Genomic DNA, 72,089 nt, shown 5'->3' with positions numbered 1-72,089 from the left:
TTTGACAAAAGACACACAGTTGATCTTGGTCTGGTCCAAAAATTTTTGTTTTTATTGGTAGATAATTGAAGATAATGCACCATAAAAGAAGCTAATAAGGAGGAGGATAAGAAAGTTGCCATAACCATTTAATGCAGGATTGAATAGAATTATTTAACTGAGGTAAAGTATCCTGAATTAAAATTTTATAGGCAACTAAGCTTGAAAATTTTAAAATGTTTAGTCCAAATCCAAGAAGTAGGAGTGTTATTTGGGAGAATAGGAATTTGAGAAGCTTGAGTTATATCAAAAAGAGAATTGATTAGCAAAGAGTTCCATTCTCCATTCTGGATGATGTCATTAAAAGACAAGTTAAGGATTTTAGTGTTTAAAGGATGCTGGATTATTGTGGGAAAAAAGGAACTGAAGCTTAAATGAATACATAGAGGTCTGCCTGTCCGGGGAGGTCAGGGTCACTCTAACGCTGGCCGAAGTGCTTGTGCTGCTCCCATCGAAGGTTAAGATCCACTCTTTGTTTTCTGCCAGGGCGACCATGGGTATGTCGTTGGGGACTTCCTCTGGTATAGGAAAGTCAGAAAATGATGGAAAGGTAGCCAGTAGGTCGGCAACCACCTAACACTTGACGGCTTTATGTTGTGTGTACTCTATCTCATATTCGTTGAGCTGCATCATCCATTTTATGAGTTTGCCAGAAAGGGGAGGTCTATCCATGATGAATTTGATTAGGTCGCTCTGTGTGATGAGTCGTACCTTTTGCCCTAGGATATAGTGTCTAAATTTCTATGTAGCAAAGACCAAGGCTAGACATTGTTGCTCCATGTGAGAATAATTCTTCTCTGCCACCGTGAGGGTTCTATTGGAGCCATCAAGCATGAACACAGGGGCTTTCTTACTCTCATCTTCTTGCGCCAACAGGCACCCTATGGCTTCCTTCCACGTTGCGATGTACATCCTAAATTCTCACACGTCTTTGGGTGGTGACATCGTAGGTGCCATGGCTAGTGGTTGCTTCAGCTACTCAAAGGTGTCATGATGCTCCTGGGTCCATTTGAACTCAATGGCTTTCTTAACTAATTTCATTAATGGCAAGGCTGCGTGTGCGAGGCCAGGAACAAATCTCCTCAAATAAGAAACCTTTTTGAGGAATGTCTTTAACTAGGACTGGTTTACTGGTTGTGGTAGATCTAAGATGTCTCTAGCCTTGCTTTCTTCTAATCTACTTTGTATCCTAAGAACTTGCCTGATTGTACTCCAAATGCACATTTTAGCGGATTCAACCTCAATTTGAATTCCCTACATCGGGTAAAAATCTTCCTTAAGACTTCGGAGTGCTCCTCTTTCTTCTTGGCTTTGATGACTATGTCATCCACGTAGAATTCTATTTCCTTGTGGATCATGTCATGAAAAATACTAGTCATGGCTCTCTGATACATGGCTCCAACATTCTTCAATCTGAAGGGCATCATTTTATAGTAGAAGTTCCCTATGGGCGTTCTGAAGGCCGTGTGGGGTTCGTCTATGGGGTCCATGAAGATTTGGTTATACCCACTATAAGTATCTGGGAAAGAGAAGAGTTCATGTTCCGTTGTCGAATTTATCAGCCCCTCCATATTAGGAAGAGGGAAGTCATCATTCGTACAGGCCTTGTTTAGGTCCCTAAAGTCAATGCAACATCTGCAATAAGGTGAGGTCAGCATTTAGGTATTGTATTATTGCAGTAAAGATGGGTGGGAAGTACTAACCTTAGCTGTCCATTCTTCTTCTTTATTGGGACCACATTGGCTAACCACTGGGAGTGTGCTATGGACTTGATGAAGCCTACTTTCAGAAGCCGCTCTACTTCCTCCTTAACTTTCAGTGTTATCTCAGGCTTAAAGATCCTCTGTGGCTGCTTGACCGGCTGGAATTTTGGATCTATACAAAGAGAATGGCAGACAAGTTCTAGATCGAGCCTTGGCATATGGTTATACAACTAGGCGAATACATCCTTAAACTTTACGGGGAGAACACGAGTTAGGTTGGCTCTGGGCTCTAAGATTTTGCAATAAGGTGCTCCTCTACCTTTTAGAAGTGCAATGAGCTTTTCCCTATCCTTGGTTGTTAACTTGACAGAAATGTACAAGGGTCTTTTGTCGGATCCGTTGGCTATTAAGTTGATTTCTTCTAAAGGTTCCTCAACTGTGTCGATGGAGTCCGTCATGCACTTTGGGGTTGTCCTAACTTCATCGCAATATTCTAGTACATCTTCTTTCGATTCTTGAAGTTGTTCAATTTGTTATTTGTCTTGAGTCTTAGGTAATTTATGTGTTCATAGGTATATGATCTAAATATTGTACCTCTATGCCTAATTCAACGGTTGAGCCATCGCTTGGTGGCATGATCGTAGCAATATCAATTTGCGATATGGTGAAATGATATTGGTTGAAACTTTACTTAGAGTCTTCAGTTAGAAAATGTAATGATTTCTTTAACAAATATATGTGTCCTTTGTTTTGGAAATGATAGAAACCGAAAAACCTTTTTGAAAAATAGATTTCACTCTCAAGACATACTGCGATCAAGTTACATTAAGCAATAAAAAAAAATCATACCTCGAGGATGGCCTTTTTAGTTGTGGGAGGTCCGTCGTTCTCATGATCCTCGATGATGGTATAATACTCTTTCCCGTCGTCTCCTGTCCATATGCATATGCTCCTCTTCCGTTGTTCGGCCATCCCTACAGGTTCGTTCTTAGGCGGTTGTGACAAATTTGTTCCCTCAACTTTAGCTATCCTTGTTTTAACATCCTCCGCCAACTCTATGAAGTAGATGGTGTCCTGGAGGTGTCTCTCGGACTTGTCAAATGGAGCTCTGGTTGCTGGGATCTTGATCGACCTCCCTCGGTGTTGGGCCTTGATGCATTGGTGGTAGGTTGAAGGGACAAGGACCAGGTCATGTATTAGTGGTCATCCCAAGAGTGCATGGTAGGAAGTCTTTCCCCTAATTACCTGGAATTCTTGCGTTATGCAAAACGGCCCTATCGCCACCTACAACTCTATGGACCCCTCGGTGACCGACGGGTTACCATTGAAGTCCGTCACTTCTAATGGCAACCCCTTGATGTCATCCTTTATGATATTCATCAACTCCAATGTGTGAACCGGGATAAGGTTTACAGAACTTACTAGGTCGACCATTAATCTGCGCATGTCATACCCCCTATCTTTGCCATGATGTACAAAGGTCTGTTATGTAGGAGATCTATGGCTAACATGTCATCCGCCATGAACTCTACGTTGCCATGACAACTGCAGTAAGGCTGCAAGGGGTATCGGAAGACCTCTGCCAACGCTCTGATGGTCAACTTCTAGGTTGTTGTGTTGGCTCCATGTTTGGTAAAAAATCGACATAGTTCCTTGCTCTGTTCTAGTTTCTCTATCAGAGCGTCAACTTGGTGCAGTCCGAGTGCCCCGACCATGTTGATGCTACCTCCTTGGATGTGGGTTGGGAGGGGGTTGGTTTCCACATGAGCTAGTTCCTTTGTTATGAACTGATCCAACTTCACTTTCTGTACAAATATCCTCCTGAGAGAGAAGCAATCCATCAACTCATGATGTGGTATCTGGTGATAGTTACACCACCTACCGCCATACTTGTCCTTCTCCAGGTCTACTCCCGGAGGTGGCAGTGGCAAATTAATGACTCTGTCTTCAACCAATTTGTTCATAATCTTAATTACCTCCTCCGTGGTGCAGGGGAAAGGGGGAGATGTTGGTGCTTCTCTTCTGCTTTGGGTGTTACCTCTTTGGTATGGTTCTTGTCTCATTCCTCCACTGTTCCTCGACCTTCTGTCAACCGCATAAGCCTCTTCCTTGTTGTATGGGGCCGCGCCTTTGACAATTCACGCCATCCTCTCCATGCATTTCCAGAGCTAGCTAAAGGTTTATGCTTTGACATTTTTGACGTCGATCCGTATGCAGGGCACATACCCTGAATGCACTGTTCAACAAAGCTCTTCTCAATAGCATGCTCGTTGAAGACGGAATGAGTGAGCTTCTGGAATATCATGACATAAGCAAGAAGGTCTTCTCCTGGCCCTTGTTCTACATTCCTTAGGTCAACCATCGTCAGCTTCCTTTCCAGAGTGAACCACTTCGATAGGAACTTCTTGGCCAATTCCCCCACGAGTCGATACTCCTAGAGGTGAGATTCCAAACCATGTGTATGCTGGGCCGGTCAATGACTTTGAGAATTCTCATACTTTAAGGTCCCCATTGAGAGCAAAAGGATCGAGGGAGTCTTCAAACTTGCTGATATGTTCCTATGGGATACCCTTTTGCCCATCATACTGTGGCCATTGTTGGGGAGGGGTGTGCCTGGTAAGATAGGGTTTGTGGAAGATATGGTCGGAATAAGGCTTTTGTAAGACTGCCGAATCATGGGCTCGACTGCGACTTTCGACCACCAGTCCTTGGACGTACTCCTTTAGTTCGTCTTTGCTAAGGGGAACTTCTGATACTAGGTTGGCGCCAGGGAAAGCGCGAAACTGGTGGGCGGGTACAGAGCCTACTTGAGATGGAGCCGGGTTGGCTTTGTGGTGCTGCTCCGGGATGTCAAGGAAGGTGGGTGTGGTACCAAAAGTATGGAAACTAGGATTGGGGTTGGTACCTGGGACACTAGGGATGGTGGCGACGGGTGTTTGCTCAGCCTAGGACGAATGGTTAAATAGGATTTGGAGGGCACTCCTTGTCTCCTCCATGCTCTGTTCGATTTTCTTGAACCACTCTTTGAAAAGTAGAAGGGAAGCCTCGAACTCGTAAACCTTGTTTGACAAGATCTCAATATCGGCCTGGAGGAGTGTTTCCATCTTAGGTTGATTCTCGACTCCTGGGTTGGTGTTTTCTTGAATGTTGCTCTGTTACTCAGGGATAGTAGTGATGTTGATTCTTCTTGAGGCCATCCTCTGTGATAAAAAACGGAATAAGAGATTCTACTGTAAGTCTGAGATGTAAGGCTCGGTTGAAGAATGGTCTCTTTGAAAGACGAAGGAGAGCCCCCAAGGGAGGTGAGTCCCTCTTAGTAAGAGGTTGGGAAAAATGAAAATGGTTATGGACACTTAACAGTATTGATAACAAAATGCTCAAAATTCCATGATGCCTAACATGAAGTGGACTCCCTATTTATGGAGAAGATCCCAAGATCTTAAAAGGTAGGAGATGAGGTTCTTCGCTCCATATCGAGAAAGGGAATATATTGTTTGCTGGTGGTCATTGGGTGCACTACTAGGGCATTGCCACGTATCTCATGAATATTTTCTCAAGGATCGACTTTCCTTATCCTTAAGACCCCTCATTACTCACGTGTGCTACTACCTTTTCACGCAACATGACTAATCCTACATGGTGAAGATGATGCCACTATTTGAAATCTGATATTTTGTTAGTTCCTTGTGGCGATTCACGAAGTGCTTTCTCTATCATGGGGCTTACGCGCGTTTGGGTATGCGCAGGCCTCGTTGTGGGCTCGGCCCACTACCCTCTCCGACCCATTATCTGGAGTGGGTTTGCAAGCTATGGGTTCATCGCACGTCGTGGTAGGTGTGACTTCATCGCACACTTAAGTGCGCTCGAGTCTTTTGGATGAGTCTTTTTCAGGCTTGTTCTAGTTCGGGTGCTTACTGGACTTTGTGATCCACAGGTTTATCATGGTTTTTCTTAATGCGTTGCGAGTTCATCGTGAAGATAGTGATAGACCGTAAGTTCATCGCAGTTGGGCTGCTCGTGAGTGCTTTTGTGGTATTACTCTTAGTGTCTGAGTATTCTTTGAGAGTCTGAATGAGCTATACATACCTACACAACTAAATCTGATTTCTCCTCTTACTCTTTCTGATCTTTTTGGATAATTGTTAAATCATGGAGCTTGGCTCTTGCAACGTAATTCTTTTCTTCTTGGTGACTCTTCTGCCAATATTGCAAGAAAACAATCTGCCTCTCAACCTCCATTTAGTTTCACTTCCCCCATAGATCCCAATCAACAACAACCCTCCTCTCAAAGTAATAGGGGCCATGGAAGGGGAAGATTCAGGAGGTTACCAGATTCAAATCTTTATTTGAATTTGGTCTCCAAGAATGGATAGGGTCAAGACCCCATCCTTTGGCTTGCCCTAATCTCAGATCCGCCCCTTTAAGTGGGTAATTAAATCGGCCAGTTCGAAATGGGCTTTTGGCCCAATATGTATTAAGTACTCAACAGGCTTCCAAACTGCTGCCCAGTTGGGCTTCTTTGTATGGTGTGGGACCCAAGCATTGATCTACACATCAGCCACATGGGTTTGGCCCAGCCTTTGTTACAAGGCCTAGCCGAATTCACTGGACAACCCAGTGAACCCCCTGAGCCCATCGCATGGACTTTATGGGCCCGACACTTGCACTAATTAGTCACTGGGTCAAGCCATCTTATAAAAACCTAGGGACTGTGGGAAGATGGCAGAATTGTTAGATGATGCCATGTAGAAAAGGAAGGATTTGAGATTTAAAACTACATGGTTCAAGGCTTCAAATCTTATCATCAGATTTACAGGTGGTAGAAAAAGGGAATTTATGAGAAAGAAAACCTCCTCAATCCTTTAATATTCCTGGCAAAGTCAAAGCCCTATGTATTGCTATTTACAAGAAAAGAGATAACAACACAAGCAATGGCATCTCCAACTCTAGAAATATGAGGTTGTTTTTGTTTAGCAAGAAGAGAATTTTCTTGATGATAATTTTGCCTTTACAAAGTGTTGTTTTTTAGAAACCTTGAAAAATTTAATACATCTTGACAACATCCTACTAGGGATTTTAGACAAGCGGAATGTTGCTACATTAAACTATTATCCTTTGTTATAAAATAACTCATGAATTTGGATAAAAGGTATGATGCGTATTTGCTACACTAGCAAGTGCACCAGCCCCACAAGTAATAGAGTGATGAATAGAGTATTGTTCCCACGAGGACTTATGTAGCAACTACTAGTAATATATCAGCCATCTATTATCTGATTAATCGAAATGCTAACCTAATCAAAAACTGAATTCCTATCTAACAATCTAGCTCTAACAAATTTGATCAAACACCTTTCATGCAATTGAGAAGATAAGCTCACTATGCATAGAATTGCTTCAGCAATTAGTTCTCTAGGTCATTCGATTAGATTAGGATTCAGCCTTGGTTTGGTAAAACCCCAAGGCAATGAGCAACCTCACTCAAGCGGATGTTCATTTTATGCATGAGTGATGATTCTTCTATCTCTAGCAAGAATCTAATCCCCATGCCTGCATTAATATTTAGAAATTCTAGGGCATCATTTCAGATTGAATGATCACCAACCAAATTGTGCAAGTTATCTCTAACTTTGTATTCAATTTGGTTCTTGATTAGCAGATCTGAAATTCTAGACTCTTTCTTGAGCAATCTAAAACTCCAAGAAAGAAGAACAGTTCAGCCAAACAAAATTAAGATTGCCTAAATTCTTTCTCAAGCAATTCAGACATTGCAATGATTAAGATCAATTCGGCTAGCAGTTCTAACAATTAAATTTCTAATCAAGAAACATTAAAATTGAATCTAATCCATTCGAATAACCCTAGAGAACTATTTACAGATCTGAAATTACATGAAACATCATTCAATTACAGCAAGAATGATGGAATTAATGGAGAAAATAAACATGAAAGCCTAGCTGAATTCGATTACCACTTGTGCTGAAATCAAGGAAGAAGACAACCTAGATTGATCTCCTCCAATGGCTTCTTCTCCAAATTCAAAATCAGCTTCTTCTTCTCTTGAATATTCTTGAATCTTCTCCTCTCTTGCTTCTATCTTTCTCTTCTCCCAAAAAGAATTCACCCAAAAGGTTTTTGACCCATTTTCCTCTCTTCTCTTCTCCTTTTATAGCTTTTTCTCCATCCCCTTTCTCTCATCTAGAAAGTTATCTCATCTAGAAAGTTTGGCTCCTTTAGCCTCCCTTGAACCTTCTAGAAGTTGCTGCCCCTATCTCCTCTTGAACTTTCTAGAAGTTGCCACCCCTAGCTTCTCTTGGGTTGCAATTTGGGTTGCTCTTGAGCTGCAAATGGGCATCCTCCTTGCTGGGCCGAATAGGCTCCCTTGGAAGGCTGTGGCTGGGCTCTCTCTTTGGGCTCTCCCAAAGAGTGCTGCACGGGCTTCAAGGGCCGAATAGCCCACCTTTGACCTCTCGGCTGGGCCTTGCTCACAGTTGGGCTGTATTACCTCCAATTTGGCCTCCTTTAGCATGGTTTTATGTTCTTTTACCCTAGACTTGTTCCCTTTGACAATTCCTGAAATCGAGTTCAATTGGGGTTGAATTCACACAAATCAGCATCAAACCTATGCATAAGCACCAGAATTTATATGTAAATTGTGCACACTTCAAGGTACAAGTAAATCATCAAGTTTATAAAGAAAGGGTAAATCATCATCACCTCATATTTGAAGATGACAACAAAATGTTAACCTCATATTTGTCATGGGTAATTGCAAGTAGGCTTGTCAATTATAGTAAAAAATCCATGACCCGATCTAGCATCCAATCCCATTATCTTGGATTCAGACAATGAGTTTACGAAATTGGATCGAATTCAAATTTTGTAATATGCATCCAATTAATAATAGTGTCAGATTCTGATTTCACTCCATCCGATCTCATTAAAATCTGAATCCAATTATATCATAACATTTAGGCTATGTTGTTTGTGATGTGAAACTCTATCGCTGTAAAAGTACATCGATGGAGTTCCTGAAAGGAGGGAGAGGTCCATCGTATGGATGCCAAGAATGCAACGGAACAGGGTGGGCGAATTTCAAAAAATTTCTCTCCTCCCTTCCAACTGGGAATCATATTCCCTGATTTTAGAATACAATATCAAGGATCTAATTGAACCAGAACCGAACCAGATCTGAACCAAAGAGAAAGGCAAGGGTTATACCAGATACGAAGAGTTAGTATCTCCCAACGTTGGTGTTCACGCCCAAAGAATACTCCCAAGATCTGCTCCCACTGAAGATGACGCAGTGATACTGGAACAGAACCAGCAGTGTTCGTCCTACGAACCAAATTCTTCACAAGAATTCGATGGAAGCGAAGAGCACCGTACACAACCAACCTTTCAGCAAATATTGATATCAAGAATACCTTCTTGATCTTTCCCTCTCAGAGAGATTGAACTAGGCAGTGAATGGCGGCGGCTGGAGAAGAACTCTAGAGATGAAGTTGGCGTATTTGCTTTTCTTCTCTCTTGGGTTTCTAAGATCATATCTCAAATTGTAGGAGGCTTTTTTCTGCTAAACCATTGGTTCGAATTGTTGTAATTCAAGATTAGGGTTTCTCCCTCCCAAGATCTGCTCCCACTGAAGATGACGCAGTGATACTGGAACAGAACCAGCAGTGTTCGTCCTACGAACCAAATTCTTCACAAGAATTCGATGGAAGCGAAGAGCACCATACACAACCAACCTTTCAGCAAATATTGATATCAAGAATACCTTCTTGATCTTTCCCTCTCAGAGAGATTGAACTAGGCAGTGAATGGCGGCGGCTGGAGAAGAACTCTAGAGATGAAGTTGGCGTATTTGCTTTTCTTCTCTCTTGGGTTTCTAAGATCATATCTCAAATTGTAGGAGGCTTTTTTCTGCTAAACCATTGGTTCGAATTGTTGTAATTCAAGATTAGGGTTTCTCCTCTTTCTTATTGATTAAGAAACCGCGTAATCCTATTTGGAGTTATTCCAATCCAAATCTATATTTGGATAGGGACTTATCTTAATCCTATCTGCAGATTAGGTCAGCCCACTCCAGATATTATCAGGAGGTTACCATATTCAAATCTTTATTTGAATTTGGTCTCCAAGAATGGATAGGGTCAAGACCCAATCCTTTGGCTTGCCCTAATCTCAGATCCGCCCCTTTAAGTGTGTAATTAAATCAGCCAGTTCAAAATGGGCTTTAGGCCCAATATGTATTAAGTGCTCAACAGGCTTCCAAACTGCTGCTCAGTTGGGCTTCTTTGTATAACATGGGACCCAAGCATTGATCTACACATCGGCCACATGGGTTTGGCCCAGCCTTTGTTAAAAGTCGTTGCCGAATTCACTGGACAACCCAGTGACCCCCCTGAGCCCATCACATAAACTTTATGGGCCCAACACTTGCACTAAGTAGTCCCTAGGTCAAGCCATCTTATAAAAACCTAGGGGCTGTGGGCAGATGGCAGAATTGTTAGATGATGCCATGTAGAAAAGGAAGGATTTGTGATTTAAAACTACTTGGTTCAGGGCTTCAAATCTTATCATCAGATTTAAAGGTTATAGAAAAAAGGAATTTATGAGAAAAAAAACCTCCTCAATCCATTAATATTCCTGGCAAAGTCAAAGCCCTGTGTATTGCCATTTAGAAGAAAAGAGATAACAACACAAGCAATGGCATCTCCAACTTTAGAAATATGAGGTTGTTTTGTTTAGCAAGAAGAGAACTTTCTTGATGATAATTTTTCCTTTACAAAGTGTTATTTTTCATAAACCTTGAAAAGTTTAATACACCTTGACAACATCCTACTAGGGATTTTAGACAAGGGGAATGTTGCTACATTAAACTATTATCCTTTGTTATAAAAGAACTCATGAATTTGGATAAAAGGTATGATGCGCATTTGCTACACTTGCAAGTGCACCAGCCGCACAAGTAATAGAGTGATGAATAGAGTATCGTTCCCACGAGGACTTATGTAACAACTACTAGTAATATATCAGCCATCTATTATCTGATTATTCAAAATGCTTACCTAATCAAAAACTGAATTCCTATCTAACAAACTATCTCTAACAAATTTGATCAAACACCTTTCATGCAATTGAGAAGATAAGCTCACTATGCATTGAATTGCTTCAGCAATTAGTTCTCTAGGTCATTCGATTAAATTAGGATTCAGCCTTGGTTTGGTGAAACCCCAAGGCAATGAACAAACTCTCTCAAGCGGATGTTCATTTTATGCATGAGTGATGATTCTTCTATCTCTAACAAGAATCTAATTCCCATGCATGCATTAAGATCTAGAAATTCTAGGGCATCATTTCAGATTGAATGATCACCAACCAAATTGTGCAAGTTATCTCTAACCTTGCACTCAATTTGGTTCTTGATTAGCAGATCTGAATTTCTAAACTCTTTGTCAAGCAATCTAAAACTCTAAGAAAGAAGAACAGTTCAGCCAAATAGAATTAAGATTGCCTAAATTCTTTCTCAAACAATTCAGACATTACAAAGATTAAGATCAATTCGGCTAACAGTTTTAACAATTAAATTTCTAATCAAGAAACATTAAAATTGAATCTAATCCATTCGAATAACCCTAGAGAACTAATTACAGATCTGAAATTACATGAAACATCATTCAATTACAGCAAGAATGATTGAATTAATGGAGAAAATAAACATGAAAGCCCTAACTGAATTCGATTACCACTTGTGAAGAAATCTAGGAAGAAGACAACCTAGATTGATCTCCTCCAATGGCTTCTTCTCCAAATTCAAAATCAGCTTCTTCTTCTGTTGAATATTGTTGAATCTTCTCCTCTTTTGCGCCTATCTTTATCTTCTCCCAAAAAGAATTCACCCAAAAGGTTTTTGACCCATTTTCCTCTCTTTCTCTTCTCCTTTTATAGCTTTCTCTTCATCCCCTTTCTCTCATCTAGAAAGTTCTCTCATCTAGAAAGTTTGGCGCCTTTAGCGACTTTTGAACCTTCTAGAAGTTGCTGCCCCTAGCTTCTCTTGAACTTTCTAGAAGTTGCCACCCCTATCTTCTCTTGGGGTGCAATTTGGAATGCTTTGAGCTGCAAATGGGCATCCTCCTTGCTGAGCTGAATAGACTCCCTTGGAAGGCTGTGGCTGGGTTCTCTCTTTGGGCTCTCCCAAAGAGTGCTGCATGGGCTTTACGGGCCGAATAGCCCTCCTTTGACCTCTTGGCTGGGCCTTGAGGTACATTGTGGAGTTCCAGAAAGGAAGGAGAGATCCATTGTATGGACGCCAAGAATGCAACGGAACAGGGTTGGCGAATTTCAAAAAATTTCTCTCCTCCCTTCCAACTGGGAATCATATTCCCTGATTTTAGAATACAATATTCAAGGTTCTAATTGAACCAAAACCAAACCAGATCTGAACCAAAGAGAAAGGGAAGGGTTATACCTGATACGAAGAGTTGGTATCTCCCAACGTTGGTGTTCACGCCCAAAGAATACTCCCAAGATCTGCTCCCACTGAAGATGACGCAGTGATACTGGAACAGAACCAGTAGTGTTCGTCCTACGAACCAAATTCTTGACAAGAATTCGATGGAAGCGAAGAGCACCGTACACAACCAACCTTTCAGCAAATACTGATATCAAGAATACCTTCTTGATCTTTCCCTCTCAGAGAGATTGAACCAGGCAGTGAATTGCGGCGGCTGGAGAAGAACTCTAGAGATGAAGTTGGCATATTTGCTTTTTCTCTCTTGGGTTTATAAGATCCTATCTCAAATTGCAGGAGGCTTTTTTTCTGCTAAACCCTTGGTTCAAATTCTTGTAATTCAAGATTAGGGTTTCTCCTCTTTCTTAGTGATTAAGAAACCTCATAATCCTATTAGGAGTTATCACAATCCAAATCTGTATTTGGATAGGGAATTATCTTAATCCTATCTGCAAATTTGGTTAACCCACTCCTGATATTATCAGGAGGTTACCAGATTCAAATCTTTATTTGAATTTGGTCTCCAAAAATGGATAGGGTCAAGACCCAATCCTTTGCCTTGCCCTAATCTCAGATCCGCCCCTTTAAGTGGGTAATTAAATCAGCCAGTTCGAAATGGGCTTTAGGCCCAATATGTATTAAGTGCTCAACAGGCTTCCAAACTACTGCCCAGTTGGGCTTCTTTGAATGGCGTGGGCCCCAAGCATTGATCTACACATCAGCCACATGGGTTTGGCCCAGCCTTTGTTACAAGGCCTAGCCGAATTCATTGGACAACCCAGTGAACCCCCTGCGTCCATCACATGGACTTTATGAGCCCAACACTTGCACAAAGTAGTCCCTGGGTCAAGCCATCTTATAAAAACCCTGAGACTGTGGGCAGATGCAAGATTAACCCATCAGGTATAACCCTAAATGGCCTTACACTTAACCTCTCAGCCCATAATGATCAAACACTGTCCGACAAGAGAGGAACTCTCCCTCGGCTGCAAGGAACAGTGTTGCACTCTCTGCTCATATGGATCCGGGGAATTAAAACCATTTGCAAACATTTTGAAACCGTATATATCTATATATCTTATATATAAATTTTGCAAAACAAAATTTCAATGATTGAAATCAACTGCCGGCAGTTTGGTTTCCATCAAAGAGAGTGCATCCCTGATCATTACCTTTGTCCGACAAAGGCGCTGATCCAGTCACTATGATCACCCTCTCAGATGAATTCTCAGACTGTCCCAACATACCCAGGTTTTGACCCCCGCTAAGGATCTCACTGATTGGCATATCAAAAATAGCCCAATCCGACACCTAGTGCAGTATCATAATCGAGTCTAGGGGTCAGGTGTAACTTTCCAGTTTTGCCCATCAATCACCATGGTCTAGGGTAATACTAGAAATCTGGTCTAGTTCAAAGATTCAAGTAATCCTACACTACATGTGCTTTGGGTCTCACCCTGGCAGCTGAAATAGGCCACCCCAACACTTGGCAGCCCACCAGTGTCAGCCTTGGTAGGATAAATCTCTCCAGACTTATCCAACGACTGTGAACATTCTAAACTAACACGAGTCTCATTAAGTGTCCAATTTAAGGGTCTTACATAGAAACATACCACACAACATGAATCAAACATGCACTTTATTCATTTACACTAAATGTCAAAAGTACATCAAAACTGATTGGAGCTAAGGGCATACAAAACTGTCTAACAGTTCCAACACCGATCAGCTTAAAGTCGTGAATCGTTGGAATTTGAAATGTATTATTATCGATGTAAATATTTACAATGATTTTATCGATGTTGTATTTACATCGATTGTTGATGTAAAGCTCTACCGTGAGTGGAGTTTTACATTGATTCTCAATGTTTAACTACACCTCATAGAAACACCGACAAATACAAACCGGAGTGAAGTTTTACACCGGTCCATATTTACACCACAAACAAACGAAAACGTATTGATTTTAATACATAAATTTTATATAATTATATTTAAATTATGAAAAATATATTTTTATACATTATATTATATATGAATTTATATATATAAAATAAATTTAGTATGTTATGTTTACATTAGTCTATTATATATAAAGTTGAAAAGTAACTAACTTTTTAGTTTTTTGTATTTTACAAAATTAAAATGGATTTAGACTAAATCCAAATCAGATTGGATTTGGATGCAATTATTCAATAATCAGATCAGATTTACATTTGTTGAATATGATCCATTTATAGCCCTAATTGCCAGGGGTCTTGACCTATCAATGGATTTTTTTTTTTTTTTTTTTTTTTGCCAAAGCATTATTGTTAGTACCCACCATGTGTCTAAGTGAATTGTTTCCCATCAAAACTTGAACACCGGTTCCTAATCAAACATTAGGTGGGAAAAAGGTTTTTTGGAGTTGTTGGCAATTGCACAAGATCACTGGAGGGAAACCACCATCTAAACAAAAATTTCTTGTAGTGAATGTATGAAATGTTAAATGAATACGCACATACATATATATATGTTTAAACATTATATTATATTATATACTATTTTCCAAGAAGAAGAGAAGAGGATAAGAGAGAGAGAGAGAGAGAAAAGATGTGAGAGAGGCCAAAAAGTTATGTTGGTTGCACCAATCATTCTATTATATTAGGGCGATCAAAATAAAAATATGAAAAAGTACAACGGTGTCCAAGTAGTCGACTACTAGGAAATCTCTTCACCAAGTACTCGACTACTAGGAATAGTATACCAATAGTAGTCGACTACTAAGAACAATGTACTGATAATAGTTGACAACTAAGGCCCAAGACTACAAAATAAGTCTTACAACACTCTCCATCAAGATGAGCATAGATATCTTTCATGCCCAACTTGCATAACAGTTCCATAAATCTTGTCTTCGTAAGCCCCTTGGTAAGAACATCAGCTAGTTGTCTTGTACATGGCATATAAGAGAGGTAAAGGTCCCTAGAAACAATTCCTTCTCACACAAATAGTCTATCAATCTCAATATGCTTTGTTCTATCATGTTGGACTGGGTTGTTAGCAATGTTGATTGTAGCCTGACTATCACAATACAACATTAAAGGTCTAGTTACTCCTATCCCTGACTCTTTTAGAAGAATCTAAAACAAAAGTAGTTCTGTAACTTCATGGGCCATAGCCTTATATTCAACCTTGGCACATGATCTTGCAACAACTGTTTATTTCTTGTATCTCCAAGTGACTAGATTGCCACCTATGAAGGTGCAATATCTAGACGTAGACCTTTTTATCTCCACGAGAACTTGCCCAATCATTATCAATGTAGGCTTCTACATCTATTTCATTACATTTCTTAAATAATAATTCCTTCTCAGGATATGTCTTCAAGTATCTCAAGATCCTTTCTACTACCCTCATATGTGCAACTTGTGGAGTATGCATAAATTGGCTAACCACATGAATTGCATATGCAATATCAGAAACTTGTAAGGGATAAATAAAGCAATTTTCTAACTAATTTCTGATAACTCTCTTTGTTAGGATACAGTTCTCCATCATCTTCCTGCAACCCATGATTTTGCTCTATAAGAGTGTCTAGTGGTTTGGCTCCTAGCTTCCCTGTCTCTTTTAGAAGGTATGATGCATACTTCCTTTGGCAGATGTATATTCCCTGTCTAAATCTAGTCACCTCTATTCCCAAGAAATATTTTAGAGGTCCTAGATATTTGATTTCAAACTCTGAGGCTAAGAAGTCTTTCAACTTTCGAATCTCATTTGAATCATCTCCTGTAACAACGATACCATCAACATAAACAATTAATGTTGTTAGTTTTCCTTCATTTTTTTTTATATAACAACATGTAATTAGCATTGCTCTACTTGTACCCAACAACCTTCATTACCTTGCATGATCTTTCAAACCAAGCCCTTGGAGATAATTTGAGACCATTAGGGGTGGCCACGAGTCAAGCCTTTCACAAGATATTCAAGCTTGGCTCGTGAAAAGCTCAACTTGGCTCAATTTAAACTAAGCTTCAAGTCTAATTGGAGCCCAATATATAGGCTCGTTTGCTCAAGTCGAACTCAAGCCTAGTGAAGCTCGGCTCATGAGGCTCGCGAGCCTAGTATTAAATAAATAATTTTTATTATATACATACATACATACATACATACATACATATAAATATATAATAAATAATTTTATTATAAATAATAATATTTTTATTTTTCATGTATATTAGTAAATAATTTTTATAATTCTTAAGTTTTTGTCTAAAAAAAAACAATTTAATCATATAATTTTTATTTAAAAAAAAACCTGGCTTATAGTCGAGCTCGAGCCACGCTGAGCTCGAACTTGCAAGCTATAAACCGAGCTGAGCTTGAGCTCAAGTCTCTAGCTCGAATCAAGCTTAAGCTCAAGCTCGAGCCTAATACTATTCCTGTGAGCCAAGCTCGAATAGCCAAGTATTTGGCTCGGCTCGGCTCAAATCCACCCCTAGAGGCCATATAAGGTCCTCCTTAGCTTGCATACCTTTCCTCTCATGTCATACCCTAGAGGAGGTCCATGTAGACTTCTTGTAGATTTTCATTTAAGAAAGCATTCTAGACATGTAACTGATGTAGCTCCCAAGAAAAATTTGTTGCAAGAGAGAGTAACACCCGTATAGTATTCAAGTTGATAATCGAGCAAAGGTCTCCTTATAGTTAATTCCATCAGCCTTGTGCTTGACTATATACCCACTTACACCCTACAGTGCTTTTCTCGGTTGGTAGATCCACAAGCTCCCAAGTGTTAGCTTTCAACATGACTTACATTTCCTCATCCATAGCTTCCCTCCATTCCCAATACGAGGCGTATTGTATCATATCTTTGAAAAATCGATATGAGATACACATGGAAATCGGATGTTTCATTTTTTTCATGCATATCAGACCCGTATCGGGGGCGTATTGGGGGTGTATCAGGGCGTATCAGTAGCGCATCGACAAAAAGTTACGGCTAAAACTAAAAAAAAAAAATTAAAGGGGGAAAGCAAGCTTATTTTCCCTAAAATAAGCCTTCTTTCACCCCCAAATGACTCTAAAACTCCAAACTTCATTCCTAGAGTGCTTGATTTGCAAAAGTTTGCAAGAAATAAGTGTGAATCGTTAAATTTTTTAAAGATTTTTCAAATTTTGAAAAAATATGGCAAAAATAGGTAAATCTTTTCAATCTTTTATAATATCTTGTTATTTCTTTTTTTCTTGAATGTTTAAATTTATGTTGATCTACATTTTTTACATTCAAAATCACAATGTTTTTTATTAGTAGATTTATGGAAATTTCATGAAGATATTTGGGGAAAATATAAATTAACAAAAAATTTAAAAATGTAATTTTTTCTCTGCTAATGAAGACTAAATATGTTTTAGATCTATGGGTTTATCTATCATATCCATAGAGCAATTAAAATGTCTTCTTTAATATATATATTTTTTTGATTTTTTATATTTTTAGAATTAAAAAATAAATAATAATTAATTATATTTTATTATTTGATCAAAACAATTGAATATATTATAATTCTATGGATGATTTATCATATCCACAGACCAATTGAAATTTCTTCTTTAATGATTATTTTTTTAATTTTTATATTTTTAGAATTAAAAATTAATTAATTAATTAATTATATTTTATCATTTGATCACAATGATTGAATATTTTGTAATTCTATGGATGATCTATCATATCCACAAAGCAATTGAAACTTCTCCTTTAATAACTATTTTTTTAATATATTATATAATGTGTATTTATTTTTTATAATTTTTGGAAATGAATAATAAATAATTATTAATTACATTTTCACATAGAAGTTGTGCCAATCCATGTTTTATGGTTGGATAGGAGAATTGGATTTTTCCCATCTCATAAAACATTAAAACTTAAGAATTATAATTTATAAATTATAGTTAAGCATAGGATTTTTAATGAAATTATAATTAGCTACAATATATTTCTTCATAAAACCATTAAAATATATTAATTTAATGTATATACACCTCATTAAGGTCTTATATTTAGTGTTATTGATGTATTTTTATGATTTATTAAAATATTTATAGTGTGTCTAAGCATATCTATGTGTATCTTAGTTCTTCTCTGATATGCATGCATATCCAAGGTGTATCTTGATATGTCTCTTAAAATTACCTTTCCGATACACTTGATGTTTTCGATACTTTGAACCTTGCCTAGAAGGGGTAGAAACAGAGGACAAGGCCAATACAAAAGAGTAATAGGTAGGTGACAAGTGATAATATGAAACAAATCTATTAATAGGATAAAGGGCATGAACGAACCGGTTTCTGCAAGGCAATACAAAGATTTGAATTTGGATTAGAGGAAGTAATGTGAGGAGCAATACCTTGGCCAGAATCTGAAGTTCCTGATTAGTCATAGTTATTCACTGGTAGGCCTCTCTTTCTCTCTCTTCGATAAACACATATCTGCCTTTCATCATCTAGGTCATCATTACGTCACCATTGTAGTTTCCATTAGACAAGAGGAAGAAGGTTCAATATGAGGAGGCTCTGAAGAAGAAGTAGGAGAAGTAGGAGCGGATACAAAAGGGTTAGACTTTGAGGATGTCTCTTCTACTCCACTAGTCTCCCCTTGAATAGGATTTCATTGAGGCTTAAGGAAGGATTGTGACTCACAAAAGGTGACATCCTTGGTGATGAAATTCCTTCCAGTAGTTGGATCAAGACATTTATACCCTTTTATGTAGGAGAATAACCCAAGAACACCCCATGGATTGCCTTTGGATCCAACTTTGTCCATTTAATAAGATCATTAATATGAATAAAACATACATAACCAAAAACCTTGGGAGGCAAAGAGAGCATAGCTTGCTCTAGACACAAGACAGAAAAAGGGTTCTCATCCCCAAAACCTTGGATGGCATTTGGTTGATGACTAGAGAATGAGTAGTCACAAGTAAAAGTCTATTATTCCTTTGTGCATCTCCATTCTATTATGGCATTTAAGTACATGATGACCGACCTAAGCTCCCTTCATCTTCAAAGAACAAATTTAGAGAACTCTTGAAATGGAACTGTTTAACCTACTTTCCAAAATGTGTTCCAATCATCATACACAACACAATAATGATTCTAGGTACTTCTTCTATTTCTTTAATCAAATAAATCCAAATGCATCTTGTAAAGTGATCAATAAAACTAATAAAATACCGATAGTTGTCCATGCAAATAATGACTAAAGGACCCCAAACATTAGACTGAATTAAATCAAAACATGCATTAACTTTGGTACTAGAACTTGGATAATTTGTTCTACAATGTTTAGACATCTAACATGCATCACTATGAGCATGGGAAAATGGCTCACTTAGGCTGATTTGGAGTCACCACCCATCAGTTTAAGAAATGTAGGTGATGGGACCTCCAGGAATGGCATAAAAAATCGTTTTCATTTGTAGTAACTACAAAGCCTACGCATTAACTACACCAGTCTGGGAAAGACTCGGATGGAAAAGGGAAGGGGTTAGGCATCCCTTTCATGGGTCCAATAGCAGGAGCCCACAAGGTATCCCAAATAAACATAAGCATAAAGATATAATTAGCTAATCAAGAGAATATTAATCATAAAGAAATCAAACTACAAGAGAAAACCAACATGAAAGAGAACTTTCCATATTTTTATTGTTTATTTTTTATTTTCATTATTTTATTATCATTATTTTTTATTTTTATGATTTATTCATTTATTTATTTATTTTATTATTTTCTTATGGGACCCCATTTGATTATTTATTCACTAATTATTCTTTAACCTACCCCCCTCCTTTTACCATTCTTAACTTGCCCATTTCTCCTAACCGCTAAGCATCAATCCCTAATCTCTACCATTATTTATTTATTTATATTTTATTTTGAGATTGTTTTTCACTCCCTATAACTGATTTTCCTTCCCTTCCCTCTTAATCTGATCTAAAGAGAGATGATCCACCCCCTATTCTGCTACATCCTCCTTCTATCACCTAATTTTTAGTGATATCTTATATATCCATTATATATATCCCTAACCACTACAAAAACAATTCCATTTGCTTAGCATAGAGACTTCTAGCCATAAACAGTAACATGGTAGAAATGATAAATGGTTGATTAAGAAAAACACCCAAAGAGAATAACTAACAACCTTAGATTTTGAGTCTCTACAATCTTTCATTCAATCAGACCTTAATCCAAAAGCAGAAGAATATATAAATATTATCCTTAGTAACCATCAAAACAAGGAAAATAAATCTTAAAAAAATAATAATGACCTAATTCAATATCTAAATAATGGAGAGTTTTAATCTATATAGCTATTGAAGAAAAATGAACGACAAACCTGTGTTGATGTCAAGAACCAGAGCTAATTCAGCACCATCAGTTCTCCTTGTTGTGTTTGCCCTAAAATTAATTGACGAAAGAAGGGAAAAACATCAGATGATTGCAATTTGATGTAGATGTTGCAATAAGGGTGAGGACTCCTCATCTAAATCACTTTTCCCAAACTCCAAAGTTAAGAACAAGTTCATAACTGAGAGACAAGCAGGAAGATTAACTTTCTAATATGATTCTTGTCAAAATCTGAGAAGTAAATGGCTTTAAGATATGGCTACTATTGTTGGTTTTTCTCCGCCAAAGAATGTTAAAGAGAAAAGGGGACTTGACACATAGTCTGAACGGCAAAAAAAGGGAGATGGAGAGGAGGGAAAACCCATGGAAGAGGGGAGGAAAGAGAGATAGAGAGAAGAATGCCACCACTGCAAGTAGCTGCAATGGCGGTTCAGTTGGGACAACAATAATAGGGGAAAAGAAGCTAGGTTGATTAGGTTAATACAATAAGGAGAGAGTGAGAGAATAAGAGAAATGAGGGAAAGAAATGGGGAAGGTTTGACCTCCTCTATTCACTACCTTTGCATTGAGAAAAAGGGGAAGATGAACAGTGCTACAATTTCTAGGAAGAAGATGAAAAGGATAAAGAAGAATAGGAAGAAAGCGAATGAGAGAGAGAAGCCAAGGGTGCAAGGGGGGACACTACTATGTCAAGAGCTCCTTCTTGCCACCGCCACTTTGGTTTTGGATTTGAAGGAAGATGCCACTGTATAATGCATTAGATTAAAATTTTAAACTTAGCTTTGTATTTATAATAGGGCATATTGGCATTTTAGAAATTTTTCGGGTTTCGACGAGCATTTCTATAATTTTGATATATTTGGTTCAAATTATGTCCAGGGGGTCAAACTGGGGTTCTTTGATGGATGGCTAGAATTTTTTGGTCAAAGATCAAAAGGTTGAGATGGGTTTGACTATAGAGAGGGGTTTTGTGTGTATGGGCTAATGAGATTGACCAAAATAGAATATTTTTGAATGAATAAGTAAATAGGGGTATTTTTGGTTAAAACTTCATAGGGTAGCATTTTTGAGAATTCTGAGTTGATTGGTGGGGTTAAATTGGCCTAATTGGGCCTGGATCAGGTAGATCTGGAATGGTAATGATTGAGCTTTAGAACATAATCTTTATGTGATGGGAGCGAACAAGGGTATTTTGGGTTAAAATTTTACAAGTGGATTTGTTAGAGTATCTGAGATCTGGTGGTAATGTCTTATTGGTTCATGGGGTCAAGATTGTAGGAATTTGGGTTAACGAGAGAAGTTAGAACAGAATCTTAGTTTGATGAAAGGGTAAATGGGGGAATCTTGGGTTACAACTTTATGGGCAGGTATTTTGGTGTTTCTAGGGCTCAATCGTATGGTCCAATTAGCTCAGATGTGTTTGGATCATGGGATCTGGGTTGTAAATGTTTTAGGCTAACGAAAGGGGTTGAAATGGAATCTTCACTTGATGAGAAGGTAAATTGAGGAATTTTTAGTTGGGATTTGTTGGGTAGGTAATTCTGGAGGTCTTGAGTATGATGGCGGTTTCTAATCTAAGGATCAAAGTGGAGATGGGGGTTGATCAGGGCCATCAGATTCTTATTGAGTAAATTTAACAGTGGATTTGAGGGTTCTCGGAGCAAAAAGCAGGTTCTTTAGGTTTTTTGGCGTTATAGAGAGATCAGAAGGACATGATCAGGTGTTTGGGGTAAATTGGAGGTTCAGACGATGGACTAAGTAAATATTAAGTGCTAACAGTTGCCCCTCTTTATTGTAAGGTAGGAAACTACAAAACAACAAAGACTAAAAAGAAGTACGCAGAGATTTTTGCGAAGGATAAGCTTAGAAAAGGGGCAAGATGAGTAAAATCCTTAGAAGTAATAGAGGTGTTGAGTACTTTAAGAATGAGTTTAATTCTTTCTATGAAGAATTTGGAATAATACAATAGAGTTTTGTTCCCTATACCCCTCAACAGAATGACCTGGCCAAAAGGAAAAATAAAACAATTACAAAAATGATAAACTGTATGTTGATGAAAGCTAATGCACCCTTAAATCTATGGGGGGGAAGTACTCCTAACAGCCTATCATTTACATAACAGAATTGTCTCTATAGTTAATAATAAGTGTCCATATGAGTTATGGACAGGAAGAAAGCCTAACTTAGCATACCTAAAAGTGTGGGGGTGCTTAGCATATTATAGAGTTCTAGATCCTAAAATAACCAAGTTAGGACTTATAGCAAAAAGAAGAATGTTTGTTGGATATGCAAAACATAGCAAGTCCTATAGGCTTCTAAATTTAGAGTCCAACATAATTATTGAAACTAGAGATGTTGAATTCTTTGAAAATAAACTATGTTCTGAATCCATAGAAAATTACAAAGGACTAGGAAGAGAAACTCAGATCTCAATACCCATTGGAAAAAATGAGACTAAAAAGAAAAATGACACAACTATAACACCTACAGTAGAACCTAGAAGAAGTTAGAGACTTCTAGAGATGCTGCCTTTTGGAAAGAAGCTATAAATTAATGAAGAAATGGGTTTAATAATGTCAAATAACACATGGGTACTAGTACACTTGCCTCTAGGATCAAAACCAATCAAAGGTAAATGAGTGTTTAGAAGAAAATACAACACTGATGGAACTATACAAACTTTTAAGGCTAGATTGGTAGCCAAAAGATTCAGTCAAAAGGAAGGGATTGAATATTTTGACACCTACGCACCAGTGGCCAAAACAACTTCCATTAGAACACCTAGATTCCATTTATCACTTATCTGTTCATCAAATGGATGTTAAAATGGCTTTCATAAATGGTGATTTAAATGAAGAAGTCTATATGGAACAACCAGAGGATTTTGTTCTTCCTAGAAATGAGAAGAAAGTCTATAAACTAGTTAAATCTCTAGATCTATATGTTTTAAAACAAACACCCAAACAATGGCATGAGAAATTTGATTCTTGCATTCTAGCTTTTGGTTTTAAACACAATAGTGCTGATAGATACATTTACTCAAAATTTACTAAAAAGTATGGTGTAATTTTACGTCTTTATGTTGATGATATGCTTATTGTGGATACTAATATGGTTGGCATAAATGAAACTAAAAACTACTTATCCTCTCTCTTCAAGATGAAAGATTTAGGAGTAGATACTGTTAAACAGTTTTGTATGCCCTTAGCTTCAATCAGAATGATGTACTTTATGAGTTTATTGTAAATGAATAAAAGTGCATATTTGATTCATGTTCCCTTGGTATGTTTCTGTGTAATACCCTTAAACTGGACACTTAATGAAACTCGTGTTGGTTTAGAATGTTCACAGCCAGTGGGTCGGTCTGGGGAGACCTATCCTGACAAGGCTGACACTGTGGTGCCACCAAGTCGGTTGGGGTGGCCTATCTCAGCTGCCAGGGTGAGACCCTAGGCACATACAGTGTAGGATTAATTGAATCTTTGAACTGGACCAGATTTCCAGTATTGCCCTAGACCTTGGAGATTGATGGGCAAAACTGGAAAGTTACACCCAACCCCTAGACTCGATTATGATACTGTACTAGGTGTCGGATTGGGCTGTCTTTGATATACCAATCAATGAGATCCTTAGCGGGGGTCAAAACCTGGGTATGTTGGGATAGTCCGAGAATTCATCTGAGTGGGTGATCATAGTGACAAGATCAGCCCCTTTGTTGGACAAAGGTAATGATCGGGGATGCACTCTCACTGATGGAAACCAAGACTACCGGCTGCTGATTTCAACCGTTGAGATTTGTTTTGCAAAGTATATTTTATATGAGATATAAAAGTATATATATTATGGTTTCTCAAATGTTTGCAAAAGGGTTTTAATTCCCGGGATCCAAATAAGTGGAGAGTGCAACACTGTTCTTTGCAGCCGAGGGAGAGGTCCTCTCTTGTCGGGCAGTGTATGATCATTATGGGCTGAGAGGTTAAGTGTAAGACCATTGAGGATAATACCTAATGGGCTAATCTTGCATCTGCCCACAGTCCTTGGGTGTTACAAGGTGGCTTGGCCCAGGGACCACTTAGGGTAAGTGTTGGGTCCATAGAGCCCATTCGATGGGTTTCAGGGGTGCACTGTCTTTGACAGTGTATGTGGCCAGGCCTTGTAACAAAGGCTGGGCCGAACCCATGTGGCTGATGTGTAGATCAATGCTTGGGTCCCACGCCATACAAGGAAGCCCAACTGGGTAGCAGTTAGGAAGGTTAGGTGAGCACATAAGCTTGATGGGCCTAAAGCCCATTTCGAACTGGGCTATTCATTTAGTTAATTAAAGGGGTGAATTCTGAGATGGATTAGCAGATAGGATAGGGTCTTAATCCTATCCACTCAGAGAGTTCAGATCTGAATATGATTCAGATCTAGAAACCTCCTAATGAGATTAGGAGAAAGCTAATCTAATCTGCAGATAAGATAAGGGTTTATCCCTATCACCTGAAGAGAAGTCTTATCCAAATATGATTTGGATAAGCTGCTCCTAATTGAATTAGGAGCTAATCCTTTTAGGTTAACAAAAGAAGGAGGAGGAGGCAGCCTTTAGAAGACACACAACATCAGATTTTCTTTAGTGCTGAAATCAATAAAAGAGAATTCTACACCCTACGAATACTCTCTTGCCGCCTCCTTGTTCTTGCCGCCCTGTTTGCCAGTTCGATCTCCAGTTGTGGGAGAAGTCAAGATTGGATCTTGACATCAGTTCTTTGAGAAAGGATTGAAAGGAAGCTGTGCTCACATACCATCCTACTGATTCTTGCAAAGGACAGAGTTCTTGGAGAAGAACACTACTGATTCTGCTCCATCCTGCACTACGCCATCTTCAGTGAGAGAAGTTTTTGGATCCTTCCTTGGGCGTGAACACCTCCGTTGGGAGATACTACTTCTCCGTATCAGGTATACTTCTCCCCTACTCCTTTTGGTTCAGATCTAATTTAGTTTAAGGTTCAAGAACTATCCTTGAAAATATGATTTTCTAAATAGGGAATGCGATTCCCAGTTGAAGGGAGAGAAACTTTTTTTGAAATTCGCCCCTTATTCCGCAATCTTTGGGCGTCAATGGGATGGATCTCTCATCCCTTCAGTGGTATCAGAGCCGTGGTTCAAATCTTGAACCAGTTTGTTTCAGATCTGAACCTACGCAAATGGGCAGAAGGTGTTCTACCTGATTTGCGTAGATATGGGGTTTGGGAAATTTGTTCCCAAACTTAATGGGCGAATAATCTGAAATTAATTTTACATGAATCTAATTATTATTTAGAATTTTTCTTTATGATATTCTTGATTTATGGGTTGTTCATACAAGAGGAGATCAAATTCTTGGTTTGCGCACGGAACCTGGGATTTTGCAATTCTTGAACTAATTTTGGTCTGTAAATAATTTTTTTTATTTTCTAGACTCAATGTATAGGTATTCGATCTGATGTAATTATTAATAAAAATAAATAGGATTTCTATTTATTTTATTTTGGATCGAAGATGGCGGCACAGAAAAGGAGATTTCGCAGAGAAGGAGATTTCGTAGATGGGAGAATTGCTATCTGCGATTTGTAGTTTATGAAACTGCATTCTGTGATCTAACCTCTACTTTGCAGAATGGATTGTGCGAACAGCCCTGATTGACTGATTCTTGTTTTTCTTTTATCAGTATTTAATTTCAAATTATTTTCTTGAATTAAAGATTTGATTAAAGATCAAACCCTAGACCCATTCGAACCAAGATTGGTTCAAATAGTTTGAACCGAATCTAAGGTTTAATCAAGGCTTAAAGTCAGCCCTAATTTTCCCACTAATGGGACTAAGGATTGGTGTTTAATTAAATGGTTAATTCGGCCCAACCTGTAAAGGCCCAATTTTAAAAGGTTAAAACTGCTAAAAGCCCGCTTGACATTTCAAGCTATATGGGCTGAACCTTTCGGCCCACATACCTAGATAATATTAATGGTTAATATTATGGATTTAAAATGGGCTTCAAATGGACCTTACAAATGATTAATTGATTGGATCAATTTATCCCTGCATGTGATGTATGGATGTGTGATGTGCTACGTACATGGGCCATAAGTACTTGGCCCATGCTCAATCGACAGTGGCTCTTGCACACACCATGGCTGAATGCACATCATTGCCATGGTGTCCCTTTTGGTCATTGGATGACCTCCCAAAGTGGTAGGCCCCACACCTCATCAAGAGGTTACGTGCGGAACCCTAGCCGATTCAGGCCCACCGAAATCTGGCTTTATGAAAGTCAGTGGGAGCCACTTTGGTTTGACCTAAAATAAGAACTAGGGTGTAATTAACTGTTCCCTCTAGCTAATATGAGTGCATGTGATAGGGAGATTCATATGATGAACTCTCTAAAGGCCTTCCATCATTAGCATGAGGATGGGTCCTTCAGTAATGAGGAAACGCACCAGAAAATGGGCTACCCATTTGCTGTTGAGCTTGTCTGAGTGTTTCATAAGATGATAGGGGCGTCATAGACCGATGTGGGAGGGGCTTCACCAGAAAATGGGAACTCTCTCAGGGTACCTTGGCGTTCACGAATATGATGGGTAAGCACTCACTGGACAGAAAAGTTTACCTGAAAACGGCTCTGAACCTTGTCTGACAGAGGCCAAAGGGAAAACTCATATGATGAGTGGATATGATCCTTCACAGAAAGGTGGTGGGGTTATGCAGCTGAAATAGTTGGCTCCATGCACCCTATGTGATTTCCCACATTTCCAGAGACAACCTGTAGTCTCCGTCACTGAGAAAGCAGGAAAATCTCAGAGATGAATAAATGGAAATGGATCGTAGATTAAAATCCATATCTATGAAATGAACATGAATCAAATTAGGTTGTGGACTGATGTTTGCTCTTTTATCAGAAAATGGCAAACGGATCATTTGCAAAACTACTTGATGACAACAAGTTGAAGGGCCCAAACTATGCTGACTGGTACAGGAACCTTATGCTGGTCCTGGCTTCTGAAAAGCTGGACAAAGTGGCAAAGAATCCTGCCCCAGAGCATCCGGGTGATAGGGCTTTTGAGGCCCGAAGGAGAGACTTTCAAGAATGGGAAGAGAAAAACTCCCTTGCCCGGTGTTACATCATTGCCTCCTTGGACAACCCGATACAGAGGCAGTTCGTGAAGGGATGAGAGATCCATCCTATGGACGCCCAAAAGATTGCGGAATAAGGGGCGAATTTAAAAAATTTTTCTCTCCCTTCAACTGGGAATCGCATTCCCCATTTAGAAAATCATATTTTCAAGGATCAATTCTGAACCATAAACTGAACCAGATCTGAACCAAAAAGAAGTGGGAAGGATTATACCTGATACGGAGAAGTAATATCTCCCAACGAAGGTGTTCACGCCCAAGGAAGGATCCAAAGACTGCTCCCACTGAAGATGGCGCAGTGCAGGTGGAGCAGAATCAGCAGTGTTCTTCTCCAAGAACTCTGTCATTTGCAAGAATCAGCAAGATGGCACGTGAGCACAGCTTCCTTTCAATCCTTTCTCAAAGAACTGATGTCAAGATCCAATCTTGACTTCTCCCACAAGTGGAGATCGAACTGGAAAGCAGGGCGGCAAGAACAGGGAGGCGGCAAGAGAGTATTTGCAGGGAGCAGAATTCTCTCTTCTAGATTTCAGCACCAAAGAAACCTGATGATCTGTGTGTATTGTGTCTCTAAAGGCTGCCGCCCCCTTCTTCTTTTATAGTCTTAAAGGGATCAGCTCCTAATCAGATTAGGAGTTGCTAATCCAAATCATATTTGGTTTAGAAGTCCCTTTAAGTGATAAGGGATAATCCTTATCTTATCTGGAGATTAGATCAGCCATCTCCTAATCTGATTAGGAGGTTTCTAGATCTAAATCTTATTTAGATCTTGGACTCTCTAAGTGGATAGGGTCTAAGCCCAATCCTATTAGCAGATCCACTTCAGATTTCGCCCCTTTATTAACTAAATAAGCAGCCTAGTTCGAAATGGGCTTTAGGCCCATTAAGCTTATGTGCTCACTTAACCCTCTTAACTGCTGCCCAGTTGGGCTTTCTTGTATGGCGTGGGACCCAAGCATTGATCTACACATCAGCCACATGGGTTCGGCCCAGCCTTTGTCACAAGGCCTGGCCGAATACACTGTTAAAGACAGTGCACCCCCTGAAACCCATCAAATGGGCTCTACGGGCCCAACACTTACCCTAAGAGGTCCCTGGGCCAAGCCACCTTGTAACACCCAGGGACTGTGGGCAGATGCAAGATTAGCCCATTAGGCATTAACCTCAATGGTCTTACACTTAACCTCTCAGCCCATAATGATCATACACTGCCCGACAAGAGAGGACCTCTCCCTCGGCTGCAAGGAACAGTGTTGCACTCTCCACTTATATGGATCCCGGGAATTAAAACCTTTTGCAAACATTTTAGAAACCATATATATACTTTTATATCTTATATGAAATATATTTTGCAAAACAAATCTCAACGGTTGAAATCGGCTGCCGGCAGTCTTGGTTTCCATCAGTGAGAGTGCATCCCCGATCATTACCTTTGTCCGACAAAGGGGCTGATCCTGTCACTATGATCACCCACTCAGATGAATTCTCGGACTGTCCCAACATACCCAGGTTTTGATCCCCGCTAAGGATCTCACTGATTGGTACATCAAAGATAGCCCAATCCGACACCTAGTCCAGTATCATAATCGAGTCTAGGGGTCGGGTGTAACTTTCCAGTTTTGCCCATCAATCTCCAAGGTCCAGGGCAATACTGGAAATCTGGTCCAGTTCAAAGATTCAATTAATCCTACACTGTATGTGCCTAGGGTCTAACCCTGGCAGCTGAGACAGGCCACCCCAACCGACTTGGTGGCACCACAGTGTTAGCCTTGTTAGGATAGGTCTCCCCAGACCGACCCACTGGTTGTGAACATTCTAAACTAACACGAGTCTCATTAAGTGTCCAGTTTAAGGGTATTACACAGAAACATACCAAGGGAACATGTATCAAATATGTATCTTTATTCATTTACAATAAACTCATAAAGTACATCATTCTGATTGAAGCTAAGGGCATACAAAACTGTCTAACAGTTTGATCAAATCAAACTTGCCAAGGACATATTGGACAGTCTTAGGATGATGTATGAAGAGAAGAATCGTTCTACTCGACAAAAGGTCTTGAAACAGTTCATGACCGCACAAATGTCCAAGGGTCAACAAGTTCACGACCATTGTCTTCGGATGATGGGATACATCAACGAACTGGAGGCTCTTGGATCCGGGTTGGACCTTGCAACCCAGATAGATGCTATCCTTAACTCTTTGCCTCCTTCCTTTAATCCGTTCATCATGAACTATAACATGAACAAGTTGAATGTCAGTTTGCAAGAGCTTAGCAATATGTTGCAAAGAGCTTAAGAACTTATTAGAAAGGATGAGCCTGTAGCCATGCTTGTTGAAACTGGCAAGACAGGCAAGAGAAAGAGGAAGGCAAAGAAGCCTTAGAAGAAAGCCACTAAGAGCAAGAAGCAGAAGAAAGACAAATTATCGGATGCCTGTCACTTCTGCAAGAAGACCGGCCACTGGAAAAGGAATTGTCCTGCCTACCTGGAATCCAAGAAAGGTAACTTTGAAACTTGTGTTATAGAAACCAATTTATTGGTAGCTTCTGCATCCTGGTGTATTGACTCCGGGGCTTCAACTCATGCGTGTAACTCACTACAGGGGTTCAAGGTAAGTAGAAGGCTGAGTGAAGGAAAAGTCACACTCTACTTAGGGACTACTACAATTGTTGCAGCCATGGCCATAGGAACCGTGGAGTTATTTTTTAGAGAAGGAATAATTGTACTGAAAGATTGTCTTTATGTTCAAAATTTAAGGAGAAATTTGATTTCTGTCTCAAAACTGTGTGCAGATGGTTATTTTGTCTTCTTTAGTAATATGATTACTATTAAAAAAACAACAGATTCATCGCATACGGGGAACTGGAGAACGGTCTCTATGTTCTACATCCTTCTTTAGAAACTAAAATAACCGAAACTATGTCAGCTGAAATCCCCAAGAAGAGAGCCCATGATACAGTTAATCCCACGTGTCTATGGCATTACCGACTTGGCCACATCGGTGTTGACCGAATCATAAGATTGGTAAAGGATGGTCCTTTGGATTTTCTAACTGTAGAAGATCTTCCCACTTGTGAGCCTTGCCAACAAGGCAAGATGACGAAACGGCCATTTAACGGTAAGCCTGAAAGATGTACAGGCACACTTGACCTAATACATACTGATGTATGTGGTCCCCTGAGTGTTAGGACACGAAATCAACACATGTATTTCATCACCTTCACAGATGATTTTTCACGATATGATTACGTGTACCTAATGAGACACAAGTCTGAATCCTTTGAAAAGTTCAAAGAGTTTAGATAAGAGGTCGAGAAACAGTTAGGGAGAGAAATTAAAGCCATTCGATCAGATCAAGGTGGCGAGTATCTCTCTGACAAATTCAGAGACTACTTAAAGGACAATGGGATAGTATCACAATTAGCTCCTCCTGCTACACCACAACTTAACGGTGTTTCAGAGAGGAGGAATAGGACCTTATTGAATATGGTCTGGTCGCTTCTAATACACTCAGAGTTACCCACATCCTTTTGGGGTTACGCATTAGAGACTGCGATTTATGTGCTGAATCGTGTTCCAACCAAATCAGTTCTGAATACTCCATATGAACTTTGGACCAGAAAGAAACCAAGTGTTAGACACTTGAAGATTTGGGGTTGTCCAGCACACGTTAAAAGAACGAGTGCAGACAAGTTGGAATCCAAGACCAGCCGTTGCCTATTTGTACGCTACCCAAAAGGCTCTGTAGGTTATCTATTCTATGACCCAAGTGAGCAGAAAGTGTTTTGCAGTCGAAATGCGCAATTCTTGGAAACCGATTATATCCTGGACACCCATCATCAGGAAATTGTTCTTGATGAGGAGAGCTCAGGAGCAGTGGGAGATGTCCCACAAGTTCCAGGTAGTGACCAACCGAGAAGATCCACTCGGGTATCCAGGCCACCAGTTCGTTATGGTTATGACTAGGATAGTTACCTGGTGGAAACCTTCACTAGTGAGGAGGATCCCGTGACTTACGCGGAAGCTATGTTGGACATAGATTCCTAGAAGTGGGTGGAGGCCATGAAAGCAGAGATGGACTCAATGGAGACCAATGGAGTCTGGACTCTAGTAGACCAATGGTAAGGTTGAGACCTTCAAGGCTCGTCTGGTGGCGAAAGGGTACACTCAGAAAGAGGGCATCGATTATGAGGAAACCTTTTCACCTGTGGCCATGCTTAAATCCAATAGGATCCTGCTAGCTGTAGCAGCATACCATGATTATGAGATTTGGGAAATGGATGTCAAAACTGCATTCCTGAATGGAGATCTTACTGAAGATATCTATATGCAGCAGCAGCAAGGCTTCATTGCTGCAGGACAGGAAAACATGGTATGTAAACTTAACAGATCCATTTATGGACTTAAGCAAGCTTCTAGAAGATGAAACATCCATTTTAATTATGCTGTCAAATCATTTGACTTCGAGCAGAATCCGGATGAACCCTGTGTCTACAGGAAGTACAGTGGAGATAAGGTTACCTTCTCGGTTCTGTATGTAGATGACATTCTACTCATTCAAAATGATGTAGGAATGTTAACTACGGTGAAAGTATGGTAATCACAGCAATTCTCCATGAAAGATCTTGGAGAAGCCTCCTATATACTGGGTCTTCGACTCTAAAGAGATAAATCGAAGCGGATAATAGGATTATCCCAATCTGCTTACATTGACAAAATAGTCAAGAGATACAGCATGGAAAACTCCAAGAAAAGAAATGTTCCTTTCAGGCACGGAGTCACTCTCTCCAAGAAGATGTCTCCCAAGACTTCTGAGGAGATTGATGGCATGAAAGACGTTCCTTATGCCTCAGCGGTAGGGAGCATCATGTATGTCATGCTGTACACTCGTCCTGACATAGCTCAGGCAGTGAGTGTAGTAAGCAGATTTCAGGCCAACCTAGGGCAGGAGCATTGGACTGCTGTGAAAAACATACTTAAGTACCTTCGAAGGACAAAAGAGTTTTGTCTAGTATTTGACGGTAGCTCACTACAGATCCAAGGGTATACAGATGCTGATTTCCAGTCAGACCCAGATGATAGAAAGTCTACATCTGGATATGTTTTCACGATAGGATCGTGTGCTGTTTGCTGGAAAAGCAGCAAACAGGGGTTCACTACAGACTCCACGACTGAGGCCGAGTACATTGCTGCAAGTGAGGCTACCAAAGAAGCCATGTGGATGAAGAAGTTCGTTCATGAGTTGGGAGTAGTTCCCTCCAGCACATCACCCATCCCATTGTTGTGTGACAACAATGGAGCCATTGCTCAGGCTAAGGAGCCACGAGCCCACTCGAAGTCAAGCACATCGAGAGGAAGTACCATATACTGCGGGAGATTATTGGTAGAGGGGATGTCCTGATTTAGAAGGTAGCGTCAGTGGAAAATGTAGCAGACCCATTCACAAAGCCACTATCACAGAAAGTGTTGGAGAAACACGTGGAAAGCATGGGACTTCGGCTAGTACCTGATTGGACCTAAGTGCAAGTGGGAGCTGTTAGACAGTTTTGTATGCCCTTAGCTTCAATCAGAATGATGTACTTTATGAGTTTATTGTAAATGAATAAAAGTGCATATTTGATTCATGTTTCTGTGTAATACCCTTAAACTGGACACTTAATGAGACTCGTGTTAGTTTAGAATGTTCACAGCCAGTGGGTCGGTCTGGGGAGACCTATCCTGACAAGGCTGACACTGTGGTGCCACCAAGTCGGTTCGGGTGGCTTGTCTCAGCTGCCAGGGTGAGACCCTCGGCACATATAGTGTAGGATTAATTGAATCTTTGAACTGGACCAGATTTCTAGTATTGCCCTGGACCTTGGAGATTGATGGGCAAAATTGGAAAGTTACACCCAACCCCTAGACTCGATTATGATACTGCACTAGGTATCGGATTGGGCTATCTTTGATATACCAATCAGTTCTTTGAGAAAGCATTGAAAGGAAGTTGTGCTCATGTACCTTCCTACTGATTCTTGCGAAGGACAGAGTTCTTAGAGAAGAACGCTACTGATAATGCTCCATCCTGCACTGCGTCATCTTCAGTGGGAGCAGTTTTTGGATCCTTCCTTGGGCGTGAACACCTCCATTGGGAGATACTACTTCTCCGTATCAGGTATACTTCTCCCCTACTCCTTTTGGTTCAGATCTGATTGAGTTTAAGGTTCAAGAATGATCCTTGAAAATATGATTTTCTAAATAGGGAATGTGATTCCCAGTTGAAGGGAGAGAAAATTTTTTTGAAATTCGCCCCTTATTCCATAATCTTTGGGCATCCATGGGATGGATCTCTCATCCCTTCAGATACCATCTTGGGGATAAAAGTTAAAAAGCGTAGTAGGGGTTATGCATTAAGCCAATCACATTGTATTGAGAGAATACTTGAGAAATTTAAGCATTTAGGATTTAAAGAATATAGCACACCATATGATTCTAGTATAAAGCTAGTACAAAATTCTGTTAGAGAAATTGCACAACTTAAGTATGCTAGTGCAATAGGAAGTCTGATGTATGTTATGCTTTGTACTAGACCTGATATTGCATATTCAGTAAGTAAACTTAGTCGATTTATAAGTAATCCCAGTGCTGAGCATTGGAAGGCAATTGGGAGAGTTCTTGGGTACCTTAAAAGAACCTTGGAACTTTGATTGTTCAACTATGATTATCTAGCTATACTAGAAAGGTACACTGATGCAAGTTGGATTACTGGTAATGGAGATAACAAGTACACCTCTGGATGGATTTTCGTCCTTGGTGGGGATGTGGTCTCTTGGGCATCCAAGAGACAAACTTGTATATCTCACTCGACCATGGAATCTGAATTCATAGCCTTGGTGGCTGCTGAAAAAAAGGCTGAATGGATTAGGAAATTTTTATTGGATATAAAACTTTAGCCTAGTCCTATGCCTCCAATTTCCATTTATTGTGATAGTGAGGCAACTCTATTGAGAGCCTATTGGTGTGTCTGGAAGCATGTCGTTAACCAATTCGAAACACTAGTTTCAATATTTATAAATTTTTTGATTCTCAAAATAACTACAAAACACAGTTAGTGGAGAGAAAGGGGTCGTATCCACAGGGAAGCAAGGGAAAAATTATTACGTACTTCAATCTGAACAAAATAACAAGATTTGATATTGCAGAAACACAAAATTTAATTAACTGAATTGGAATCCATTAAAATAAACTTCTAACAATGCTGAAAGTAAAAATTGCAGAAAAATAAATAAATAACAGAAATAAAAAAACAATAAAAAAATCTACAGCTCAGTCATTGGTAGCAGTCTCCGGATTTATCCTTTCTCGAACTCCTCGAGCTGGGCCTTCCGTCTTACCTGGCTGAATTTCAGATCTGCAGAAAGGAGAACAAAAATTAAATTTGATAAAAATAAATTGCAAAAACAAAATAAAAACTGGAAATTAAAGAACGGAAAATAAAAACACGCATAAAATATAAATCTAAAACTATGGAAAACTGGTTGGAATCCGAATCCAGAGGTGGTAGTAGTGGCTAGGCGAACTGCAAGCAAGAACCCCTCCTCTTGCCTAGGCGTTCTCCTCTTCCTCTACCCTTGAACTTCTCAAGAACAACCTTCCATCTTACTTGGGAGCAGAATCCAACCTAAAAGAAAAAAAAAAAAAACAAAAACAAAAGGGATGGTTGATCAAATCCAGTGGCGGTAGTTGCAGATTGGATGGACTGCTTGCAAGAACCCCTCCTAAAAAAATCTGGGTGTCCTTACCTTCTACAACCCTTGAACTCCTTAAGAAACCTTAGGCTTGTGAATTAGGTGAATTGACTAATCCCTTCTCCAGGGCCCTTGGGGTCCATTTTATAGAGAATGGTGGACAAAACTAGGATTAGAGAGTAAGAGAGGGGTGGCAACTGGGTTTTTGCAGTGATATGGGCACCCTAGGGTTGAGAATGGAGGGTTAGGATTGTTCTAAAGTGATCCTAAGGCTGATAAGAGAAGGACAGGGCGCCCAATATTATGTAGGGCTGAGATTTGCGCGCCCGAAATGGAGAAATGTGATTGGTTGGTGTGATGTGGCGCCCTAAGGTGATTGGTTGAGGTTTAAGCAGTGAGGCGTAAGGCTAGGATGTTGTATAGGGAGAGATCTAAGGGTATGAGGGGCTGCTAAGGCTTGGATAGTTGAGATTAGAGGTTAAGAGAGAGTGGAGGGTGGAGATTTGATAGCCTAGGTGGCTAGGGTTTGTTAGAGGTGAAAAGAATTCGTGGGGAGGTGCCCTAAGGTTTTCTAAGGAGAGGGGAGTATGCTAATACAATAGGAGGGGCTACTGATAACTCTGAAGTTTGATGCCTTAAGTTTAATTCAAATCTTGTGGAAAACTGGGGAAGTCTCATTGCTGAAATGCAGTTTTTGGGAAGTTGGTGTGAAGTCTAGCTGAGAGGGGTGCTTTCGTGAAAAACTGAGCACAGGAGGGCGCCTCCTATCTACAAAACCTAGAATGGCGCCCCTCCTATTGTATTATCATACTCCCCTCTCCCTAGCAAACCCTAGGGCGCCTCTCTACTCATTCTTTTCATCTCTAACAAACCTTGCCGCCCCTAACTGCTAAATCCTCACCTTCCATCCCATCTAATCTTCACCATTCATTCTAAGACACTCTCTTTTTAAAATTCTAACCCTAGGGCTCCGCCTAACTTCTAATCCTCACCATTCATCCTCTAGCCGCTAGATCTCAGCCCTCTATTCCACTCTCTATCTCAGCCATTCACTCTAGGTGGCCACTCATTCCTTTTAATCTCCACCATCCAATTCTGGGCACCCAAATCTCAACCCTACATAATATTGGGTGCCCTCTCCTTCTCTTCTCAGCCTTAGGATCACCTTAGAACCATCCTAACCTTTCATTCTAAACCCTAGGGTGCCCATGATTTTGCTAAAACCCAACTATCGCCCCCCTCTTTCTCTCTAATCCCAATTTTATCCACCCTTTTCTATAAAAAGGACCCAAGGGGTCCCGAGAAGGGGTTGGATTCTACCCCCAGGTAAGACAAAAGGCTGACCTTGAGAAGTTCATGGGTACAGGAAGAGGAGAACGCCCAAGCAAGAGGAGGGGTTCCTACTTGCAATTCGCCTAGCCACTGCTGCCACCTCTGGATTCGGATCCCAACCAGTCTACTTTTGTTTTATATTTAATTTCCATTCTTTAACTTCCAGTTCTTATGTTTCCTTTCTGTAATTTACTTTTATCTAGTTTAATTTTTGTTTTCTTTTTTGCAGATCTGGGATTCGGCCAGGTAAGACAGAAGGCCTAGCTCGAGGAGTTTGAGGGTAAAAGGAAAGATCTGGAGACTGCTTCCTCTGACCGAGTTGCAGACTTTTCATTTAGCTTTTTTATTTATTTAGTTTTGTTATTTATTTATTTTTCTGCACTTTTCACTTTCAACATTGTTAGAATTTTGTTTTAATGGATTCTAGTTTGATTAATTAAAGTTTTGTGTTTCTACAACTTACCACCATGTTATTTTGGCCGAAGCCAATGCGAGGAGAGAAGTAGGGCAATTACCGAGTCAACCGGTTGCAAATCCTAGAAATCAGCCAACGGGTTTTTCTCCACAACAAATTCAACCACCTCCTAAGAACCCCTAGTTTGAAAATGCCAAAGTTGTTACAACCTTAAGGAGTGAGAGGATTTTAAAAGACATGTATAAGAAAAAGAAAGTCAATGAAGAAGAAAATGAGCAAGAAGACCTTCTGTTTGGGAGGGAAGAAAAAGGAAAGGAAAAATTAGAAGAAGAGCCTATAGTGAGCCGACCTGTGGTCCCCTTTCCAACCACACTCACAACCGGGCCATTGTGAAAGAAGAAAGAGATTCGCAATGAGGATATCAGAGAGTTATTTAAGCAATTGCATTTTAACATCCCTTTCCTCGATGCGATCCAACATGTCCCGGCCTATGCCAAGTTTTTGAAAGAGCTGCACACTCAAAAGAGGGAGCCACGATCGAGCCCATAAAAAGTGATGCTCTCGGTAGATGTTAGTGCAGTCCTCCTAAACCAACTCCCTCGGAAGATGAAAGACCCTGGTGCTCCTTTCATAAGTTGCGTCATCTCTGGAATCACTTTCGATCGGGCCCTATTGGATCCTGGGGCTTGTGTAAATGTGCTTTCCTCAATCATTAATGAAAGGTTCAAGATCGGCGAGTTAAAACCTACCCTTGTAGTTTTGCAACTCGCTGATCAGTCAGTCAAGACTCCTCGAGGTGTTATTGAGGACGTCATTGTCTGGATAAAGGATTGTTACTTCCTCGTAGATTTTTTCATCTTAGACATGACTCCAACCGAGGAACTAAACCATAACCCGATAATCTTAGGACGTCCATTTCTAGCAATGGCCAATGCAAACATCAATTGTAAATCGGAAGAAATGGACATTTCATTTGGGGAGCAGAAAGTCCAGTTAAATGTTTTTAGTGCCTCTAAGTATCCAAACCTAGGGGTAGATGAGTGCAAGGTAGATGTAGTAGATGATCTTTTAGATGCCCTGTCTACCCCTTGCTTAGATCAATTTGAACCCTGTCTATGGAAAGAAGAAAGTGAGTCTGAGAGTATAGATGAAAGAAGTGTGTGAATATGTCTGGCTGAAGATGTTAAACCTAGCGCTGGTTAGGAGGCAACACAACATAGTTTTCAAATGCTTTTGCTCTTAGGATTAGAGTTTTTCTTTTCTTGATTCGAGACCAGTTGGCAGACCTTGAACCCCTCAAGAAAACCCTATTGATTGTTACCTTTAGCCCAAGTCCTTTGTGCATTAGTCTAGTCATGCCATTAGGAACAATGGCACTTAAGTTGGGGGCGGAGGAAAGAGAGAAAATTTTGAAAATTTCACTGAAAATTTAAAAAAATTCTTTCCATTAAAAGAGCTTCCCAAACAGAAAAGGTTGAGGAAATTGATAAAAAAAAATATTGAATTTTGTAGAAATTGGTAGCAAGTGATAGGAGTCAAAATTGGTCTTATTTGAATATTGTCGAAACCGTTTAGAAATTGGAAAATACTCTCAAGTTTGCCCCTTGTAGGATAAGAAGAGAAAGATTGAGAAATTAGACAAAATTTCTTCAAATTGTTAAAGACAGTGGACTACCCTGAACAATGTTTAAAAAAAAAGAAGAATAAGAGGTCAATTGACACCCTAGACTTAGTAAGCAGGTCTCTTCACCTAAGTCAAGTGTCAAGATTCACGTCAAACAGAAAAGGGAATGCCAAAGACACTCACCTAATACTTAGTAACCGGGTCTCTTCACCTAAGGCAAGTACCGAGATTCACGTCAAATGGTGGAAGGTAGCAATAAAAAAAAGAATAATAAAAGGTCAATGGACACCCTAGACTTAGTAACCGGGTCTCCTCACTTAAGTTAAGTGTCGAGATTCATGTCAAACGGAAAAAGGAATGCCAAAGACACTCACCTAACACTTAGTAATCGTGTCTCTTCACATAAGGAAAGTGTCGAGATTTGCGTTAAACGGTGGGAGGTAGCAATAAAGAAAAAGTATGCATATCAAGTTCAGGGGTAGAAATCCACTGTTAGAAATGACAAGAAGAATATCCGTTTGATTTTAAAAATCAACCTCAGCTTATTGAGACAGTCTGCAAATGGAAGGGTATATAAGATTTTTAAGCCAAGCTTCTGTAATATTCAAAGCAAGACAGTTTTACTCCTTAAGCCCAATGCCGATCTATACAAAGTTTGAGAATTTTGAATCATGATACTTGGCTAATTTTGTTAGGGATGATCTTATAATGGGAATGATCTCTACACTCCATGTAATTTTAAGGCTGCATTGCTAAGGGACTAGCAATAGTTAAGTTGGGGGGTGTGATAACTCTGTAGTTTGATGCCTTAAGGACATCATTTCAAGGGTATTTTAGGCCGTAGAATAGTCAAAATGTCCCCTTTTCCCAATTAAATTCAATATTGTGACTTCTGAGGGTCTCTATGCAAATCTTGTGAAAAACTAGGGAAGTCTCATGGTAGAAATGCAATTTTTGGGAAGCTGATGTGAAGTCCAATGGAGAGAGGGGGTGTTTTTGTGAAAAAATGAGCATAGGAGGGCGCCTCCTATCTGCTAAACCTAGAATGGCGCCCCTCCAACTGTATTAGCATACTCCCCTCTCCCTAGTAAACCCTAGGGCACCTCTCCAATCATTCTTTTCATCTTTAACAAACCCTAGCCGCCCCTAACTGCTAAATCCTTACCTTCCATCCCTGCCAATCTCCACCATTCATTCTAAGACACTCACTTCTTAGCATTCTAACCCTAGGGTGCCACCTAACTTCTAACCCTCACCATTCAGCCTTTAGCCACTAGATCCCATCCCTTTATTCCACTCTCTATCTCAGCCATTCACTCTAGGGAGCCACCCATTCCTTTTAATCTCCACTTTTCAGCCCTAGGCGCCCAAATCTCCACCATACAATTTTGTGTGCCCAAATCCCAGCCCTACATAATATTGGGCACCCTCTCCTTCTCTTCTCAGCCTTAGGATCACTTTAGAACCATCCTAACTCTTCATTCTAAACCCTAGGGCACCCATGTTTTTACTAAAACCCAACTGCCGCCCCCCTCTTTCTCTCTAATCCCATACCCAATTATGTGTATGGGTATCTTGGTCTATCTTTAGAGCAATTGGTTTAAGTTCTTACCACCAATAACTTTGACAAGACTCTGAGATATCTATACTAATAAAAGGTTTAAGTTGTAAAACTCATTTTGTATGCATAACTATGTCATAGTAGTTTGGATCAAGAGAAACCTATGTAATCGATCAACCAAAGTGGGGGATTTTGGGATTTTAATCTCATTAGAGATTAAATCCAATGGGCCTTGATTAGTCAATTACATGACAAAACACACCTGAACACACATGTTTTGAAAAATAGCTTTTCTCTTACCAGAATCAGTTTTAACTTGTCCCACATTGGAAAATTACAAGAATTGTTTTGGGTTTTTTAATAGGAGTTGATTTACACTCTTTAGATATAAAAGAGGAGAGTATGGAGGCTTGCTACCACGCATTGCATGCGCACGCGTGTATGCAGTGCAATGAGGCACTTTAGAGGCACACTTTTTTTGCACTTCGCGTGCACCTGCCTGGCTCGCAAAGGGGGGATTTGGCTTTTGGTGCAATGCTGACAATTGATATGATCTACGACCATGATTCGATCAGGTGTGATCAAGAGGCACAATTCAAAGTTAATAGTCATTAACTATTAACTACCTTTTAAACAATCACAATGTTTGAAATTGTGACTGTTCAAGGTGCCTTTCTCTGAACCTGCACCTTCCTCTGCTCCATAACTCTTTAGAAACTATTTAAGGAGCATGAATCAAGCATTTCACAAACAATTTCGAAAATCACTTTGTCCCTCTCTCTCTCTCTCTAAGTCCGGTCTACTACTATCTCACAGAAGGTTTCTTCAGAGACTCTTCAACTTTGTTGGTTGCAGATTCTTGCCCAAGGCTCTATTGTATCATAGGAATGGATTTTCCTGTAACCCAACAACAAACTCAGTGAAACTGAGTAGGGGCAAATAATGTTCTAAAGACAGTGTCTTCAGATATGCCTCAGAGATTCTCCTCCAAGTTTCAGTGACCCTATTTCCCAACAATCATCCTTCTCATTCTAGTTCTATTTTTTATTTATTTTTCATTTTTTCCTCATTCTTTTTATTTCTTTTAACACAAGAGATGACTTCATTGACCAGAAAGAAAAAACATATTGTAGTCTTCTCCAACTCCGACTATATCAAATAGCGAAAGGTTGAAATTCATCTTAGTTCTGAGAGACTAAACCATACTATCCTTTCAATTCAAACAAATTTATTCCATCAATGAAATAGCATTAGAGAATCAGAATTAAAAAACCAACCACTAGCAAAATCTAACAAATCTCATGCGCAAATCAATTGGAAACATAACAGACATAGCAAACTACTATTAATAAAGTGGTGGAATAATAAGGAAGGAAATGAAGTGAATATGCTTAAACAAAGTTTAATCTTTTGTGAACAAAAAACACAGAAGATGCTATGAAACAAATTACATTGTTCAGTATCATCAGAGAAGCGATAGTTTAAAAATCTAAACAGATTACTAGTCCTCTCTTTAAACCACAAAGCAGACCCGGTGATCAGTGCATAAAAAAGGAGGAGCAAACTATGGCGAGACTGGGTTAGTTTCAAAGATTTCATAGGAGCCAGATCAATAGAGACTCCACTACCAGCTCCAACAACCATCTAGATCATACCAATCCTATAGTGAACTAAGGAAAAGAAGACTAAAATAAAAATGAAGTTAGAACAGAGAGGAAGAAACAATAAGAATGGGTCATTGTGTCATGTTCAGGCATGAGATGGGCACCAGGCTGGCCAGGTTGCACTACCTCCAATTCAGGGTCATTGGGCAAACCAGCCATCGCAGTGAGCAAATTGGTCAGCTCACCTCACGTCATTTCGTCTTCTTGAGGCGAGCAACGCATGTCGGTTACTTGACTAGGCTGTGGAGGTGATCTAGGCCGCCCATTTTCCTTTAAATAGGAGACTTAGTCGTGTTCCCCCCACCATTTTCTTCCAAGCGTTGTTGCTCTTAGAGGCCTCAACTTTCCTTCATTTAGAGTTCCACAGACCTCGTCTCCGTAGGTAAAGAGCCCTTCTTTAGTTATGTCTTACTCAGACTTTGGCCCAGAGTGCTATTAATTCCCAGATCCCTTGGGAGTGAGCTCCTTTCGAAGTTCGTCAGCTACTAGCAGCAATGGAGACTGCTCAAGTGAGCCCGAGGTCCTAGCTCCGAGGCATGAGAGGCAGACGCCAAGAGAGAAAGTGCCTGCCGAGAGGACGCCTTGGCCTCCAGTGTTAAACAGTTTTGTATGCCCTTAGCTTCAATCAAGAATGATGTACTTTATTAATTTATTGTAAATGAATAAAAGTACATATTTGATTCATGTTCCCTTGGTATATTTCTATGTAATACCATTAAACTGGACACTTAATGAGACTCGTGTTAGTTTAGAATGTTCACAGCCAGTGGATCGGTCTGGGGAGACCTATCCTGACAAGGCTGACACTGTAGTGCCACCAAGTCGGTTGGGGTGGCCTGTCTCAGCTGCCAGGGTGAGACCCTAGGCACATACAGTGTAGGATTAATACAACCTTTGAACCGGACCAAATTTCCAGTATTTCCCTGGACCTTGGAGATAGATGGGCAAAACTGGAAAATTACACCTAATCCCTAGACTCGATTATGATACTACACTAGATGTCGGATTGGGCTATCTTTGATGTACCAATCAGTGAGATCCTTAACAAGGGTCAAAACCTGGGTATGTTGGGACAATCCGAGAATTCATCTGAGTGGGTGATCATAGTGAAAGGATCAGCCCCTTTGTCGGACAAAGGTAATGATCGGGGATGCACTCTCTCTAATGGAAACCAAGACTGCTAGCAGCCGATTTCAACCATTGAGATTTGTTTTTGCAAAGTATATTTTATATGAGATATAAAAGTATATATTATGGTTTCTAAAATGTTTGCAAAAGGTTTTAATTCCCGGAACCCATGTGGCTGATGTGTACATCAATGTTTGGGTCCGACGCCATACAAGGAAGCCCAACTGGGCAGCAATTTGGAAGGTTAAGTGAGTACATAAGCTTAATGGGCCTAAAGCCCATTTCAATTTGGGCTGTTTATTTAATTAATTATGGGGCAAATTCTGAGATAGATTAGCGGATAGGATAGGGTCTTAATCCTGTCCACTCAGAGAGTCCAGATCTGAATGTGATTCAGATTTAGAAACCTCCTAATGAGATTAGGAGAAAGCTAATCTAATCTGCAAATAAGATAAGGGTTTATCCCTATCACCTAAAGAGAGATCTTATCCAAATATGATTTGGATAAGCAGCTCCTAATTGGATTAGGAGTTGATCTTTTATGTTAACAAACGAAGGGGGTGGCAGCCTAACTAAGACACACATCTGATTCTCTTCAGAGGTGAGAAAAATCACAGAAAGAGAGATTTCTGCACCCTGCGAATTCTCTCCTACCGCCTCTTTCCTGCCGCTGCCATTGCCTTTAGTTCGATCTCCAGTTCTTGGGAGAAATCAAGATTTGATCTTGATTCCAATCTTTTGGGAAAAGATTGGTTGGAGCTGTACCCACAAGCCATCCAGTTGATTCTTGCGATGGGTCAAGTTCTTTTGGAAGAATGTTGTTGATTCTGCTCCATCCTTCACTGTGCCATCTTCAGTGGGAGCAGATTTTTGATCATTCCTTGGGCGTGAACACCTCCATTAGGAGATATTGGTTCTCTATATCAGGTATATCCTCCCTCCTACCCCTTTTGGTTCAGATCTGATTTGGTTCTTGATTCAAGATTGATCCTTGAAATTATATTTTCTGAAATAGGGAATTCGATTCCCTGCAAAGATGGGAGAAAATTTTTGAAATTCGCCCTATCTATTCCGCAAGATTTGGGCATCCATGTGATGGATATCCCATCCCTTTAGTGGTATCAGAGCCATGGTTCAAATCTTGAATCAATTTAATTCAGATCTGACCCTGCGCAAATGGGCAGAAGGTGTTTTACCCGATTTGCGCAGATATGGGTTTTGGGAAATTTATTCCCAAAATTATTGGGCAAATAATCTGAAATTAATTTTATATAAATCTGATTATTGTTTAGAATAGTTCTTTATGATTTTCTTGATTTATGGGTTGTTCGTACGAGAGGAGATCGAATTCTTGGTTTGCGCAGGGAACCTGCAAGATTGGCAGTTTCTTGATTTATTCGTTACATTTGGTCTATAAATATTTTTTTTTATTTTTAGACTCAATGTATTAGGTATTCGATCTGATGTAATTATAATAGAAATTAGGTTTTCTATTTAATTTAATTTTGGAACGAAGATGGCGGCGCAAGGAAGGAGATTTCGCAGATGGGACATTCGCTACCTGCGATTTGCAGTTTATGAAACTGCATTCTGTGATCTAACCTCTGTTTTGCAGGATGGATTGTACGGACAGCCCTGGATTAACTGATTCTTGTTTTCTTTTATCAGTTCTTTAATTTCAGATTATTTTCTTGAATTAAAGATTTAATTAAAGATCAAACCCTATACCCATTCGAACCAAGATTGGTTCAAATTGTTTGGACCGAATCTAGGATTTATTCAAGGCTGAAAGTCAGCCCTAATTTTCCCACAAATGGGCCTAAGGATTGATGTTTGATTAAATGGTTGATTCGGCCCAACCTGTAAGGCCCAGTTTTAAACTGTTAAAACTGCCAAAAGCCCACTTTAAAGGAACAAGCTATTTGGGCCAAACTGGGTAACCCTGATTCAGCCCATATACCTAGATGATGTTAACTGATAATATTATGAATTAAAATGGGCTTCAAATGGGCTATTACAGATAATTAATTGATTGAATCAATTCCTCCCTCCATGTGATGTATGGATGTGTGTGATGTGCTACGTTCATGGACCATAAGTGCTTGGCCCATGCAGATTCGATAGTGGCTCTTGCGCACACCATGGCTGAATGCACATCATTGCCATGGTGTCCCTACTGGTCATTTGATGACCTCTCTCAATGGTGGGCCCCTCACCTCCTGAAGAGGTTACGTGCGGAACCCTAGCCGATTTAGGCCCACCAAAATCTGTCTTTATGAAAGTTAGTGGGAGCCACTCTGGTTTGACCTAAAATAAACTAGGGCGTAATTCTTGTTCCCTCCAGTAAATATGAGTGCATGTGATAGGGAGATTCATATGATGAACTCTCTAAAGGCCTTCCATCATTAGCATGAGGATGGGTCCTTCAGTAATGAGGAAATGCACCAGAAAATGGGCTATCCATTTTCTGATGGGCTTGTTTAAGTGTTTCATAAGATGATAGGGGCATCATAGACCGATGTGGGAGGGGCTTCACCAGAAAATGGGAACTCTCTCAGGGTACCTTGGCGTTCACGAATATGATGGGTAAGCACTCACTGGATAGAAAGGTTTACCTAAAAACGGCTCTGAACCTTGTCTGGCAGAGGCCAAAGGGAAAACTCATATGATGAGTGGATGTGATCCTTCACAGAAAGGTGGTGGGGTTTTGCAGTTGAAACAGTTGGCTCCATGCACCCTATGTGGTTTCCCACATTTCCAGAGACAAGTCACTGTCTCCGTCCCTGAGCAGGAGGGAAAACTCAGAGATGAAAAATGGGAATGGAACATAGATTAAAATCCATATCTATGACTTGAACATGAATCAAATAAGGTTGTGGACTAATATTTGCTGTTTTATTAGAAAATGGCAAACGGACAATTTGCAAAGCTTCTTGACAACAACAAGCTTAAGGGCCCAAACTATGCCGACTAGTACCGTAACCTAATGCTGGTTTTAACATCTGAAAAACAGGACAAGGTAGTCAAGTCTCCTGCCCCGGAACGTCCAAGTGATAGGGCTTCTAAAGCCCGTAGGAGAGAATTCCAAGAATGGGAGGATAAAAACTCCCTAGCCCGCTGCTATGTCATTGCTTCTTTGGACAACTCAATACAGAGGCAGTTCGATCAAATCGAACTCCCTAAGGACATATTGGACAGTCTGAAAACAATGTATGAAGAGCAGAACCGTTCTACTCGGCAGAAGGTCTTGAAAATGTTCATGACTGCTCAGATGTCCAAGGGGCAAAAAGTTCACGACCATTGTCTTCGGACGATGGGTTACATTAACGAGCTGGAAGCCCTTGGATCTGGGCTAGATCTTGGAACTCAAGTAGATGTCATTCTGAACTCCTTGCCCTCTTCCTTCAATGGGTTCATATTAAACTACAATATGAACAAGCTGAATGTCAGCGTCCAAGAGCTGAGCAATATGTTGCAAAGGGCCGAGGACTTACTTAAGAAGGATGAGCCTGTCGTGATGCTTGTTGAAGCTAACAAAACGGGCAAAAAAAAGAGGAAGGCAAAGAAGCCTCAGAAGAAGACTACCAAGCCCAAGAAGCAGAAGAAGGACTGGACAACAGATGCATGTCACTTCTGCAAACAAACTGCCCACTGAAAGAGGAACTATCCTCAGTACTTGGAATCCAAGAAAGGTAATTTCGAATCTTGTGTCATAGAAACCAACTTATTGGTGACTTCTGCGTCCTGGTGTATTGACTCTGGGGCTTCAACTCATGCGTGTAACTCACTGCAGGGGTTCAAGGTAAGCAGAAGGCTGAATGATGGAGAAGTGATGCTCTACTTGGGGACTTATGCAAACGTTGCAGCTACGGCAATAGGCACCGTAGAACTAAAATTTAGAGAAGGAAATATTGTACTTAAAGATTGTCTTTTTGTGCAAAATCTAAGAAGAAATTTGATTTTTTTTATTGTGCAAGACTGTCTTTTTGCTCTAAAGATAGACCAAGAAATATTGTAAATAATTTTTTTTATTTTCTAGACCCAATCTATAGGTATTCGATCTGTTGTAATTATTAATAGAAATAGGATTTCTATTTATTTTAATTATGGATCGAAGATGGCGGCGCAGAAAGGGAGATTTCGCAGAGAAGAAGATTTCGCAGATGGGAAAATCGCCATCTGCGAGTTGCAGTTTGTGAAACTGCATTCTGTGATCTAACCTTTGTTTTGCAGGATGGATTGTGCGAACAGCCCTGATTTACTGATTGTTGTTTTTTCTTTTATAAGTAATTAATTTCAGATTATTTTCTTGAATTAAAGATTTAATTAAAAATCAAACCCTAGACCCATTCGAACCAAGATTGGTTCAAACTGTTTGGACCAAATCTAGGGTTTAATCAAGGCTGAAAGTCAGCCCTAATTTTCTCACTAATGGGCATAAGGATTGATATTTAATTGAATGGTTAATTCGGCCCAACTTGTAAAGGCCCAGTTTTAAACAGTTAAAACTGGTAAAAGCCCACTTAACCCTTAAAGCTATATGGGTTGAATCGTTCGGCCCATATACCTAGATAATGTTAATGGTTAATATTATGGATTTAAAATGGGCTTCAAATGGGCTTTACAGATAATAAATTGATTGGATCAATTTATCCCTGCATGTGATGTATGGATGTGTGATGTGCTACGTACATGGGCCATAAGTACTTGGCCCATGCTCAATCGACAGTGGCTCTTTTGCACACCATGGCTGAATGCACATCATTGCCATGGTGTCCCTTTTGGTCATTGGATGACCTCCCTCCGTGGTGGGCCCCACACCTCATCATGAGGTCTCGTGCGGAACCCTAGCCGATTTAGGCCCACCAAAATCTGGCTTTTTGAAAGTCAGTGGGAGCCACTTCGGTTTGACCTAAAGATAGAACTAGGGCGTAATTATCTGTTCCCTCCAGATAATATGAGTGCATGTGATAGGGAGATTCATATGATGAACTCTCTAAAGGCCTTCCATCATTAGCACGAAGATGGGTCCTTCAGTAATGAGGAAACGCACCAGAAAATGTGCTATCCATTTGCTGTTGGGCTTGTCTAAGTGTTTGATAAGATGATAGGGGCGTCATAAACCGATGTGGGAGGGGCTTCACCAGAAAATGGGAACTCTCTCACGGTACCTTGGCGTTCACGAATATGATGGGTAAGCACTCACTGGACAGAAAGGTTTACCTGAAAATGGCTCTGAACCTTGTCTGACAGAGGCCAAAGGGAAAACTCATATGATGAGTGGATATGATCCTTCACAGAAAGGTGGTGGGGTTATGCAGCTAAAACAGTTGGCTTCATGCACCCTATGTGATTTCCCACATTTCCAGAGACAACCCGTAGTCTCCGTCACTGAGAAAGGAAGGAAATCTCAGAGATGAATAAATGGAAATGGATCGTAGATTAAAATCCATATCTATGAAATGAACATGAATCAAATTAGGTCGTGGACTGATGTTTGCTTTTTTATCAGAAAATGGCAAACGGATCATTTGCAAAGCTACTTGATGACAACAAGTTGAAGGGCCCAAACTATGCTGACTGGTATAGGAACCTTATGCTGGTCCTTGCTTCTGAGAAACTTGACAAAGTGGCAAAGAATCCTGCCCCGGAGCGTCCGGGAGATAGGGCTTCTGAGGCCCGAAGGAGAGACTATCAAGAATGGGAGGAGAAAAACTCCCTTGCCCGGTGTTACATCATTGCCTCTTTGGACAATCCGATACAAAGGCAGTTCGATCAGATCGAACTTGCCAAAGACATATTGGACAGTCTCAGGACAATGTATGAAGAGCAGAATCGTTCTACTCGACAAAAGGTCTTGAAACAGTTCATGACCACTCAAATGTCCAAGGGTCAACAAGTTCATGACCATTGTCTTCGGATGATGGGATACATCAACGAACTGGAGGCTCTTGGATCCGGGCTGGACCTTGCAACCCAGATAGATGCTATCCTTAACTCTTTGCCTCCTTCCTTTAATCCGTTCATCATGAACTATAACATGAACAAGCTGAATGTCAGCTTACAAGAGCTCTGCAATATGTTGCAAAGAGCTGAAGAACTGATTAAAAAGGATGAGCCTGTAGCCATGCTTGTTGAAACTGGCAAGACAGGCAAGAGAAAGAGGAAGGCAAAGAAGCCTCAGAAGAAAGCCACTAAAAGCAAGAAGCAGAAGAAAGACAAAGCATCGGATGCCTGTCACTTTCGCAAGAAGACCGGCCACTGGAAAAGGAATTGTCCTGCCTACCTGGAATCCAAGAAAGGTAACTTCGAAACTTGTGTTATAGAAACCAATTTATTGGTAGCTTCTGCGTCCTGGTGTATTGACTCCGGGGCTTCAACTCATGCGTGTAACTCACTGCAGGGGTTCAAGGTAAGCAGAAGGCTGAGTGAAGGAGAAGTCGCACTCTACTTGGGGATTACTGAAACTATTGCAGCCGCGGCCATAGGAACCGTGGAATTATATTTTAGAGAAGAAATAATTGTACTAAAAGATTGTCTTTATGTACAAAATTTAAGAAGAAATTTGATTTCTGTCTCCAAACTGTGTGCAGATGGTTATTCTGTCTTCTTTAGTAATACGATTACTATTAAAAGAAACAACAGATTCATCGCATATGGGGAACTAGAGAACGGTCTCTATGTTCTACATCCTTCTCTAGAAACTAACATAACCGAAACTACGTCGGTTGAAAACCCTAAGAAGAAAGCCCGTGATACAGTTAATCCCACGTGTCTGTGGCATTACCGACTTGGCCACATCGGTGTTGACCGAATCACAAGGTTGGTAAAGGATGGTCCTTTGGATTTTCTAGCTATAGAAGATCTTCCCACCTGTGAGCCTTGCCTACAAGGCAAGATGACGAAACGGCCATTTAATGGTAAGCCTGAAAGATGTACAGGCACACTTGACCTAATACATACTGATGTATGTGGTCCCCTGAGTGTTAGGACACGAAATCAACACGTGTATTTCATCACCTTCACAGATGAGTTTTCATGATATGGTTACGTGTACCTAATGAGACACAAGTCTGAATCCTTTGAAAAGTTCAAAGAGTTTAGACAAGAGGTCGAGAAACAGTTAGGGAGAGAAATTAAAGCCCTTCGATCCGATCGAGGTGGCGAATATCTCTCTGACGAATTCAGGGACTACTTAAAGGACAATGGGATAGTATCACAATTAGCTCCTCCTGCTACACAACAACTTAACGGTGTTTCAGAGAGGAGGAATAGGACCTTATTAGATATGGTCCGGTCGCTTCTCATACACTCAGAGTTACCCACATCCTTTTGGGGTTACGCATTAGAGACTGCGATTTACGTGCTGAATCGGGTTCCAACCAAATCGGTTCCGAATACTCCATATGAACTTTGGACCGGAAAGAAACCAAGTGTCAGACACTTGAAGATTTGGGGTTGTCCAGCACACGTTAAAAGAACGAGTGCAGACAAGTTAGAATCTAAGACCAGCTGTTGCCTATTTGTAGGCTACCCAAAAGGCTCTGTAGGTTACCTTTTCTATGACCCAAGTGAGCAGAAAGTGTTCTGCAGTCGAAATGCACAATTCTTGGAAACCGACTATATCCTGGACACCCATCGTCAGGAAATTGTTCTTGATGAGGAGAGCTCAGGAGCAGTGGGAGATGTCCCACAAGTTCCAGGTAGTGACCAACTTAGAAGATCCACTCGGGCATCCAGGCCACCAGTCCGTTATGGTTATGACCAGGATAGTTACCTGGTGGAAACCTTGACTAGTGAGGAGGATCCTGTGACTTACGCGGAAGCTATGTTGGACATAGATTCCCAGAAGTGGGTGGAGGCCATGAGAGCAGAGATGGACTCAATGGAGGCCAATAGAGTCTGGACTCTAGTAGATCCACCCTCCGGGGTAAAAGCAATCGGTTGCAAATGGATTTACAAGACGAAGAAGGGCCCCGATGGCAGGATTTAGACCTTCAAGGCTCGTCTAGTGGCGAAAGGGTACACTCAGAAAGAGGGCATCGATTATGAGGAAACCTTTTTGCCTGTGGCCATGCTTAAATCCATTAGGATCCTGCTAGCTGTAACAGCATACCATGATTATGAGATTTGGCAGATGGATGTCAAAACTGCATTCCTGAATGGAGATCTTACTGAAGATATCTATATGCAGCAGCCGCAAGGCTTCATTGCTGCAGGTCAGGAAAACATGGTATGTAAACTTAACAGATCCATTTATGGGCTTAAGCAAGCTTCTAGAAGTTGGAACATCCGTTTTAACTCTGCTGTCAAATCGTTTGACTTCGAGCAGAATCCGGATGAACCCTGTGTCTACAGGAAGTACAGTGGGGATAAGGTTACCTTCTTGGTTCTGTATGTAGATGACATTCTACTCATTGGGAATGATATAGGAATGTTAACTACGGTGAAAGTATGGCTTTCGCAGCAATTCTCCATGAAAGATCTTGGAGAAGCCTCCTATATACTGGGTCTTCGACTCTATAGAGATAGATCGAAGCGGATAATAGGATTATCCCAATCTGCTTACAATGACAAAATAGTCAAAATATACATCATGGAAAACTCCAAGAAAGGAAATGTTCCTTTCAGGCACGGAGTCACTCTCTCCAAGAAGATGTCACCCAAGACTTCTGAGGAGATTGATGGCATGAAAGACGTTCCTTATGCCTCAGCCTTAGGGAGCATCATGTATGCCATGCTGTGCACTCATCCTGACATAGCTCAGGCAGTGAGTGTAGTAAGCAGATTTCAGGCCAACCCAGGGCAGGAGCATTGGACTGCTGTGAAAAACATACTTAAGTACCTTCGAAGGACAAAAGAGTTTTGTCTGGTGTTCGACGGTAGCTCACTACAGATCCAGGGGTTTACAGATGCCGATTTTCAGTCAGACCCAGATGATAGAAAGTCTACATCTGGATATGTTTTCACGATAGGATCGTGTGTTGTTTCCTGAATTTCAGCAAACAGGGGTCCTTAGTAGCAAATTAATAGTCCACAACCCAAGCCGAAAGCATTGCCGTAAGTGAGGCTGCCTTATGAATGAAGGTGTTCATTCCTGAATTTGGAATTCAGCACATCACCCATTCCACTGTTGTATGACAACGCTGGACCTACGGGAGGATAGTGTAAAGAGGTAGCATCAGCGGAGAATGTGGTAGACCCATTGACTAAGCCACTATCACAGAAAGTGTTTGAGAAACACGTGGAAAGCATGGGACTCCGGCTAGTACCTGATTGGACCTAAGTGCAAGTGGGAGCTGTTAGACAGTTTTGTATTCCCTTAGCTTCAATCAGAATGATGTACTTTATGAGTTTATTGTAAATGAATAAAGATACATATTTGATTCATGTTCCCTTGGTATGTTTCTGTGTAATACCCTTAAACTGGACACTTAATGAGACTCGTGTTAGTTTAGAATGTTCACAGCCAGTGGGTCGGTCTGGGGAGACCTATCCTGACAAGGCTGACACTGTAGTGCCACCAAGTCGGTTGGGGTGGCTTGTCTTAGCTACCAGGGTGAGACCCTAGGCACATACAGTGTAGGATTAATTGAATCTTTGAACTGGACCAGATTTCCAGTATTGCCCTGGACCTTGGAGATTGATGGGCAAAACTGGAAAGTTACACCCGACCCCTAGACTCGATTATGATATTGCACTAGGTGTCGGATTGGGCTATCTTTGATGTACCAATCAGTGAGATCCTTAGCGGGGGTCAAAACCTGGGTATGTTGGGACAGTCCGAGAATTCATCTGAGTGGGTGATCATAGTGACAGGATCAGCCCCTTTGTCGGACAAAGGTAATGATCGGGGATGCACTCTCACTGATGGAAACCAAGACTGCCGGTAGCCGATTTTAACCGTTGAGATTTGTTTTGCAAAATATATTTTATATAAGTTATAAAAGAATATATATATGGTTTCTAAAATGTTTGCAAGAAGGTTTTAATTCCCAAGATCCATATGAGTGGAGAGTGCAACACTGTTCCTTGCAGCCGAGGGAGAGGTCCTCTCTTGTTGGGCAGTGTATGATCATTATGGGCTGAGAGGTTAAGTGTAAGACCATTGAGGATAATGCCTAATGGGCTAATCTTGCATCTGCCCACAGTCCCTGGGTGTTACAAGGTGGCTTGGCCCAGGGACCACTTAGTGTAAGTGTTGGGCCCATAGAGCTCATTTGATGGGTTTTAGGGGGTACACTGTCTTTAGCAGTGCATTCGGCCAGGCCTTGTAACAAAGGCTGGGCTGAACCCATGTGGCTGATGTGTAGATCAATGCTTGGGTCCCACGCCATACAAGGAAGCCCAACTGGGCAGCAATTTGGAAAGTTTTTTTTTGAGTACATAACCTTAATGGGCCTTAAGCCCATTTCGAACTGGGCTGATTTGATCAGTCATTTAAATGGGGCGAATTCTGAAGTGGGTCAGCTAAAAGGATTGGGCTTAGACCCTATCCACTCAGAGAGTCCAAGATCTAAATAAGATTTAGATCTGGAAACCTCCTAATTAGATTAGGAGACAGCTGATCTGATTTGCAGATAAGATAAGGATTATCCCTTATCACTAAGGGACTTCTAACCCAAATATGATTTGGATTAGCAACTCCTAATCTGATTAGGAGCTGATCCCTTTAAGATTATAAAAGGGGAAGGGGGCGGCAGCCATGACACAACACAACATCATCAACAGCATTCTTCTCTTAAAGAAAGAGAGATTGAGAGATTTCCTGCATACTGCGAATTCTCTTCTGCCGCCACCTTCCTGCCATTGCCATTCCTTCAGTTCGATCTCCAGTTCTTGGGAGCAATCAAGATTGGATCTTGATTTCAATCTTTTGGGAAAAGATTGATTGGAGCTGTACTCACAAGCCGTCCAGTTGATTCTTGCGAAGGGTCAAGTTCTTTTGAAGAACATTGCTTATTCTGCTCCATCCTTCACTGCGCCATCTTCAGTGGGAGCAGATTTTGGATCCTTCCTTGGGCGTGAACACCTCCATTGGGAGATAGTATTTCTCCGTATCAGGTATAATCCTCTCCCACTCCTTTTGGTTCAGATCTGGTTCAGTTTATGGTTCAAGATTGATCCTTGAACATTTGTAGCCTGCTATTTTCTTCATGAGCTTTTTGATGCTTTATCTCCTAAAAGCTACAGTTAAGAAATATTCATAAAATTCCAGAAATTCAAGTATGAATAAAATTCAAGAAATTCAAGAAATATTGCAGGATTTATATAGTGCATATAAATCATACTTTCAAATTCATATATAATATTCAATTCAGATTGTTAGTTTGAAGTTCTTTGAATTTATAGATTTGGAATTCATGATTTCAGTGGTTGAAACACAACAAATATTTATCTTTAAGCTAACATATTTATCTTGAAACACAACAAATATGTATTTATCAAAAAGAGTAGTTTCAAATATGCTATCAAAAAGTGTAGTTTCAAAAACTAGAAAATTTGAGAAATTTAGATTGTCCAATGTAGACTGTTTGAAACTCAGCAACCTTCTCTCTCAATAGGGTGTGGTATCCTTCTAAATCCAGGCAATTTTGTTAAGATAGTGCATACCATCTAGGCTCGTAGGATCTTCTCCCTAGCAATGAAAATCCTTGCTTCCTTCTCATTTTCCACTAGGTACCCAAATATTGCATTTAAGACTTGAATATCAAACCCCTCTGAGTGTAAGTCCATAACTTCTTGATACAACATATTAACCATATCTTGCTCAGTTTGAATTGTGAGGGCAGTTGTCATGTCTTTGATGGTATGATTCAGCCTATAATTGCCTCGATGAAATGTTCATGTGGTTTCTTCTTCGTACTGTGTGATCTCTTCCGAGTACTCAATGTGGTTTCTCAAATTTTCTAGTTTTTGAAACTACACTTTTTGATAGCATATTTGAAACTACTCTTTTTGATAAATACATATTTGTTGTGTTTCAAGATAAATATGTTAGCTTAAAGATAAATATTTGTTGTGTTTCAACCACTGAAATCATGAATTCCAAATCTATAAATTCAAAGAACTTCAAACTAACAATCTGAATTGAATATTATATATGAATTTGAAAGTATGATTTATATGCACTATATAAATCCTGCAATATTTCTTGAATTTCTTGAATTTTATTCATACTTGAATTTCTGGAATTTTATGAATATTTCTTAACTGTAGCTTTTAGGAGATAAAGCATCAAAAAGCTCATGAAGAAAATAGCAGGCTACAAATGTTTTGAAGATGACAACAAAATGTTAACCTCATATTTGTCATGGGTAATTGCAAGTAGGCTTGTCAATTATAGTAAAAAATCCATGACCCGATCTAGCATCCAATCCCATTATCTTGGATTCAGACAATGAGTTTACGAAATTGGATCGAATTCAAATTTTGTAATATGCATCCAATTAATAATAGTGTCAGATTCTGATTTCACTCCATCCGATCTCATTAAAATCTGAATCCAATTATATCATAACATTTAGGCTATGTTGTTTGTGATGTGAAACTCTATCGCTGTAAAAGTACATCGATGGAGTTCCTGAAAGGAGGGAGAGGTCCATCGTATGGATGCCAAGAATGCAACGGAACAGGGTGGGCGAATTTCAAAAAATTTCTCTCCTCCCTTCCAACTGGGAATCATATTCCCTGATTTTAGAATACAATATCAAGGATCTAATTGAACCAGAACCGAACCAGATCTGAACCAAAGAGAAAGGCAAGGGTTATACCAGATACGAAGAGTTAGTATCTCCCAACGTTGGTGTTCACGCCCAAAGAATACTCTCAAGATCTGCTCCCACTGAAGATGACGCAGTGATACTGGAACAGAACCAGCAGTGTTCGTCCTACGAACCAAATTCTTCACAAGAATTCGATGGAAGCGAAGAGCACCGTACACAACCAACCTTTCAGCAAATATTGATATCAAGAATACCTTCTTGATCTTTCCCTCTCAGAGAGATTGAACTAGGCAGTGAATGGCGGCGGCTGGAGAAGAACTCTAGAGATGAAGTTGGCGTATTTGCTTTTCTTCTCTCTTGGGTTTCTAAGATCATATCTCAAATTGTAGGAGGCTTTTTTCTGCTAAACCATTGGTTCGAATTGTTGTAATTCAAGATTAGGGTTTCTCCCTCCCAAGATCTGCTCCCACTGAAGATGACGCAGTGATACTGGAACAGAACCAGCAGTGTTCGTCCTACGAACCAAATTCTTCACAAGAATTCGATGGAAGCGAAGAGCACCGTACACAACCAACCTTTCAGCAAATATTGATATCAAGAATACCTTCTTGATCTTTCCCTCTCAGAGAGATTGAACTAGGCAGTGAATGGCGGCGGCTGGAGAAGAACTCTAGAGATGAAGTTGGCGTATTTGCTTTTCTTCTCTCTTGGGTTTCTAAGATCATATCTCAAATTGTAGGAGGCTTTTTTCTGCTAAACCATTGGTTCAAATTGTTGTAATTCAAGATTAGGGTTTCTCCTCTTTCTTATTGATTAAGAAACCGCGTAATCCTATTTGGAGTTATTCCAATCCAAATCTATATTTGGATAGGGACTTATCTTAATCCTATCTGCAGATTAGGTCAGCCCACTCCAGATATTATCAGGAGGTTACCATATTCAAATCTTTATTTGAATTTGGTCTCCAAGAATGGATAGGGTCAAGACCCAATCCTTTGGCTTGCCCTAATCTCAGATCCGCCCCTTTAAGTGTGTAATTAAATCAGCCAGTTCAAAATGGGCTTTAGGCCCAATATGTATTAAGTGCTCAACAGGCTTCCAAACTGCTGCTCAGTTGGGCTTCTTTGTATAACATGGGACCCAAGCATTGATCTACACATCGGCCACATGGGTTTGGCCCAGCCTTTGTTAAAAGTCGTTGCCGAATTCACTGGACAACCCAGTGACCCCCCTGAGCCCATCACATAAACTTTATGGGCCCAACACTTGCACTAAGTAGTCCCTAGGTCAAGCCATCTTATAAAAACCTAGGGGCTGTGGGCAGATGGCAGAATTGTTAGATGATGCCATGTAGAAAAGGAAGGATTTGTGATTTAAAACTACTTGGTTCAGGGCTTCAAATCTTATCATCAGATTTAAAGGTTATAGAAAAAAGGAATTTATGAGAAAAAAAACCTCCTCAATCCATTAATATTCCTGGCAAAGTCAAAGCCCTGTGTATTGCCATTTAGAAGAAAAGAGATAACAACACAAGCAATGGCATCTCCAACTCTAGAAATATGAGGTTGTTTTGTTTAGCAAGAAGAGAACTTTCTTGATGATAATTTTTCCTTTACAAAGTGTTATTTTTCATAAACCTTGAAAAGTTTAATACACCTTGACAACATCCTACTAGGGATTTTAGACAAGGGGAATGTTGCTACATTAAACTATTATCCTTTGTTATAAAAGAACTCATGAATTTGGATAAAAGGTATGATGCGCATTTGCTACACTTGCAAGTGCACCAGCCGCACAAGTAATAGAGTGATGAATAGAGTATCGTTCCCACGAGGACTTATGTAACAACTACTAGTAATATATCAGCCATCTATTATCTGATTATTCAAAATGCTTACCTAATCAAAAACTGAATTCCTATCTAACAAACTATCTCTAACAAATTTGATCAAACACCTTTCATGCAATTGAGAAGATAAGCTCACTATGCATTGAATTGCTTCAGCAATTAGTTCTCTAGGTCATTCGATTAAATTAGGATTCAGCCTTGGTTTGGTGAAACCCCAAGGCAATGAACAAACTCTCTCAAGCGGATGTTCATTTTATGCATGAGTGATGATTCTTCTATCTCTAACAAGAATCTAATTCCCATGCATGCATTAAGATCTAGAAATTCTAGGGCATCATTTCAGATTGAATGATCACCAACCAAATTGTGCAAGTTATCTCTAACCTTGCACTCAATTTGGTTCTTGATTAGCAGATCTGAATTTCTAAACTCTTTCTCAAGCAATCTAAAACTCTAAGAAAGAAGAACAGTTCAGCCAAATAGAATTAAGATTGCCTAAATTCTTTCTCAAACAATTCAGACATTACAAAGATTAAGATCAATTCGGCTAACAGTTTTAACAATTAAATTTCTAATCAAGAAACATTAAAATTGAATCTAATCCATTCGAATAACCCTAGAGAACTAATTACAGATCTGAAATTACATGAAACATCATTCAATTACAGCAAGAATGATTGAATTAATGGAGAAAATAAACATGAAAGCCCTAACTGAATTCGATTACCACTTGTGAAGAAATCTAGGAAGAAGACAACCTAGATTGATCTCCTCCAATGGCTTCTTCTCCAAATTCAAAATCAGCTTCTTCTTCTGTTGAATATTGTTGAATCTTCTCCTCTTTTGCGCCTATCTTTATCTTCTCCCAAAAAGAATTCACCCAAAAGGTTTTTGACCCATTTTCCTCTCTTTCTCTTCTCCTTTTATAGCTTTCTCTTCATCCCCTTTCTCTCATCTAGAAAGTTCTCTCATCTAGAAAGTTTGGCGCCTTTAGCGACTTTTGAACCTTCTAGAAGTTGCTGCCCCTAGCTTCTCTTGAACTTTCTAGAAGTTGCCACCCCTATCTTCTCTTGGGGTGCAATTTGGAATGCTCTTGAGCTGCAAATGGGCATCCTCCTTGCTGAGCTGAATAGACTCCCTTGGAAGGCTGTGGCTGGGTTCTCTCTTTGGGCTCTCCCAAAGAGTGCTGCATGGGCTTTACGGGCCGAATAGCCCTCCTTTGACCTCTCGGCTGGGCCTTGAGGTACATTGTGGAGTTCCAGAAAGGAAGGAGAGATCCATTGTATGGACGCCAAGAATGCAACGGAACAGGGTTGGCGAATTTCAAAAAATTTCTCTCCTCCCTTCCAACTGGGAATCATATTCCCTGATTTTAGAATACAATATTCAAGGTTCTAATTGAACCAAAACCAAACCAGATCTGAACCAAAGAGAAAGGGAAGGGTTATACCTGATACGAAGAGTTGGTATCTCCCAACGTTGGTGTTCACGCCCAAAGAATACTCCCAAGATCTGCTCCCACTGAAGATGACGCAGTGATACTGGAACAGAACCAGTAGTGTTCGTCCTACGAACCAAATTCTTGACAAGAATTCGATGGAAGCGAAGAGCACCGTACACAACCAACCTTTCAGCAAATACTGATATCAAGAATACCTTCTTGATCTTTCCCTCTCAGAGAGATTGAACCAGGCAGTGAATTGCGGTGGCTGGAGAAGAACTCTAGAGATGAAGTTGGCATATTTGCTTTTTCTCTCTTGGGTTTATAAGATCCTATCTCAAATTGCAGGAGGCTTTTTTTCTGCTAAACCCTTGGTTCAAATTCTTGTAATTCAAGATTAGGGTTTCTCCTCTTTCTTAGTGATTAAGAAACCTCATAATCCTATTAGGAGTTATCACAATCCAAATCTGTATTTGGATAGGGAATTATCTTAATCCTATCTGCAAATTTGGTTAACCCACTCCTGATATTATCAGGAGGTTACCAGATTCAAATCTTTATTTGAATTTGGTCTCCAAAAATGGATAGGGTCAAGACCCAATCCTTTGCCTTGCCCTAATCTCAGATCCGCCCCTTTAAGTGGGTAATTAAATCAGCCAGTTCGAAATGGGCTTTAGGCCCAATATGTATTAAGTGCTCAACAGGCTTCCAAACTACTGCCCAGTTGGGCTTCTTTGAATGGCGTGGGCCCCAAGCATTGATCTACACATCAGCCACATGGGTTTGGCCCAGCCTTTGTTACAAGGCCTAGCCGAATTCATTGGACAACCCAGTGAACCCCCTGCATCCATCACATGGACTTTATGAGCCCAACACTTGCACAAAGTAGTCCCTGGGTCAAGCCATCTTATAAAAACCCTGAGACTGTGGGCAGATGCAAGATTAACCCATCAGGTATAACCCTAAATGGCCTTACACTTAACCTCTCAGCCCATAATGATCAAACACTGTCCGACAAGAGAGGAACTCTCCCTCGGCTGCAAGGAACAGTGTTGCACTCTCTGCTCATATGGATCCGGGGAATTAAAACCATTTGCAAACATTTTGAAACCGTATATATCTATATATCTTATATATAAATTTTGCAAAACAAAATTTCAATGATTGAAATCAACTGCCGGCAGTTTGGTTTCCACCAAAGAGAGTGCATCCCTGATCATTACCTTTGTCCGACAAAGGCGCTGATCCAGTCACTATGATCACCCTCTCAGATGAATTCTCAGACTGTCCCAACATACCCAGGTTTTGACCCCCGCTAAGGATCTCACTGATTGGCATATCAAAAATAGCCCAATCCGACACCTAGTGCAGTATCATAATCGAGTCTAGGGGTCAGGTGTAACTTTCCAGTTTTGCCCATCAATCACCATGGTCTAGGGTAATACTAGAAATCTGGTCTAGTTCAAAGATTCAAGTAATCCTACACTACATGTGCTTTGGGTCTCACCCTGGCAGCTGAAATAGGCCACCCCAACACTTGGCAGCCCACCAGTGTCAGCCTTGGTAGGATAAATCTCTCCAGACTTATCCAACGACTGTGAACATTCTAAACTAACACGAGTCTCATTAAGTGTCCAATTTAAGGGTCTTACACAGAAACATACCACACAACATGAATCAAACATGCACTTTATTCATTTACACTAAATGTCAAAAGTACATCAAAACTGATTGGAGCTAAGGGCATACAAAACTGTCTAACAGTTCCAACACCGATCAGCTTAAAGTCGTGAATCGTTGGAATTTGAAATGTATTATTATCGATGTAAATATTTACAATGATTTTATCGATGTTGTATTTACATCGATTGTTGATGTAAAGCTCTACCGTGAGTGGAGTTTTACATTGATTCTCAATGTTTAACTACACCTCATAGAAACACCGACAAATACAAACCGGAGTGAAGTTTTACACCGGTCCATATTTACACCACAAACAAACGAAAACGTATTGATTTTAATACATAAATTTTATATAATTATATTTAAATTATGAAAAATATATTTTTATACATTATATTATATATGAATTTATATATATAAAATAAATTTAGTATGTTATGTTTACATTAGTCTATTATATATAAAGTTGAAAAGTAACTAACTTTTTAGTTTTTTGTATTTTACAAAATTAAAATGGATTTAGACTAAATCCAAATCAGATTGGATTTGGATGCAATTATTCAATAATCAGATCAGATTTACATTTGTTGAATATGATCCATTTATAGCCCTAATTGCCAGGGGTCTTGACCTATCAATGGATTTTTTTTTTTTTTTTTTTTTTGCCAAAGCATTATTGTTAGTACCCACCATGTGTCTAAGTGAATTGTTTCCCATCAAAACTTGAACACCGGTTCCTAATCAAACATTAGGTGGGAAAAAGGTTTTTTGGAGTTGTTGGCAATTGCACAAGATCACTGGAGGGAAACCACCATCTAAACAAAAATTTCTTGTAGTGAATGTATGAAATGTTAAATGAATACGCACATACATATATATATGTTTAAACATTATATTATATTATATACTATTTTCCAAGAAGAAGAGAAGAGGATAAGAGAGAGAGAGAGAGAGAAAAGATGTGAGAGAGGCCAAAAAGTTATGTTGGTTGCACCAATCATTCTATTATATTAGGGCGATCAAAATAAAAATATGAAAAAGTACAACGGTGTCCAAGTAGTCGACTACTAGGAAATCTCTTCACCAAGTACTCGACTACTAGGAATAGTATACCAATAGTAGTTGACTACTAAGAACAATGTACTGATAATAGTTGACAACTAAGGCCCAAGACTACAAAATAAGTCTTACAACACTCTCCATCAAGATGAGCATAGATATCTTTCATGCCCAACTTGCATAACAGTTCCATAAATCTTGTCTTCGTAAGCCCCTTGGTAAGAACATCAGCTAGTTGTCTTGTACATGGCATATAAGAGAGGTAAAGGTCCCTAGAAACAATTCCTTCTCACACAAATAGTCTATCAATCTCAATATGCTTTGTTCTATCATGTTGGACTGGGTTGTTAGCAATGTTGATTGTAGCCTGACTATCACAATACAACATTAAAGGTCTAGTTACTCCTATCCCTGACTCTTTTAGAAGAATCTAAAACAAAAGTAGTTCTGTAACTTCATGGGCCATAGCCTTATATTCAACCTTGGCACATGATCTTGCAACAACTGTTTATTTCTTGTATCTCCAAGTGACTAGATTGCCACCTATGAAGGTGCAATATCTAGACGTAGACCTTTTTATCTCCACGAGAACTTGCCCAATCATTATCAATGTAGGCTTCTACATCTATTTCATTACATTTCTTAAATAATAATTCCTTCTCAGGATATGTCTTCAAGTATCTCAAGATCCTTTCTACTACCCTCATATGTGCAACTTGTGGAGTATGCATAAATTGGCTAACCACATGAATTGCATATGCAATATCAGAAACTTGTAAGGGATAAATAAAGCAATTTTCTAACTAATTTCTGATAACTCTCTTTGTTAGGATACAGTTCTCCATCATCTTCCTGCAACCCATGATTTTGCTCTATAAGAGTGTCTAGTGGTTTGGCTCCTAGCTTCCCTGTCTCTTTTAGAAGGTATGATGCATACTTCCTTTGGCATATGTATATTCCCTGTCTAAATCTAGTCACCTCTATTCCCAAGAAATATTTTAGAGGTCCTAGATATTTGATTTCAAACTCTGAGGCTAAGAAGTCTTTCAACTTTCGAATCTCATTTGAATCATCTCCTGTAACAACGATACCATCAACATAAACAATTAATGTTGTTAGTTTTCCTTCATTTTTTTTATATAACAACATGTGATTAGCATTGCTCTACTTGTACCCAACAACCTTCATTACCTTGCATGATCTTTCAAACCAAGCCCTTGGAGATAATTTGAGACCATTAGGGGTGGCCACGAGTCAAGCCTTTCACAAGATATTCAAGCTTGGCTCGTGAAAAGCTCAACTTGGCTCAATTTAAACTAAGCTTCAAGTCTAATTGGAGCCCAATATATAGGCTCGTTTGCTCAAGTCGAACTCAAGCCTAGTGAAGCTCGGCTCATGAGGCTCGCGAGCCTAGTATTAAATAAATAATTTTTATTATATACATACATACATACATACATACATACATATAAATATATAATAAATAATTTTATTATAAATAATAATATTTTTATTTTTCATGTATATTAGTAAATAATTTTTATAATTCTTAAGTTTTTGTCTAAAAAAAAACAATTTAATCATATAATTTTTATTTAAAAAAAAACCTGGCTTATAGTCGAGCTCGAGCCACGCTGAGCTCGAACTTGCAAGCTATAAACCGAGCTGAGCTTGAGCTCAAGTCTCTAGCTCGAATCAAGCTTAAGCTCAAGCTCGAGCCTAATACTATTCCTGTGAGCCAAGCTCGAATAGCCAAGTATTTGGCTTGGCTCGGCTCAAATCCACCCCTAGAGGCCATATAAGGTCCTCCTTAGCTTGCATACCTTTCCTCTCATGTCATACCCTAGAGGAGGTCCATGTAGACTTCTTGTAGATTTTCATTTAAGAAAGCATTCTAGACATGTAACTGATGTAGCTCCCAAGAAAAATTTGTTGCAAGAGAGAGTAACACCCGTATAGTATTCAAGTTGATAATCGAGCAAAGGTCTCCTTATAGTTAATTCCATCAGCCTTGTGCTTGACTATATACCCACTTACACCCTACAGTGCTTTTCTCGGTTGGTAGATCCACAAGCTCCCAAGTGTTAGCTTTCAACATGACTTACATTTCCTCATCCATAGCTTCCCTCCATTCCCAATACGAGGCGTATTGTATCATATCTTTGAAAAATCGATATGAGATACACATGGAAATCGGATGTTTCATTTTTTTCATGCATATCAGACCCGTATCAGGGGCGTATTGGGGGTGTATCAGGGCGTATCAGTAGCGCATCGACAAAAAGTTACGGCTAAAACTAAAAAAAAAAAATTAAAGGGGGAAAGCAAGATTATTTTCCCTAAAATAAGCCTTCTTTCACCCCCAAATGACTCTAAAACTCCAAACTTCATTCCTAGAGTGCTTGATTTGCAAAAGTTTGCAAGAAATAAGTGTGAATCGTTAAATTTTTTAAAGATTTTTCAAATTTTGAAAAAATATGGCAAAAATAGGTAAATCTTTTCAATCTTTTATAATATCTTGTTATTTCTTTTTTTCTTGAATGTTTAAATTTATGTTGATCTACATTTTTTACATTCAAAATCACAATGTTTTTTATTAGTAGATTTATGGAAATTTCATGAAGATATTTGGGGAAAATATAAATTAACAAAAAATTTAAAAATGTAATTTTTTCTCTGCTAATGAAGACTAAATATGTTTTAGATCTATGGGTTTATCTATCATATCCATAGAGCAATTAAAATGTCTTCTTTAATATATATATTTTTTTGATTTTTTATATTTTTAGAATTAAAAAATAAATAATAATTAATTATATTTTATTATTTGATCAAAACAATTGAATATATTATAATTCTATGGATGATTTATCATATCCACAGACCAATTGAAATTTCTTCTTTAATGATTATTTTTTTAATTTTTATATTTTTAGAATTAAAAATTAATTAATTAATTAATTATATTTTATCATTTGATCACAATGATTGAATATTTTGTAATTCTATGGATGATCTATCATATCCACAAAGCAATTGAAACTTCTCCTTTAATAACTATTTTTTTAATATATTATATAATGTGTATTTATTTTTTATAATTTTTGGAAATGAATAATAAATAATTATTAATTACATTTTCACATAGAAGTTGTGCCAATCCATGTTTTATGGTTGGATAGGAGAATTGGATTTTTCCCATCTCATAAAACATTAAAACTTAAGAATTATAATTTATAAATTATAGTTAAGCATAGGATTTTTAATGAAATTATAATTAGCTACAATATATTTCTTCATAAAACCATTAAAATATATTAATTTAATGTATATACACCTCATTAAGGTCTTATATTTAGTGTTATTGATGTATTTTTATGATTTATTAAAATATTTATAGTGTGTCTAAGCATATCTATGTGTATCTTAGTTCTTCTCTGATATGCATGCATATCCAAGGTGTATCTTGATATGTCTCTTAAAATTACCTTTCCGATACACTTGATGTTTTCGATACTTTGAACCTTGCCTAGAAGGGGTAGAAACAGAGGACAAGGCCAATACAAAAGAGTAATAGGTAGGTGACAAGTGATAATATGAAACAAATCTATTAATAGGATAAAGGGCATGAACGAACCGGTTTCTGCAAGGCAATACAAAGATTTGAATTTGGATTAGAGGAAGTAATGTGAGGAGCAATACCTTGGCCAGAATCTGAAGTTCCTGATTAGTCATAGTTATTCACTGGTAGGCCTCTCTTTCTCTCTCTTCGATAAACACATATCTGCCTTTCATCATCTAGGTCATCATTACGTCACCATTGTAGTTTCCATTAGACAAGAGGAAGAAGGTTCAATATGAGGAGGCTCTGAAGAAGAAGTAGGAGAAGTAGGAGCGGATACAAAAGGGTTAGACTTTGAGGATGTCTCTTCTACTCCACTAGTCTCCCCTTGAATAGGATTTCATTGAGGCTTAAGGAAGGATTGTGACTCACAAAAGGTGACATCCTTGGTGATGAAATTCCTTCCAGTAGTTGGATCAAGACATTTATACCCTTTTATGTAGGAGAATAACCCAAGAACACCCCATGGATTGCCTTTGGATCCAACTTTGTCCATTTAATAAGATCATTAATATGAATAAAACATACATAACCAAAAACCTTGGGAGGCAAAGAGAGCATAGCTTGCTCTAGACACAAGACAGAAAAAGGGTTCTCATCCCCAAAACCTTGGATGGCATTTGGTTGATGACTAGAGAATGAGTAGTCACAAGTAAAAGTCTATTATTCCTTTGTGCATCTCCATTCTATTATGGCATTTAAGTACATGATGACCGACCTAAGCTCCCTTCATCTTCAAAGAACAAATTTAGAGAACTCTTGAAATGGAACTGTTTAACCTACTTTCCAAAATGTGTTCCAATCATCATACACAACACAATAATGATTCTAGGTACTTCTTCTATTTCTTTAATCAAATAAATCCAAATGCATCTTGTAAAGTGATCAATAAAACTAATAAAATACCGATAGTTGTCCATGCAAATAATGACTAAAGGACCCCAAACATTAGACTGAATTAAATCAAAACATGCATTAACTTTGGTACTAGAACTTGGATAATTTGTTCTACAATGTTTAGACATCTAACATGCATCACTATGAGCATGGGAAAATGGCTCACTTAGGCTGATTTGGAGTCACCACCCATCAGTTTAAGAAATGTAGGTGATGGGACCTCCAGGAATGGCATAAAAAATCGTTTTCATTTGTAGTAACTACAAAGCCTACGCATTAACTACACCAGTCTGGGAAAGACTCGGATGGAAAAGGGAAGGGGTTAGGCATCCCTTTCATGGGTCCAATAGCAGGAGCCCACAAGGTATCCCAAATAAACATAAGCATAAAGATATAATTAGCTAATCAAGAGAATATTAATCATAAAGAAATCAAACTACAAGAGAAAACCAACATGAAAGAGAACTTTCCATATTTTTATTGTTTATTTTTTATTTTCATTATTTTATTATCATTATTTTTTATTTTTATGATTTATTCATTTATTTATTTATTTTATTATTTTCTTATGGGACCCCATTTGATTATTTATTCACTAATTATTCTTTAACCTACCCCCCTCCTTTTACCATTCTTAACTTGCCCATTTCTCCTAACCGCTAAGCATCAATCCCTAATCTCTACCATTATTTATTTATTTATATTTTATTTTGAGATTGTTTTTCACTCCCTATAACTGATTTTCCTTCCCTTCCCTCTTAATCTGATCTAAAGAGAGATGATCCACCCCCTATTCTGCTACATCCTCCTTCTATCACCTAATTTTTAGTGATATCTTATATATCCATTATATATATCCCTAACCACTACAAAAACAATTCCATTTGCTTAGCATAGAGACTTCTAGCCATAAACAGTAACATGGTAGAAATGATAAATGGTTGATTAAGAAAAACACCCAAAGAGAATAACTAACAACCTTAGATTTTGAGTCTCTACAATCTTTCATTCAATCAGACCTTAATCCAAAAGCAGAAGAATATATAAATATTATCCTTAGTAACCATCAAAACAAGGAAAATAAATCTTAAAAAAATAATAATGACCTAATTCAATATCTAAATAATGGAGAGTTTTAATCTATATAGCTATTGAAGAAAAATGAACGACAAACCTGTGTTGATGTCAAGAACCGGAGCTAATTCAGCACCATCAGTTCTCCTTGTTGTGTTTGCCCTAAAATTAATTGACGAAAGAAGGGAAAAACATCAGATGATTGCAATTTGATGTAGATGTTGCAATAAGGGTGAGGACTCCTCATCTAAATCACTTTTCCCAAACTCCAAAGTTAAGAACAAGTTCATAACTGAGAGACAAGCAGGAAGATTAACTTTCTAATATGATTCTTGTCAAAATCTGAGAAGTAAATGGCTTTAAGATATGGCTACTATTGTTGGTTTTTCTCCGCCAAAGAATGTTAAAGAGAAAAGGGGACTTGACACATAGTCTGAACGGCAAAAAAAGGGAGATGGAGAGGAGGGAAAACCCATGGAAGAGGGGAGGAAAGAGAGATAGAGAGAAGAATGCCACCACTGCAAGTAGCTGCAATGGCGGTTCAGTTGGGACAACAATAATAGGGGAAAAGAAGCTAGGTTGATTAGGTTAATACAATAAGGAGAGAGTGAGAGAATAAGAGAAATGAGGGAAAGAAATGGGGAAGGTTTGACCTCCTCTATTCACTACCTTTGCATTGAGAAAAAGGGGAAGATGAACAGTGCTACAATTTCTAGGAAGAAGATGAAAAGGATAAAGAAGAATAGGAAGAAAGCGAATGAGAGAGAGAAGCCAAGGGTGCAAGGGGGGACACTACTATGTCAAGAGCTCCTTCTTGCCACCGCCACTTTGGTTTTGGATTTGAAGGAAGATGCCACTGTATAATGCATTAGATTAAAATTTTAAACTTAGCTTTGTATTTATAATAGGGCATATTGGCATTTTAGAAATTTTTCGGGTTTCGACGAGCATTTCTATAATTTTGATATATTTGGTTCAAATTATGTCCAGGGGGTCAAACTGGGGTTCTTTGATGGATGGCTAGAATTTTTTGGTCAAAGATCAAAAGGTTGAGATGGGTTTGACTATAGAGAGGGGTTTTGTGTGTATGGGCTAATGAGATTGACCAAAATAGAATATTTTTGAATGAATAAGTAAATAGGGGTATTTTTGGTTAAAACTTCATAGGGTAGCATTTTTGAGAATTCTGAGTTGATTGGTGGGGTTAAATTGGCCTAATTGGGCCTGGATCAGGTAGATCTGGAATGGTAATGATTGAGCTTTAGAACATAATCTTTATGTGATGGGAGCGAACAAGGGTATTTTGGGTTAAAATTTTACAAGTGGATTTGTTAGAGTATCTGAGATCTGGTGGTAATGTCTTATTGGTTCATGGGGTCAAGATTGTAGGAATTTGGGTTAACGAGAGAAGTTAGAACAGAATCTTAGTTTGATGAAAGGGTAAATGGGGGAATCTTGGGTTACAACTTTATGGGCAGGTATTTTGGTGTTTCTAGGGCTCAATCGTATGGTCCAATTAGCTCAGATGTGTTTGGATCATGGGATCTAGGTTGTAAATGTTTTAGGCTAACGAAAGGGGTTGAAATGGAATCTTCACTTGATGAGAAGGTAAATTGAGGAATTTTTAGTTGGGATTTGTTGGGTAGGTAATTCTGGAGGTCTTGAGTATGATGGCGGTTTCTAATCTAAGGATCAAAGTGGAGATGGGGGTTGATCAGGGCCATCGGATTCTTATTGAGTAAATTTAACAGTGGATTTGAGGGTTCTCGGAGCAAAAAGCAGGTTCTTTAGGTTTTTTGGCGTTATAGAGAGATCAGAAGGACATGATCAGGTGTTTGGGGTAAATTGGAGGTTCAGACGATGGACTAAGTAAATATTAAGTGCTAACAGTTGCCCCTCTTTATTGTAAGGTAGGAAACTACAAAACAACAAAGACTAAAAAGAAGTACGCAGAGATTTTTGCGAAGGATAAGCTTAGAAAAGGGGCAAGATGAGTAAAATCCTTAGAAGTAATAGAGGTGTTGAGTACTTTAAGAATGAGTTTAATTCTTTCTATGAAGAATTTGGAATAATACAATAGAGTTTTGTTCCCTATACCCCTCAACAGAATGACCTGGCCAAAAGGAAAAATAAAACAATTACAAAAATGATAAACTGTATGTTGATGAAAGCTAATGCACCCTTAAATCTATGGGGGGGAAGTACTCCTAACAGCCTATCATTTACATAACAGAATTGTCTCTATAGTTAATAATAAGTGTCCATATGAGTTATGGACAGGAAGAAAGCCTAACTTAGCATACCTAAAAGTGTGGGGGTGCTTAGCATATTATAGAGTTCTAGATCCTAAAATAACCAAGTTAGGACTTATAGCAAAAAGAAGAATGTTTGTTGGATATGCAAAACATAGCAAGTCCTATAGGCTTCTAAATTTAGAGTCCAACATAATTATTGAAACTAGAGATGTTGAATTCTTTGAAAATAAACTATGTTCTGAATCCATAGAAAATTACAAAGGACTAGGAAGAGAAACTCAGATCTCAATACCCATTGGAAAAAATGAGACTAAAAAGAAAAATGACACAACTATAACACCTACAGTAGAACCTAGAAGAAGTTAGAGACTTCTAGAGATGCTGCCTTTTGGAAAGAAGCTATAAATTAATGATGAAATGGGTTTAATAATGTCAAATAACACATGGGTACTAGTACACTTGCCTCTAGGATCAAAACCAATCAAAGGTAAATGAGTGTTTAGAAGAAAATACAACACTGATGGAACTATACAAACTTTTAAGGCTAGATTGGTAGCCAAAAGATTCAGTCAAAAGGAAGGGATTGAATATTTTGACACCTACGCACCAGTGGCCAAAACAACTTCCATTAGAACACCTAGATTCCATTTATCACTTATCTGTTCATCAAATGGATGTTAAAATGGCTTTCATAAATGGTGATTTAAATGAAGAAGTCTATATGGAACAACCAGAGGATTTTGTTCTTCCTAGAAATGAGAAGAAAGTCTATAAACTAGTTAAATCTCTAGATCTATATGTTTTAAAACAAACACCCAAACAATGGCATGAGAAATTTGATTCTTGCATTCTAGCTTTTGGTTTTAAACACAATAGTGCTGATAGATACATTTACTCAAAATTTACTAAAAAGTATGGTGTAATTTTACGTCTTTATGTTGATGATATGCTTATTGTGGATACTAATATGGTTGGCATAAATGAAACTAAAAACTACTTATCCTCTCTCTTCAAGATGAAAGATTTAGGAGTAGATACTGTTAAACAGTTTTGTATGCCCTTAGCTTCAATCAGAATGATGTACTTTATGAGTTTATTGTAAATGAATAAAAGTGCATATTTGATTCATGTTCCCTTGGTATGTTTCTGTGTAATACCCTTAAACTGGACACTTAATGAAACTCGTGTTGGTTTAGAATGTTCACAGCCAGTGGGTCGGTCTGGGGAGACCTATCCTGACAAGGCTGACACTGTGGTGCCACCAAGTCGGTTGGGGTGGCCTATCTCAGCTGCCAGGGTGAGACCCTAGGCACATACAGTGTAGGATTAATTGAATCTTTGAACTGGACCAGATTTCCAGTATTGCCCTAGACCTTGGAGATTGATGGGCAAAACTGGAAAGTTACACCCCACCCCTAGACTCGATTATGATACTGTACTAGGTGTCGGATTGGGCTGTCTTTGATATACCAATCAATGAGATCCTTAGCGGGGGTCAAAACCTGGGTATGTTGGGACAGTCCGAGAATTCATCTGAGTGGGTGATCATAGTGACAAGATCAGCCCCTTTGTTGGACAAAGGTAATGATCGGGGATGCACTCTCACTGATGGAAACCAAGACTACCGGCAGCTGATTTCAACCGTTGAGATTTGTTTTGCAAAGTATATTTTATATGAGATATAAAAGTATATATATTATGGTTTCTCAAATGTTTGCAAAAGGGTTTTAATTCCCGGGATCCAAATAAGTGGAGAGTGCAACACTGTTCTTTGCAGCCGAGGGAGAGGTCCTCTCTTGTCGGGCAGTGTATGATCATTATGGGCTGAGAGGTTAAGTGTAAGACCATTGAGGATAATACCTAATGGGCTAATCTTGCATCTGCCCACAGTCCTTGGGTGTTACAAGGTGGCTTGGCCCAGGGACCACTTAGGGTAAGTGTTGGGCCCATAGAGCCCATTCGATGGGTTTCAGGGGTGCACTGTCTTTAACAGTGTATGTGGCCAGGCCTTGTAACAAAGGCTGGGCCGAATCCATGTGGCTGATGTGTAGATCAATGCTTGGGTCCCACGCCATACAAGGAAGCCCAACTGGGTAGCAGTTAGGAAGGTTAGGTGAGCACATAAGCTTGATGGGCCTAAAGCCCATTTCGAACTGGGCTATTCATTTAGTTAATTAAAGGGGTGAATTCTGAGATGGATTAGCAGATAGGATAGGGTCTTAATCCT

This window comes from Nelumbo nucifera, chromosome 1, assembly GCF_055504915.1.
Source record: "Nelumbo nucifera cultivar China Antique chromosome 1, China Antique-T2T, whole genome shotgun sequence".
NCBI classification, from domain to species: Eukaryota; Viridiplantae; Streptophyta; class Magnoliopsida; order Proteales; family Nelumbonaceae; genus Nelumbo; species Nelumbo nucifera.
This window is presented reverse-complemented; position numbering follows the sequence as displayed.